We start from the raw sequence: 63,597 nt of genomic DNA on the forward strand, positions 1-63,597 counted from the left end.
AGGAATTTAATAAAGGATATTTTCAAGTGGAATATGAGATGACTAATGTATTAATCTACAGAATAATTCCGAGGGAGAAACACAGTATGGTGTGGGGGAGTAAACATAAAGGCACGTAAGATAGATAAATATAATTATCATTAGTAAATTAGATAAACATAATATAATTATCATTATCATCACATTGAGGGGCAGCCATGGCCCCACTGGTCAGCACTCTGGACTTGTAACCGGAGGGTTGCCGGTTCGAGCCCCGACCAGTGGGCCGCGGCTGAAGCGCCCTTGAGCAAGGCACCTAACCCTTCACTGCTCCCCGAGCGCCGCCATTGTAGCAGGCAGCTCACTGCGTCGGGATTAGTGTGTGCTTCACTTCACTGTGTGTTCACTGTGTGCCGTTTGTGTTTCACTAATTCACCGATTGGGTTAAATGCAGAGACCAAATTTCCCTCACAGGATTATACATATATAAAACACCGTTATGTACACACCTGAAGTGTCACCAGGCTGTACTGTGGACACAGAAGAGAAATGATTAGTGCTTTTATCTTTATTTAAATGATGATCGTGTTTAAAAACCAACACTATAAAGCACTACAGAGGAGAATATTTGGAATGGATGGTGATTACATAGCAGTGCGTGGAACTGCTCCGAGCTGTCGGCAGTTACAGTTACCATGACCTACCAGTAGAGGGAGCCACAGACATTCAGTTTTTATGTTGAATTACGCCTCAGAGAGAGAGGGCCAAACTCCCCAATATGAGCAAAAAGCACTCAGCTAAGAGATTCAGCCCACACACGTACATTTCTGTTGACTCTGTTTCTGTTCACATGCCAGTTAGGCAGTTATGAGCTTCAGGCAGAGCAGCTTCAAAATCTGCCATTTCTTATTTTAAAGTCAAGAGCAGAACATGGGCAGTATGTGTCAATTAGAATATCAGAAACATGCATATGAGAAATACCCAGAGTTCTGGTTTGCGCCGCCCTAAGTGACTAACAGACACCATTAAGCACCAATGAGAGGCAGAATAAATGTAGGCTTAACATATTTTACATGTGTGCAGGGAAGAACATGCCCCACTGTGAATGGCAGATCATTAATCGTATTAGCGGAGGCGACTAGAATACGCTACTTAATAGATGTATACTAAATCCTGCTATAGGAAGTAAAGTAAATAAAGGCTGCGCGTCATGGAGCTCGTGTTTTTTGTTTTGGATGGGTGCTCAAGTGAGAGGACGCCTACCTCGCTACACAAGTCCCTGAGGGGACGTCTACCTCACTACAGTACAGCTCCTGAGGGGACGTCTATCTCACTACACAAACAGTCAGAAAACTCAGCAGGACTCACCTTCTGCTGAAGGGGAATGAATTCCGTATCCATGGTAACCACTCTGAAATGCACTGCAAGTGAGAATCAGAGTTAGAATCAGACCTTGAACTGGACCATCTGGGTGTTTACAACAACTGACTCTGCGACCACATGCAAGCGTCTATAGGAGGACGTACCTGTTTAGCCTGGGCTGTACATGCAAGCGTCTATTATGACTGGACGTACCCGTTTGGCCTGGGCTGTACATGCAAGCGTCTATTATGACTGGACGTACCCGTTTGGCCTGAGCTGTACATGCAAGCGTCTATAGGAGGACGTACCTGTTTGGCCTGGACTGTATATGGGTTTATCTGTCTGGATGAAGGTCACAGGATCAGGTTTTGGCCTGAACTTCACCCGACTCTCTGAAGTCCAGTGAGATGTACGACCTTGGACCTCTACTTTGATACTCTGCACAGAGTCTTTATTTACCGATGGGGCCTGTTCAACAACAGAGTAAACACAAGATCACTGGCTAACCTAGAGCAGGTAGAGTGACCACAGGCTAACCTACAGCAGGTAGTGACCACAATCACAGGCTAACCTACAGCAGATAGTGACTACAGGCTAACCTACAGCAGGTAGAGTGGCCACTCTACATCTAAGCAGAAGGGGGCAGCACAATCACCTGCTCATTTTACACACACACACAGCTACGTATCTGGAGCTTGAGGAGTGCACGCTGTGGCCCAGTCTACCTGTGCTTGTAGTTGGACCTGCAGGTGTGTATGTACCTGGCCCCTGCCCTGCAGGTGTGGATGTACCTGGCCCGGCTACTGACCTGGAAGTGGACGCAGCGGTGGAAGTCTGTGTCTGACGTCTCCTGGTGCAGCATCTTCTTCTCGTCTCCGGTGGTCAGATATATGGACATGTGCAGAGTCTCGTTAGGACTCTGGAGGCTGGCACACAGTTTGGCTTCGGATGCTGACCTCATCTGGGCAGGGAAGGTCACCAGGAACGACCTACAGAGATGCAATGTGTTTCCCCACACCCCCTCTGAGCATTCGTACAGATTAAATGACCATTAAATGACTAAGGCATCGTTTCCCAACCTTGGGGTCAGGACCCCATGTCGCCTGAAATTCAAATGGGGGTCGGCTGAGTATAAGGCATCTTAAAATGTACTAGCATGTTACATAAGAATATATATTTATAAAAACCTCTTGAAACTAGTATGTACTAGCAACGTAAAAATAAACTTAAGACAGCGCGGATGACATATTTGATTGATGTGCTTAAAAATCAAAGTACCGCTCTCGACTGGATGTTACACCAGAGATGAGATGCGCGCTCATATTGTGATATGGGTCGCCAACATTTTGTGACATCAAAATAGGCTCACCTGCCAAAAAAGGTTGGCAAGCCCAGGACTAAGGGGATGTTTTAATGCCACTCATGCTTGCAAATGAGGAGATAGCACTAGTTCCATGTATACTGCAGGTGTGCTGGGCGGTATACCGGTTCACAGAATACCGGTGTATATTTTCGTTATGATATGAATGTTTAATATACCGCCATACCGGTGCATTTGATTACACAACGTTCGGAACGCTGCACCGCACGACACTGTTTCAGACAGGACCCCTGTTTGTGACCCTTAAGGCTCAATTTCTCCTTAAGGCTTAATTTCTCCTTAAGTAAGGGATTTATTTAAGGGTGTTGCACGGAATACCATAAATGGTTTCCTTAGTTAAGGAAAAACGTTAAGGGATTTCCCGGCACAAAATTTCTATAGTTTCCACAGAGATTGTTCCACAGCTGTAACTATTTGGCTAGTAGGCGATCGGATCATTCATCTCACCTTAAAAATAAAAATGTTCTAGACATGAACTGAACAATACTAGCTGGCTAGTAAAGATCCTGACTGTCATGGTTGGCTAACAAGACATCCACATGAATTCTGTTCTGTTCAGTAGAAAATGCTGAACACCTGATTAGGCATGAAAAAAAAAAATTCCGTCATATACCATGAAACCGTCATATACATTTTTGGTGATACCGCCCAGCACTACACGGAACCCTGTCCGCGTGCCAAAGACTACACATCCCACCTCCAAAAGGGAACCACAAAGCATCCTTTATCTCTCATTTGGTTCCCACTACCCTCCATCTGATAGATGCCCCCACTACCCCCTCCATCTGATAGATGCCCCCACTACCCTCTCCACCTGATAGATGCCCCTTGCTAGCCTCAGCAGGAGGTACAAGAGGTGATCTGTGTGGACAAGGGGTATGTATACTCACGGCTCTGGCGTTGCTGTGTGTGTGTGTGTGTGTATGTATACTGACGGCTCTGGCGTGGCTGTGTGTGTGTGTGTGGGGGGGGGGGGGGGGGGGGGTGTATACTCACGGCTCTGGTGTTGCTGTGTGTGTGTGTGTGTGTGTGTGTGTGATATATATATACACACACTTACGGCTCTGCCGTTGCTGTGGAGGAGCAGAGTGTGTAGAGGCAGAGTAGCAGCCCTCCAGCAATCAGGATCCTGGTGAGGGCCATTCTGCGCTGATTCTCTTAACTCAGCCTGATGCTCCTGCTGCTGTGCTGACAAGAGGGAGAGGGAGGCATGATGTCCTCGGTGTGGTGGACTTCAGTCTCCACACAAACAAACATTTCCCCACATTACCATGTAGATAGTATGACCTAGGACCTTTCCTGAGTTCATCAGGGCAACATCAGAGAGCAGCATCACCTTTAAAAGCTGCTCCAGTTCCTTTTTGATCTTGGTGATGAGCGGAGGCTCCTGGTATACGAGGGCCGTGTACAGCAGCACACCATCAACTGAAAATGTAACAGAATTCCACACAGTGTAATCTCATTTGTTTACAGATCAGTTCAGATTCTGCACCTTTCCTTTTCAAGTAGGCCTACTTATCTAGCAGTCATCGGCGGCCATATTGCTTGAGGCAAACACCTAATGGCCCCCTTACACCAAACAACTTTGACAAGATTTGGGAAAGATTCTTGAAAGATTGTAGTCTTTTAACTAATGCCTCCCATTCAAGCTTTATTCAAAAGACTCCACTCTTAAGAATCTTTCCCAAATCTTGTCAAAGTTGTTTGGTGTAAGGAGGCCATTAACCGATCAAATAAATTCACCGGTTTCAAAAAACCCAGAGTCGTGTAGACACTTGCCGTCAATCAGAGACACCCGTTGCTTCTTTATGGAGCTAAATTTGTCTCAATAATATTTGCATACATGCGCAGAGGGGGATCCACAAATATTTCTCAAACTCAAAGATCGTAATTCTTGATTTCGCTTGCAAACTGACAGTTTTATGCGTTTACTAAACAAAGATTATGGAAATTAAACACCACTTATCCATCAAAAAGCTTGTTGTAAAAGGCATAACTTGTTAGATTTAAGAACTAGGTTCGCTAGCTCTGTGTGTTATGAGCAAAGAATCTTTGGTTACGAGTCCCATAGAACAACACTGCCATCTACTGGATTAGACAGTGTCAGCAGGCTACTTGTGGATCTGGGTGGCTTCTCTGCCGCAAAGTTTGTCTCAAAAATACGTGATCCACAAATGCTGATCCACAAATGCGAAAACGAAAACTGTGTGTGCTGGTGATCCACAAATGCAAAATTAGATTTCACAAAGGCAATTTTCAGTTTTACCAATGCCATTTCGTTTACAAATACACATCTACAATTGTGAAAACCAATTTAGAAGTTATAAATGATTTTTTTTATTTTTTTTTTTATTTGTGGATGTCAAAACACAAATGCAAGTCAAGAAATATTTGTGGATCCCCCTCTGCACATATACAAATATTATTGAGACCAGGGTAGGAATTTCACGGCGGCCACGACGGCCATGGCCGTCGTAGCCCCTTGCATTGGCCGTGAGGCCCCTTTGAAAATCAGAGGTTTACAGGCCACGGTGGCCTTGGTGCCCCCTTCTTTCAATATTCTGCTTTGCGTCCTACTAATAGCGATTTTTATTTAGCCTGTGGCCTGTCAAAATAATCTTGGCATTCACAGCGCAAATTAATTTAGTCTTTTACGCAGTGGAGAAAGTGACAGCGCAAGAAAGAAAGTGCGTCCAAATTCACCCTTTTTCAGTTGAACTACTCGCGACGTAGCCTATTCATCACACAGACATCACAAGTATCACATGAAAGAGCTTTTTCTCACCTTTTAAACAATGTTAGCCGATAATTGCGGTGTTGAACGGTTCGCGAGAAAAGTAAACAATATCATTCAATTTAATCATACATTCTACTGAAGGTTTTGCGTCCCATGATCTCCCTACCCATTCATCTCGGTGGAATACTTTACGAACCCTTCTTTTAACACATGACAAACCATATATCAGAATAAACAGGAGACCTTACCGAACACAAAGGTGTAAAGCAGTCCCCTGTACAGTTAGCCGTTCCAGAGTAATCCAGTTTTGAATTTGCAGTAAAGTTCGACATCCATGGATGTCTCCAAATTTTGGCTTTTGCACTGTTCCACATGATTTAATAACGGGCCAAATACAAAATAAATGTTACAAATATCGCCTAGATATTGGTAAATCAGAGGACAGCTGACTAAGAGTATGTGAAAGTAGCATTAATGATCACAAAATGCTAAGCATGCATCTAGGCTATTTGAGTTTCTTAAAGCTGAGCTGTGCTTAAATTGTTCAATACATGATTTCATAACAGGCCAAATATAAAATAAATGTTATATATAGCCTATATATCTGTAAATATTAGATGATCAGATGATTTACAGTTCTATGTAATATGTCATGTTTCATGTTTTTGTAATGTTTCATACAGTGATGCAGGTCTACTGCAGTGAATAGGCTAAATACAACTTTGATCATTTTTATAGCCTACTACTGTATAGTTAACTTTGGCCTTGGGGCCCTGACATGGGGCCTTTGTGCCCCCCACCAAATATGCCCAACTGAAGGCCAAGTGGCCTTGCCCCCAGAATGGTGAAATTCCAAGCCTGATTGAGACAAATTTAGCTCCATACTTCTTTGGCCTTGATTGTCGCCGCCATATCATGATTATGTTCTGGAGCCAAATGCGTATCTACAGTGGGCATCGCTTTCAAATGACCACTTCATTCGCGCATTACGCGGCGTGAAGCTGCGTGAAGCTTTAGTACCACTTTCAGCCACTGTGCGTCGCTCTGCCTGCCGTCCCTTACATAATTGTTGCCGAGAGTAATCCCAGCCTACGAATTCAATAACAAAATAAATCATGCATAATTAAACATTACCTCGATTTAGGCTACTTGGGTGCTTAAGGCTTGACTACACGAAAATCGAAATGTGCCGTCTACATTATTGTCAGTGTTGGGGTTAACGCAACTACGCAAATCAAAACAGTGGTGTGATAATTGAGCCAGTAGAGAAATAACTGTTCAGAATTAATCTGTAGCCTTGGGTAGGCTTCTGCAGAAAACAATGTTGTTGCCGATTTAATACTATCTGGCGACGTTTTTAACAGGCTACGCAATAGAGGCTTAGACAACTATGACCCACGTTTTGGTTTCGTAAATTAATTTGCCCTACTTCTTGACTGCAATGTAGTCAATTGACTGCTTGACATGTCATTTTTATTTTTCTGTACAATAAACAATTACATCTGCTTTATGCCACAGAATTACATTCATATTTGGCTGACTGCAGACGCGCCACTTCCCTCCCCATATTCCAAGATTAAGATAGTATGAAGTGCTTTTTGTATAGGCTACCATCATAAAAAAATAGTTAAAACGAATAGCTATTTGCAATTTGACAAAACACTGGTCCTCTTTTTGCGAATGCGAGGACGATATGAGCCTGTTGCATTTAGTTAGATGTCCGAGTCACGCATAATGTTTGAAAACCACTGGCTCGTAATCACAATAATTTAACACACGACAGTTGGATAACCTACTTCATCATGTCCCCATGCCTACATTTTTGTGAGTAGCATAGAGATCGTTAAAAACAATAAAGTATGGCTCTCCGTTTAGGACATTGAAAACTTATATTTTTAATAGACTACCGTCGAAGATGCTGACTTGCAAAAGCCTCGGGATAACACGTTATCTCCACTATCATCAGTCATGCCCCTTGATCAAAGTGGGGAATGAAATAAAAGTTTGAGAACCACTGGCTTAACAAGTTACCTACAGTCCAGAACACAGAATCTGTTGCAATATTCTGATGATCGGCGATGATATCGGCAAATGTTTGTTTTCCAAAGTAAGAATTTCACTTCACCATGCACCTTCGACAATACCTGGCATCATTACAAACATTATTCTGTGTCCTAAAACTGGCATATTTTATGACATTGTGTCATGTAAGTTCTTTGCAAAATCTAGAGAAATGTGTGAGGTGGTCAGCGGGGGACAATTGAGACACACATTGGATTGGGTTATTACTTGAACATTCCACACTATCCACAGCTGTGGTAGGCCTATCAGGGGCAGGAGGATTACTGTCAGCGCAGGCTTTATATAAAATTCTTCAACAGAAGGCCTCGAATGTTGTCTTGTTTGTGGGGCGCTTTGCTTCGCTTCTGTAATTTCGGCTTCATTGAAAATGAGGGCTTCCCTCAATGACCCTCCGAGAATAAATAAAGGTTGAATGAATGCAGGCTTGCCCAAAATAAAGGCATGTGGTTTGCGCAGCCTACAGTAAATAACAGACCCGCCAGAATGTGCGTTATGATGCTTTTTTACGAGCAAGATGTTTTTGGTACCCTACGCACACTGCATGTTCTTAAATAACAATGATCATCAGTAATATTCGAACATTAATTTGGGTAAATGGGCAAGCGTGACCACCTTGATTGGCTGATGATTGTAACGCGGGCTGGCGGGCATGATTCCAAACACCTCCCTTACGATGATGAGTGACAGGTCTCAGAATGCGTGCGCTACACAAGGACGGAAGATGATGAATAACTGGGGCCGTAGGCTATTCACAAAGGCTTTTATCTTACTACTAGGAGTAGGCTACTCCTAAATCGCACTTACAGATTTTAGATTGGAGTTTTCTCTTAAAAGTTATTCACAAAGCCTTTCAGACAACTCCTAAACTAGGAGTGAGTCTTCGTGGCTATGGATGACGTCATTACTCATGCACGAGCTTGACTGAAGTGACCACCTTGATTGGCTGACGATTGTAACGCGGGAATTCCCAACACCTCTCTTCCGATGATGACTGACAGGTGACAGGTCGGAGAATGCGTGCGCTACACAAGTAGTGCGAAGGACGGAAGATGATTAATAACTGAATAAAAAGGCCTAGCCTAAATGAATAAAGAGTAAGGCAAAACAGATAGCTTAGTAGCCTAATGAAACATAGGCCTATGGATTGATGCAGTAGCCTACCTTTGCAACATTATTAAATTAATCTGTCACCATATGCCTAGGCTACGTTTGCAAAGAGGAGAACATTTTAATTTGATTCACAATGAAACGTTACATTTCATTTACATGTTAACAATGAGTAGTTTTGGTTGTTGTTGGTGGCGTTATTGCATCCCTTTTATGAATGCAAAATTGTTCCCTCGCGATTGGAAGCTCCTGTTGTGCATAGGCTATTTCAAAACATCGCAACGTAAAATGCCACAAAAAAGCTGTTTATGAATAGGTCTTAGTGAGTTAGGAGTCCTCTCGACTTAAGCTGTCCCAGACTTAGGTGCTACTTTTAGGTCTAAAATGCTTCGTGAATTACTTTTTGTGAAAAAATTAGGAGTCCTGAAGTTAGGAGTGCCACGCCCATTATTTTTAGGAGTTGCTCCTAAATTCGCCAGTTAGGAGCTACTTTTAGCCTTAAAATTCTTTGTGAATACGGCCCCTGAATAAAAAGGCCTAGCCTAAATGAATCAAGGCAAAACAAATAGCCTAGTGGCCCAATGAAACATACGGATTGATGTAGTATCTTTGTAACATTATTAAATTATTCTGTTACTATGCCTACGTTTGCAAAAGAGAACATTTTAATTTGATTCACAATAATGTTACATTTAATGTACATGTTGACAATGATTAGCCTAGTTTTGGTTGTTGTTGGCGGCGTTATTGCATGTTAGTTATGCCTACAATGCAAAATTGCTTCCTCGCGATTGGAAGCTCCTGTAGCTGCATAGGATTTCAAAACAGCAGGTTTGTGAATAGGTCTGTGAGTAAGGAGTCCTCTTGACTTCTTTTAAGCTGTCAGAGGTGGGAAGGTGGGATTTTTTGGGGGATGGGCCGGATTAACTGGGCACAATTGTCTGATGGCCCCCCTTCCCCCCAGCCAACGTGAATCGGGTGGTTATTTAATAGGCCTATCGTGAAGATTTTTCCTGCCATCTAAGGCACGAGCGCATCTGTGAGGCCAAGCCTCACCAAGTAGCTCATTTGTTTACAACTAACATTCCATTTAATTAAACTGCTTTATAGGCTATGCCGAAATAGTTTTCAACATTTTGAATATTAGTGTCGGGTGAATTGAAATGTTCTCAAAGTAGCCTTATGGCTGAAAGCTGCTTGGGACACCACCCCCCCCCCCCCCTCCGTCAAGCAATATAACCATACAAACGCGCTTCCTGCACTCATTGTTTCAAAAGGAGTAATTTTGGCTTTGTCAGAACTGAAGAGCTGTGGACGGCACGGCACGGTATGCCCAATGAAAATAAATTAACGCAACGCAACGCAACACAACACAGACCCCGCTTCTCTCGCGTCAGTCACTGACATGAACGAAACACAGAACCCGCTTCTCTCACGGCAGTCACTGACAGTAACCTAGAATAAATGCATGGGGAAAAACACTTCCCCATGACAAAGACATCGTAAAACACTGAAAGTTAATATTTTGTCACTAGCAACATTCATCTTTCCTTTGTCAAATGTATTATGTTCCAAGTACCCTATGCGTAATTCTGCTTCATAAAGTTGAACAAATACATTTGCTTATTTCACAGAAAAATATAAATAGCCAGTCTACAGTGCAGAGTTGGTAAGTTATGGTAGGCCAACTTGCAGTGAACATACAAACAGGGGAAATTATTTCTCTTGCAGCCGAGTAGCCTCAGGTGCGCACGTAGACATAAGGCCGAACATGCAAGCGCCAATGAATCGTGCTTTCGCGACAATCGCGCCGTTAAACTTAAATAGGTTAACATCACTCTAAGTTCGCCTTCAAGCAAAGAAAACGATTATTTGAAGACATCTGTTTCGTTGGAAGGGCAAGGGGTAGCAACAGAGCAACACAGAGACAGGCCCGATGGCAGGGCTGTTATGAGAGTATTAAAATATGGGATATTCTACGCGAAAACATTAAAACGGCAAGACAGCGGGGAAAGTTAAAATAGTGATAAACACGGAAAAAGTTGGCATGCATTGTTTCGGTCCCCGTGCACAGGGATTATTTGTCATACTATTAATCACATATGATTATTTGTGAAATTGTGCAAACAGGCGCAACACATTTGAAAAGGAAGGACTGGTATGCAAGCTCACGGGAAAGATTGATTTAAGAACGTTATCACAAAGTGTGTGGCTGTGGCGCGGGCGGAAGACAATTGGCAGGTCATGTCTTTAACAATTCTGTCGGAGGGTCATTGAACAATTTCTAGCAGGCAAGAGAGGGTCATGCAACTTCCAACTGAAGCACTCAAAATTCCTCCGGTGGCCCCTTCAATAAATAACGATCAGTCACTAGATTGCTGCTGGGCTATAGGTCTTGGTTCTGTTAACAACTCATTGTCAAATGCATAGCCTATCTCGCGGTTGCATCCATTACAAACAAACATGCAATGTGAACGTCTGGGATTGGGGAGAGCACTACATGCTCTACTGAATAAGCACGAAGTCAACCCTTTAAATGAAAAACACTCTTTAATAATCCAAAAAAATAAACCGCTAATGAAGTAAACTTGTGACCATCAAAAATCGTTTATCGCTTGTAACTCCGTGATACCAGGACGTAACAGGAAGGCATTTGGCTGAGCAACGGAGGTTAATATGCTCCATGTTTTGTCCAAATGATGACTGTCTATCATCGTTGCACTCGGAGAAAACCGGAATGTTTCATTCGTCCCCGTTTCAATCATCCCGGTTCTACCTACTCAAAACGCAGATAGAACCTTATTATTCTAAGGTAGCGAAATAGCGTTCAGCATGATTCATGCCCAATTAATTCCCCCTGTTAAAGTGTTCGCCTTTGTAGTTTGGTTTCGTGATAGCCTATGATAAACGGCTTATGGCCAAATATGTGAAAACGTTAAAATACAGTAGGCGATAAACCCGGAAAAAGTTCACAGTGATTCTTTCATAATCACTTTGGAGGGTCATAGAAAAATGTATTGCTGGCGAGGGAGGGTCACGTCTTTTTGGACTAATGCTCCCAAAACTCCTCCGGTAGCCCCTTAAATAAATAACGAACAGTCCCTAATGAAGTAAACTTGTGACCATCAAAAATCGTTTATCGCCTGTAACTCCGTGATAACAGGACGTAACAGGAAGGCATTTGGCTGAGCAACGGAGGTTAATACTCCAAATGATGTCTGTCTATCATCGTTGCACTCGGAGAAAACCAGAATGTTTCATTTGTCCTGCGTCTACGGCTGCAAACGGGATTCACTCGCAGTTAACCAAATATTTCTTTATTAGGGCAGGGCAGGCATATTTCTGGCTATTACATTATTTCTAAACCAGTCTGCTAAAGTCTGTAGTGAAGTCTGTGTAGGGTTTTCCAGGCTCCATTTCTTTTTACGAGACACCCTGCTCACTTGAGCCATCTACCGGTTGTTTGGGTTGTTGCAGCGTCTCACTGGAAAAATACAAATTAAAGTCGCGTGATACCGCATGGACCGCGAGTGAAGCTGGCCAAGTCGAAGCACTGCCCACTGTAGCTTTCTAATATCCATTTTCGCCGCCAGTTCTCAAGGCTACATTGCAGGCACAGATAGCCTACTCAACAATATCCTAGCCTACTTTGCAACAACTAAATAGTTAATGTTTAGGACCAATTAAGTGAAATTGGACAATTTCCCGCGGTACACCTGATCTCTCACGGCACACTGGTTGAAAATCACTGAGTTAGGGGGGGATCATGTAGCCTAGAAATCTAGACGCGCCCCAGCAGGGCTACAATTACATTTGCTGCCAGGGCTAGTCTAGCAACTCTCCGTTGGCTTGTGAGCTCCAGAAATCGAAACTTAATCAGGGCATTGAAATTGTGTATAGAGTCGTTTGGTGGGCTTAACATAATGATTGGTGGCAGAGCTTCAACAGTTTGGCTTGAATTCCCTGCTACTTGAAAACAAATATCCTATTGCGTCCTATTGCTTGCAGAGGGAATTTGAAAGACAACTGATTATTCCGCCCCTCGGACTGAGCACTGCGAACGGTGAGTGCCCAGACCCTACATTTTAATGTGGGTCTGGCTCGCCAGGCTAGGGATCATGGTAAATAAGTTGAATTTTCCCTTGGGGATCAATAAAGTATCTATCCATCTGTCTATCTATCTAAGTGGAGCCTCCAATGTGCTTAATGTAATAAACGTGTGTGTGCTGGTAGTGTAATGTTTGTTCACATTTAAGGAATGAATGCAATCGTGCCAATCGGATCCCTGTCAGCGTGTCGTCAGATATCAATAGCTGCGTGGGATGACTTGGCCTATGATCAATACTTTTGTCCCAAAAAGGACCAGGATTGTAACATAAAGATACACAAAGGACTTGAATGGCTGACTGGTAGTAGCTTACTTTTTAAAGAGTCTGCAGAGATGAAAGTAGCCACAATGGATAAACCGTTGGGTTTTAAATTGTTAAAGCTCGCAAACATAAACTTCTCCATTTGAATCTCCTGGCCCCCACCCCATCTCAACATGTCCGCGAGGTTTTCGGAGGCCTACGAAGGGCAAACTTTACTGCGCAGTCTGAGGACACCGAGTTAACCAGCATGCAGGTAAACGCCTCCACATCGCCCCTCTTGCGCGGCTGAACACAACGCAACAACTTTCCCAAACATTTGGACGGATTTAATGTAAATTATAAAGGAAAGCGCTCGTTTGTGGTCCAGATAAATGAATGTTAATGCGTCTATTCCATCTACATATCACAATTATGAAATCCACAATGTGAATTGTTTTATCAAACTTTTTCCCGAGTGAGTCTGAAGTAGAGGCTTGCTTTACCTGATAGGCTCCAATATCTATGAGGCTGGCGTCGCACCGCGGTAGAGCCTGAAGTTAAACGTGTAGAGTGTCTCACCTGTAGAGAGTGCGGCGTTGGGGAACGGGACCGCGTCTACCACGTGTTCGTCAGTGAGTCTGAAGTAGAGGCTTGCTTTACCTGATAGGCTCCAATATCTATGAGGCTGGCGTCGCACCGCGGTAGAGCCTGAAGTTAAACGTGTAGAGTGTCTCACCTGTAGAGAGTGCGGCGTTGGGGAACGGGACCGCGTCTACCAAGTGTTCGGTGCTGTGTTGCGCCTGCGCCACATTAGATAAACGGTATGTGGGCGTGCTCAGCAACGTCCTTCGCTGCGAGCCTTACTGGCAGTCTGATGTGCAAGAAATGTAGGCCTATTCCCTTCACTTGAGAGTGGACGACTTAATGTAAAATGACATGTGCAGCCATGGGCATTTAATTCAGCGTGTTTGAGTTCTGTGTGTGTGAATGACGAAGAGAAGTCCATGGTGCAGTGCGAAAGTTAGAATAGGCCTATTAGGCCAGTCAATCTAGCCCAAAAAGAAAATTGCAACAGAAATGCCTTATAGTTTTTATTGGTCCTAATACCCTCCTGAATCATATACTAAAAGTCTTCCGCCGAGGATGGAGTGGAACATATTTTTTTTAAATTATTTTTTTAGATTAAAGGCCAAAGTTGTGCTCAACACTCTAATAGGGGGGGGAATAATTTATATCACTATGAAACTTCTCCAGTTGATTAATGACATCATACCAAAGACAAAATGTATTACAAGTTTTTGAGATTTTATGTTTATATATGCAAATTAACAGCAGCACCTGTACCGTGGTGGAACACAGCAGCTGTTCCGGAGCATAGGGTAGCGTAGGGGGAGTGAATCCAGTAAATGGTGGCAAAGATCTGTTTGACCAACCTTCTACTTGAGTACGTTTTCAACTCACTCCTACAGTGTGTTAGTTAGAACATATTCTCGTCATGGAATGGATACACAGTAAACATACACTCTAACACTACACCTGTTTTGTAATCATTTATCAGTGACACACAACTACACCTGTTTATAATCATTTATCAGTGATACTACACCTGTTTATAATCATTTATCAGTGAGATACTACACCTGTTCAAAATTAGCATCACTGGAACAAAGAACCTACTGAAATACACAAGACACATAAAAACTACACACACACGGCTATCATAAAAAATATAACACACACAAACACAAGGCTTTCCTAAAAATATAACACACACACACACACAAGGCTTTCCTAAAAATATAACACACACACACACACACAAGGCTTTCTTAAAAATATAACACACACACACACACACACAAGACTTTCCTAAAGTATATAACAAACACACACACAAGTCTTTCATAAAGAATATAACACACACAAGGCTTTCTGCCAGAGGCACAGTTTTTGTTTTTATTCAAAGCCAGTGATGTCAGATAAGATTGAATGGGTTGATATGTTGCCCCAAACTAAGATCCCAACCAATCAGGGCTCACTGATCTAAGATCCCAGCCAATCAGGGCTCACTGATCTAAGATCCCAGCCAATCAGGATTCACTGACCAGGACCCAGTAGTTCTGCTGCAGGTGAGTCTCGTGCTGCAGGTGAGTCTCGTGCTGCACACACTTCAGGTGCAGTGAGCTCCATCAGGGGCACACATCATCATCATCATCATCATCATCATCACACACACACACACACATCAGGACATCACCACCATCATCACCGCTGCCGCCATCACACACACACACACACACACACACACACGTCAGGTCATCACCACCATCATCATCACCATCACACACACACACACATATCAGGTCATCACCATCATCATCATCATCACCATCACACACACACATACATACAAACACACACACACACAGACAAACACACACACACACAGACTCATCACCTCTCTTTCTGTTAGAAATACTTTGTGAATGTTGCAGCCCACAGTTTATTACCTTTCACTAATAAACACACACTCTAGAGCGCGGTCAGGGGGTACACGTATAAATCAGCGCTCTGATCGGCCAGTAGGGGGCAGCACTAGAGGGTCAGGGGGTACACGTATAGATCGGCCCTCTGGTCGGCCAGTAGGGGGCAGCACTAGAGGGTCAGGGGGTACACGTATAGATCGGCGCTCTGGTCGGCCAGTAGGGGGCAGCACTAGAGGGTCAGGGGGTACACGTATAGATCGGCGCTCTGGTCGGCCACCACCACGCTGGGTGTGCCCTGGAGCAGGGCGGGGCAGACCCAGTTCACTTTGTCCGTGTGTGTGAAGCTGAGAGCGGGTCCGGTACTCTCCTGTGTCCCTGGGCCTGCCCCACACACACCCGCCTCGGCCCCCTCACACACACCCTCCCCCGCGGCTGCACTCTGTGGGCCTCCTGCATGCTCCTCCCCCAGGGGCGTGGCTGTGGCTGGTGGGCGTCGGCCCTTCGGCCTGATTCTGGCTTTCCTGCGGCTGGCTGGCGGTCGGCTGCTGTTGCTGGCCTTGGCCTCCGGGGGGCGCGCGTGAGCGCTGACGTCCCACAGGGCCACCAGGCCGTCGTTGCCGGCGGAGAGCAGCCAGTAGGGGTGCGGCAGGAAGTGGACGAAGTGGGCCTGCGAGGCGCCCTGGCTGTGGCCCTGTAGCGCCCCCTGGTGGTCCAGATGAGACCCTGTGCCCACGCGCAGCAGGTGCAGACGGCCGTCCTCGGCAGCGCAGGCCAGCAGATCCCCACAGGAGGAGGCGGATGGGCCTGCGGGGGGTTGAACTGGATGGGCAGTGGGCCAGCGGGGGGTTGAACAGCTGACCGGGACGACCCGCCTGTTCCGCCTGCTCATGGGAGTCCTGCAGGTCCACTGCCCACAGCGGCCGAGTCTTCTGCAGGTTCCACAGCAGCACCTGCAACACACACGTTTAGTTGCCATAAAATGGTCACGACGCTGTAGGAATGGCAGCATAGCTACGCCGTGGAGTTGACGTAGAAGCATGTTGAGCCCTTAAAGTTTAACACCATGACCTGCACGAGGGGTAAAGGAGTATCTAATAGCAGTAAAGTTTAACACCATGACGTGCACATTAGGAGTATCTAATAGCAGTGAAGTTTAACACCATGACATGCACATTAGGAGTATCTAATAGCAGTGAAGTTTAACACCATGACGTGCACATTAGGAGTATCTAATAGCAGTAAAGTTTAACACCATGACGTGCACATTAGGAGTATCTAATAGCAGTAAAGTTTAACACCATGACGTGCACATTAGGAGTATCTAATAGCAGTAAAGTTTAACACCATGACGTGCACATTAGGGGCAAAGGTAACACCTGCGCTTACAGATGAAGAGGCTACCAATCATAGCTGACCCTCTCCCAGAGCATCTGTTTACTGTGTGTGCTACTGAGCACGTTTACTGTGTGTGCTATTGAGCACGTTTACTGTGTGTGCTACTGAGCATGTTTACTGTGTGTGCTATTGAGAATGTTTACTGTGTGTGCTATTGAGCATGTTTACTGTGTGCTATTGAGCATCTGTTTACTGTGTGCTATTGAGCATGTTTACTGTATGTGCTACTGAGCATCTGTTTACGGTGTGTGCTATTGAGCATCTGTTTACTGTGTGTGCTATACTGAGCATCTGTTTACTGTGTGTGCTATTGAGCATCTGTTTACTGTGTGTGCTATTGAGCATCTGTTTACTGTGTGTGCTATTGAGCATCTGTTTATACTGTGTGTGCTATTGAGCATCTGTGTACTGTGTGTGCTATTGAGCATGTTTACTGTGTGTGCTATTGAGCATCTGTTTATACTGTGTGCTATTGAGCATCTGTTTATACTGTGTGTGCTATTGAGCATCTGTGTACTGTGTGTGCTATTGAGCATGTTTACTGTGTGTGCTATTGAGCATGTTTACTGTGTGTGCTATTGAGCATCTGTGCTGGCGGGTAGCGGATGAGAACCAAAACGGTTTTGATATTAACACGGGTGACGGGTCGGATCTGGTGCTGAACTTGGCAGGTGTGGGCATGGACCCGTGCAGGACTCTGGAGCAGAGTGACCCGTGCTCTGATCTGCGCAGGCCAATTCTTCTGACCAATGCTAATCATTCGTGTTTGGAGTCGAGTTGAATACAGTTCCTCTGGAGTTGTGGGCATTGAGATGTATTTGTCTGCTGATGTGATGGTTGTATGATGTGATGGTTGTAAGCAAGTAAGTAAGTGTAAGTAAGTCTTTGGGCAACCAGAGAGCATCGGCGACACATACATAAAAAAGATGTCATACAAGCTACAACAATTATAGACCATTTTACATAGACTCACTATACATCGTACATAGTACATGGAACACAGGCATTACCCAAGCACACACACACACACCCTTACCTGCATGTCGAGTCCAGCAGACACCAGGCTTTGCGGTCTTTGCGGTCGGAAGGCGACAGATGAGCAGATGTTTGTGTGTCTGCGCAGCGTGCGGACAACTTTCCCGTTCTGCACCTCCACGATCCTCACGTCGCCCGAGTCGTCACCCGCAGCCAGCATGGTGCCCGTATCGTTGAACGACAGCCCGTTAATCTCAGTGTGTACCTGTAGTGTGTAGTGTGTATGTGTAGTGTGTAGTGTGTACCTGTAGTGTGTAGTGTGCACCTGTAGTGTGTATGTGTAGTGTGCACCTGCAGTGTGTACCTGTAGTGTGTAGTGTGTATGTGTGGTGTGTAGTGTGCACCTGTAGTGCGCAGTGTGTGTGTGTACCTGTAGTGTGTAGTGTGCACCTGTATTGTGTAGTGTGCAACTGTAGTGTGTGTGTGTAGTGTGCACCTGTAGTGTGTAGTGTGTATGTGTAGTGTGTGTGTGTAGTGTGTAGTGTGCACCTGTAGTGTGTAGTGTGTATTGTGTAGTGTGTAGTGTGCACCTGTAGTGTGTAGTGTGTGTGTGTAGTGTGCACCTGTAGTGTGTAGTGTGTATGTGTAGTGTGCACCTTTAGTGTGTAGTGTGTATGTGTAGTGTGCACCTGTAGTGTGTATGTGTAGTGTGTATGTGTAGTGTGCACCTGTAGTGTGTATGTGTAGTGTGTATGTGTAGTGTGCACCTGTAGTGTGTAGTGTGCACCTGTAGTGTGTATCTATAGTGTGTAGGGTGTGTACCTGTAGTGTGTAGTGTGTACCTGTAGTGTGTAGTGTGTATGTGTAGTGTGTACCTGTAGTGTGTAGTGTGCACCTGTAGTGTGTATGTGTAGTGTGCACGTGTAGTGTGCACCTGTAGTGTGTACCTGTAGTGTGTATGTGTAGTGTGCACCTGTAGTGTGTACCTGTAGTGTGTAGTGTGTATGTGTAGTGTGCACCTGTAGTGCACAGTGTGTGTGTGTACCTGTAGTGTGTAGTGTGCACCTGTATTGTGTAGTGTGCACCTGTAGTGTGTAGTGTGCAACTGTAGTGTGTATGTGTAGTGTGCACCTGTAGTGTGTAGTGTGTATGTGTAGTGTGTGTGTGTGTGTAGTGTGTAGTGTGCACCTGTAGTGTGTATTGTGTAGTGTGTAGTGTGCACCTGTAGTGTGTAGTGTGTATGTGTAGTGTGCACCTTTAGTGTGTAGTGTGTATGTGTAGTGTGCACCTGTAGTGTGTATGTGTAGTGTGTGTGTGTAGTGTGTAGTGTGCACCTGTAGTGTGTAGTGTGTATTGTGTAGTGTGTATGTGTAGTGTGCACCTTTAGTGTGTAGTGTGTAGTGTGTATGTGTAGTGTGTATGTGTAGTTTAATCTGTATTTATAAAAAAAAATTCTGTGGATTAGATGGAAGTGTTAAAATTATGATCGATAGTCTAATAATGCCATTATTAAGTGAAGAGTACCTGATGACTTGTTCAGGACTTGAAAAAGATTGGGACTTGGACTTGGACTCGACTTGGCTTTGATGAGACTTGGACTTGGACTCGACTTGCCCTTCTCTCTATTCACTTGGGACTTGACTTGGACTTGAGTGCTAAGACTTGGGACTTACTTGTGACTTGCCAAACAGTGACTTGGTCCCACCTCTGGTGCATAGGCTACAGGATTACGGCTGGCGGCGCCACTGACCAAGGCCACAGTAGCCTGTGAACCTCTGATTTTCAAAGGGGAATCACGGCCAATGCAGGGGGCAACTCTTCTCTTCAATTTCCCTTCCAAATTACTTTTTATTGTCTGAAGACATCTATCGCAAGAATCTAACATTCTAAGCAACAGCAAAGCAAATGCAAGCTAACCAAAGTGCAGTCGGTTCTGGTTTTGGAAATCACACACTTGCTGAAAGGTCTCATCTCATGGTTTCTTCATTAATGATGCAGTGGTCTGTAGTGTTGATGAATGCCCTGTGAGCCGGTTCTGGTGAAAAAAATGCTCCTGCGTCTGTTTCATGCTGTTCTAGTTTGGTGGGGAAGGTGGGCGGGGAGGAACGACTGGATTTCGCCTCTAGTCATGAATATTAATGACATGCTAATGAATTCACCTCTGATTGGCTAACAGTACTGTGACGCTTCCTCCAGTGCGTCCTCATCCGATTCTGCCTGTGCTCCATATTCAACTTTACAGTGCTAAAACCTGGCTAAAACTCGAGTCAAAACTGTTGCACAAAATGTCTTCGGAGATACAACTTCATGTGTTTGATCCTAGTATTCGAGTAGGAAGAAGAACCGCTTCCTGATCGTTTGTCGGTGAACGTTGGTTTAATAGAATGGTAACAATTGCCTGTCAGCTTAAAATTTCTCCTAAAAGAGGTAAACGTTTGTGACAATCGTCATCTTGCTTTCAAGTAATAAACAGTTGGAAACGTTTTAAAATAAAGACCTATTTCTTTACACAGTCAAAAGTCTTTGCAATCTTCCTAGTAGATATTTTACTTCATAACACAGGTAAGCACCCTAAATGCAGTTCAGCCACTGACCTAGCCTGCTAATGCTATCGGAATAGCTAGATAGTTATGGTTTGAATTCCATGATACTATCATTGAAAGACCACTTGGTCATAGCCCAATATATATATATATAGATCTAAATGCAAACACGCCTACCTAGCTATATTTTGCTGGAATTGTACCAGAATGCCTACAGAAGCAGAGAATGTGTGCTGCAAGACTTCTCCGGTAATGAGAACTATGGCTTTGATAGCCTGACATTGGCAGGTTAGCCTACTCTAGTTGTTTTCCGTCACGTATGACAGAAAAAGTAGCCTACTATAGGAATCTTATAGTATTTTGGGACTAAATATTACAGTAATCTTATAGGAACACTATAGTATTTGGACATACTATAAGACTACTATATAGAAAAACTATAGCGGTTACAGGATATTATAGAGTTATTAGTAGTACTTCTACAGTATGTCCCAATTATTCCTATAAGATTACTATAATATTTTGTCCCAAATACTATAAGATTCCTATACTACTTTTTCGTAAGGAGATTGCTCATGTGGTTAGAAAAATGGGCAACACCAGTACCCCTGTTGTCTGTATGACCCTGTACCCAGGATTAGAACCAGTTTGCCTTAGCATAATGTACTCCCTTCAAAATGCACTAAACATTCGACTATGACGACTATGGCCCTCTGTGAGACAGAAGATATGAAAGGTAAGATAAACCTTTAGCTTAAAAGGGACAAAAACTGATGAAACTCCTAAAACAAATATACAAAACAGGTCAATTTTCTATAAACAACTTTTTATTATATTTACATACAGCAGTGGTACTCAAAGTGTGGTCCGCAAGCTCTCTCAAGTGTTCCACAAGTAGATGTGGTAAAATATAATAGATGAGTTGTTTGCAATATTGAACCAACTTGTATGTAAATCCAAACAGTTCTGCAACACTGATGTAACCTATGCCAGTTTAAATCATATGAATCCTCCGACACCATAAGCAAGGTGCAAAGACAATAAGCAAGGTGGTTCAGTAAGAAGGCCTATTGTGTAATATACTGTTGAAGTAGGTCTACTGTTTTTTTTTTTTTTGCTAGGTGGTCCATGAAACACTGACAAATAGTAATATTGCAGTCTATTAAAATAATGCAAACACAAAACAAGAACATCCAAACTATGTACAGAATTAACAATGTCCTTTTTTTGCCAGACAATGCAGACATCTGGCCTACAGATCCTTTGTAAGATAGTGCTGGGATTATTTAGGGAAAAAGGTCTGAGTTGTTGTTTCGGCTTGTATTGTCCTGGGGATCCGAAGGGACAACACACAAAACACATTCGTTGGCTGTGATGATTTTATTACATTGCTCTTTGATTGCGCTGGGCCATAGGTGGAGCCATCAGGTGTTATTGTGGAGATGTCGCTTTCATCCTCCTCCTCCTCTTGATCAACCCGAGGTCTTCTAGCTGGCCTTGGATGAACAGGCTTGATGGCAGTAGAGGTAGCAGGCCCCCATGCCCATGGTGTATCCGAAGTGCTTGTATCAATACTCATACTTTTCATGAAGTATTCTGTTTGGGTTCCTAAAGTAAATAAATGTGTATTACTGTCAAGTTACAATATACTTATAGTACACAGGACATTCACTATCTCACAAAACTGTACTGGCACAATGGAAACAAAAATATTTTAGTGACTGTGGTAAGGTGTATGATGTACTAAGTAGCACACCCACAAGAAGACATTCAGTAATATCAATTCTATCGGTTATGCAATTCATGGGTTTCATCAGGTCCATTTACACAGGTGTATTAATCAAGCACCATGCAGTCTGCATTCATAATCGAGGTGCTTGATTTTATACACCTGTGGAAAGTGACCTGAAGAAACCCATGAATTGACTTTCCAAAACATTGACGAGCACATAAGAACCTGTATTAGCCTACTAGAAAAAGACTTCTAGAAACTAACTAGCACAACAATAAAAGTTAGATCACAAACCTTTGCTTCTAACGTGATGACCTAATGTAGGCTAGAAAGCTGTGTAGCCTGACATGAGGATGTGCTCTGGAAGACATACAAAACACTAAGTAAACAGCAAGTAATCAAACAAAACATCATTGTATGTCAATGTAATAATGGCAAGAAGACAAATTAGACTGAAGTGTAAATACCTGAGCTCTAGTGATAGCAACTTAGCCTAATAGTGCAGGGGTATTTTTGATTTTCCCTGTTTAGACTAGAACAATACCCGTACTTAGTTGAGCATAAAATATTGTTGCTAATATTATTATTTGTGGTTTAACGCTTAGGTTTGAAGATTATAGGTTCAACAAGCTAAATCTCTGGGTAGTGTGGTCAATTTCTTATGAGTGTAGCTACACCAGGCACGTAACTGAAGCATTCCGTTCGCGTTATGTACTGCAACAATTAGCTTCCAATAGGCCTAATCAATGGAAGTAGCTACACCTGGCGTGTTAGTGGCCTGTAGGCTACGTTCGGGAAAATAGACCATTCCTCTAATGGATTTTACCAGAGCCCTTCCTATTAGGCATTCTCTGATTTTACACGTCGCGAACAGAACACTTCAGTTACGTGCCTGGTGTAGCTTCCTGTAATATAGGCTAGCCTAAGCCTAGCTCGTACCCTTTTCATGCATGCTAACGTGAAGAATATGAACATGCTATTTTGTAACAGACGTTAGGTGGAAAAGTTTGTTTGTACTTACAGCCTGTGAGCTGGTGGTCGATCGTCATGACGGTACAGAACCAGGTTTTCAGAACATCAATGCAAAACCACTTTCTAAGGCAGTGAGTGTGGTCGAAATGATTGGAACACAGAACTAATGTTGCACTACTTCGGTGGTGGTGTTCCAACGATAAATCCGAACCATTTCTTCCTCAACTCATGTTTCTAAGGCAAGGCATGCAACATTGATGTGTTATTGCCAGAAATAAAACAGGCACGATTTTTTTTCCGCCATGTTGGCAACTTGCTGTTAGCTCCTACTAGCTGCAGAGAGACAATCCCCTAGCCGCAAAATCTTCCAGTCTTCCTGTAGGCGGTCACAAGCCAAGGTGGGCGAGGCCATGAGTAGTCAGTTTCCCTTCGGCGTCATTGGGAAGGGCTCTTTCTGATTCGCTTGTTTTTCCGTGTATTTTCTTTCATTGGCTAATGCGGGCAATGGGGGTAGAAGATCATTTTCACGTGCAGCATGCATATGCAACTTGGAGTGAGCTATAGTATTTCGAAAGTAACAAGTATTAAACGGTTTCTCAGTGAATGTGACCTTGAAGGCCCACGCATAATAAGGCCTTCGCCTATCACTCCACACGCCCCTGTTGCACGTCACATTACTAGCTGATCCTGCCTTCTGGCTCCCCAAAATGCGGCATAATGTGAACAGATCAGCAGGCCTGCAAATTTTCACCTCGTTTTCAGACACATGTTGCGGCAAAAAGACGTCTCCTCTTCCCGCAAATTTAGCGTGATCTCTGTGTGAAAAGGCCTTTTGTTGAAGCATATCATACAGTGCAAATTCTTCTTGTTTTAGTGTTTAGTTAATAAGAAAGCATTGTCTCTACCTCAATATGAACTGCAAAGGATAGCCTAGGCTATAGGCACATTTTTTTTTTTTTTTGTCGGGTCGGGTCAGGTTCGGGTAGTTAATCAGTGCATATTTTTGAGGGTCGAGTGGGTGCAGATTAACTCTCCTGACAGGTCGGGTGGGTGCGGATGTTAAAAAACCTTAACCGGTGCAACACTACTGTTGTGCATATTGTAATGCAGCGTTGAATGGATCAATAGCTTACATAAGGGTACCCCGCACTTTTCAAACCACACTCAAGCTTATGGTTATTGTCCCCACCACTTCTAAAAACAAACTGACGCCCTTGCCAGAGCCTGTCTACGGAGGTGGCACTAACCCTGCGTGAAATCATCATGTTTGATAGGTTGTTAATACATTCTGAAAACATTACTGTTCTGATCAAGGTCATGCAAAATAAAGCTATCGACTCAATACGATTCCTAGTCTGCTTATCATTATCTGTTATTCGTGAAAAAAAAATCTCATCTCGTCATGTTTTTAGTGTCTTCGTTGGCAGTTTCTTTCTTTTTCAAATATCTCAATAACAGCCAACAAACTCGCACAGTCAAACCAAAGTTAAGTCATGTTGAAAAGAGGCTGAACCTTGCAAACGATTTACATTTATAGACCACTGAAACCACGCATGAATCACATGTGAAAATGACCATCAGTTAGGTTGTGACTGGTTGGTTAAGAGCAAGATCTAACGCCCTCCTCCGCCCGCGTACATCGGAACTAGCTCCCGGTTAGCATTAATAATCGTTTACTACTTAAACGGCACCGACAATCAAAAAATCCAGTGGAAACTAGATGGCAGAAGTGTGTAGGCCAGGGGTGGCCAACCAGTCCAGCATGAAGAGCCAAAAAAAAAATTCAACACAACTCAAAAGAGCCGCAAAGATATCTGACACATCACAAATTCCCCATCACTGAATGACTTATTAGCATGAGAAATGCTCCGATGTAACAACTGATAAGATGCCAATGTGACTGTCAAATGTGACCGTGTCTGCTTCTCTGACTGACGTCTATGTATCCTACCTTTACCTTGTACTTGCGAAGGTCAGTGCCTTTGGGAAATGTTCAGGTTTGAAGCTTTATGCATCAGTTAAGTCTGGTATACCAAGTACCAAACTAACGTGTTAACCAAAATAACGTGTTTATGTTAAACCAGAAGGGTTATGCTAGCCTACAAAAAAGATTAATCCTCCCTTTGAATGTCCGTGTTCCTCTTTCTATTTAGGCTACTCTTAGCATCAGGGTTTTCCTGATTGCAACAGTAGCATTACACCTGGCTAAAGAAACAAATGTTTCTGCTTCTTTATGGGCTAGACTTCTATCCATAACATGACAGTAAAATTATTTTAATTTAAATATTGCAGCCTAACTATTGCCAGTACTATCAACTTATGAAAAGTGTTTTCTGATGATACTGCAATTGTGGGGTGTATCAGGAACGGGCAGGAGGAGGAGTACAGGAGCCTGGTGGAGGACTTTGTGCAATGGTGCCAACTCAATCATCTTCAACTTAACACTTCAAAGACCAAGGAGATGGTGGTGGATTTCCGCAGGTCTAAGCCCACTCTGCTACCAGTTCACATTGATGGGGTCAATGTGGAGGTGGTTAGCACCTACAAGTATCTGGGTCTCCACCTGGACAATAAACTGGACTGGTCAGCCAACACTGATGTACTCTACAAGAAAGGGCAGAGCAGGCTGTACTTCCTGAGGAGGCTGCGGTCCTTCAATGTGTGCAGTAAGCTCCTCAGGATGTTCTACCAGTCTGTTGTTGCCAGCGTCCTCTTCTATGCAGTAGTATGCTGGGGTGGAAGCACAAGGAAGAAGGATGTGGGGCGAATTGACAGGCTGGTAAGGAAAGCTGGCTCTGTAGTGGGAGCTGAACTGGAGTGGATCACTTCACTATCTGACAAAAGGACCCTGAACAAACTGATCAACATCTTGGACAATGAGTGTCACCCACTCCACAGCACTATTGTTAAACAGAAGAGCCTGATCAGCTGGAGACTTCGCTCACTGCCTTGCACAACTGACAGACTGAGAAAGTCATTTGTCCCCAGGGCCATTGAACTGTTCAATGCCTCACTTAAGGGAAGAGGAGAGATAGACTTCTCTGCATAGTCTGTCTGCCTCTTCATCCCCTCCATGTTTGGTACCACTGTCTTTATGCCTCACTGTTTGCGTGCTATATTAGCACATTAGCACATATGCATACCCCCCCCCCCCCCCCCCTCCATGCCACAGCCGAACTGTGGCCACACTTATACATTTTCTTAAATAGTTAAATATATAGATATATAGACTTTACTTTATTTCTGCATTGTTGCACTGTTGACTTACTCATTTGCACTATCACCATGACCACTATCACCATTGCACTACCACCATGACACTCATTCACACAGAGCACCTTAGAGCACCTTACCATACCTTACTATGCACAGAGAATCACAGGCTCAGTCCCTGCCTCAGTCATTGCAAGCGCCTCTGATTTATTAATCACCACTATGTGGATACTGTTTTTAGAATTTATTTAGATTAAGTGTTAGTATAATTTGTAATTTTGTTATTTGTATTTTAGTATATTTTTATATATTGTATTAAGTGTTAGTATAATTTGTATTTTAGTATATTTAGCATATCCTTTATCTTCTACTGTCCTTACTGCTTAGTTGTGTTTTTATATTATATACTTTAATTACTCTTCTGCTGTTAAAGAATGTGTTTGTGTTGTATGTATGCTGCTGAGACCTTGAATTTCCCCTGGGGATCAATAAAGTATCTATCTATCTGTTTTCATTTACTAGAAATATAGGCTATTTCAAAAAAAAAAAAAACTATAAATCCAAGGAGAAGTGACATCAGTTGAGCAGCCGCGAGCCGCACGAGAGGAGGCAAGGAGCCGCAGGTTGGCCACCCCTGGTGTAGGCCAATCGGCCCACCAGCTTTTTCTACTTTGTCACCTACAGAGTCTGACGGGTACGATCTTTCGAAATGCCATGTTATTTCCCATAGACATTTGACGACCGGAAGTTGGATGGATACGGAAGTTACGGAGGCGGGACTTATTCTGGAGAGGTCTATGGCAAGTGTAGTCACCACCGGCCGGGTGAATAAGGCGAAACTTCCGGTTTCTGAACTGGTTGCAGTTCCTTCTCTGGTTCCACGTGAGGGCGCTCGTCCACAAGTGCAGAATGAATGGAGGTCTATGGAGCTGTACCCCTCAAAATCCACTTTTCTCGGGATATGAAATATTTTTTTTGTTATATTTCAGGGGAGGCAAATAAAATAGGCCTACACACTGTTGACTATTATATTGTTTAAAGTCACTTAATTGTTCTAAAAAGCCTTTCAAACGTGTTAATGATGTCATTCATTAGCACAATGCTAGCGTGTTATGGGCAACAACGACCCAACCTGTAAGAAATAGAAAGGACAAGTACTTTCGACCTATAACCCATGTTGTTGTAAAAACTACAATCAAATCTGAGATTTCTCAAAGACAATCAGGTGAAGGAGACAAATTTGCTGTCTAGCTCCATAGACTCCCATTCATTTTTCACTCATGGCGATCGCCCCCAGTGGAACTCTGGTGGAACTAGATAGATAGATATATAGATAGATACTTTATTGATCCCCAAGGGGAAATTCAAGAAACCAAAATTCGGTACAATGGGACTTAATAGGGAGTGGCCAGGCTCTCCGTAGATGGGCTCTGTTTTAGCCTTAAAATTCTTTGTGAATACGGGCCCTGCTGGACTGAGAAATGAGCTTGCAGGAGTTAATTTGCCTCTGGTGCCAGACACAAAACACAGGGGCACATGGGGAGGAAAAGTCATCTCATCGCCCCCTACTGGTTGCGTTCCTACAGTTTGGCAAAATGAATGGGATTTTTGCTGTCTATGGATTTTCCATAGCTCGTTTTTTTAGAAAAAATATACAGGAACGTCACATATTACCAACCGTCATGTATGTCGACTCCAACCTCTTACGTGTAGGTCACTTAATATTCATTTCTATACAAACCAAGACAGCGGATTCCTAAAAAAACACTAGCACCTACACCATAAGTTTATCTAAATTAGCTATGTACCAAAAATTACATTTTACCGTGACTCGAAGAGCTGTAAAGTGTTGTAAGGCTGCGTACAAATCCACTTGGAGCTCCAGTGGAATTTGAATTGCGACGACGATAATTTGAGCGTATCGAGCGTATCTGTATTTCTACTCAGCGCCCCCTATAGAGCTTATACTGTATTTCTACTCAGCGCCCCCTATAGAGCGTATACTGTATTTCTTGATGATAATCCCTTTAATGGTTCCGTGTTCTTGCTCATTCTGCTGCTCTATACACTCTTCAGTCCAAATGTGGCACCCGAGGCCTTTATCCAATCACATTCAGCCCTCTGGATAAAGGCCCCAAACCAATCAATCACATTCAGCCCTCTGATTAGTTTGAGTGCCATGTGACCAACAGGCCCCACCTCTCATACCCTTTAGAATGTTCAGGGGACTTCTAGAGATGGAACTGAATAAGAATGTTGTGTCCAGCAGAGGGCCTCAGTAATGTAACTAATGTTGCTACATGAGAATGCTGTGTCCAGCGGAGGGCCTCAGTAATGTAACTAATGTTGCTACATGAGAATGCTGTGTCCAGCTGTGGGTACAGCAGCAAAGCAGTTATTGGATTTCCAACCGAGTCAACCCTGACGAGTCATGGGTGAGGGCCCCAGGATATTCTCTTACAAATAAAGATGTGAACGCACTCATGGGCTCATTAGTATAGAAGGTTAAACATAAAGATCCAGGTTAAAAGGAGTTGTACCAAGTACAATGGGAAGGAGTAGATTTGCTGTTAATGTGTTTCTTCTTAAACCTAGGTACCACAGCTAGAAGAAAATACCAATCACTGCAAACATTGCCAAGTGACGTCAAACCCACTTCTCAGCAGCGTGGCCCACTTGCCCACTTCTCTTCTCAACCACTTCTATTAAGCTCAAGTTGCAAGGCAAATTTAAAATCATAATAAAAACCACCTGTCCGTAGCAGGAGCTGCTACTGATATGTTTTGATACCATCTCAAGTCCCTGATGATCACCGCTTGTGGATATTATGGATCAGGATGCCGTGAAGCCATATATAACAATGTTCCTTGTTTCATAATATTGTTTTCAACCATATTCCTTCATAAAATGACAATGCTGAGCTCTACATCCCTGTTGAAAAAAACCAGCCTGACCAGCTAAAGGTGGTTTGCTGGTTGACCAGCTTGTTAGATAGATACAGTAGATAGAGATAGCTAGATAGATACTTTATTGATCCTCAAGGGGAAATTCAAGACCAGTTAACCAGCTTGTTTGACCACCCTATGATGGTTGACCTGCTAGACCAACAAAACTCTTGCGAAAACATAAATTCGGCTGGTTTTCCCAGCTTATGATGGTAATTCAGCCGGTTTTGTTTGTCGTACCACCTCAAGCTGGTCATTTTAGCTGGTGTTGCTGGTCTATAGTGCTGGTTTAACTGGCCATTCCAGTTTATGTTGGTCATTCTAGCAAACCAGCATGGCCAGCTTGACAGACTGGTCACAAGCATGACCATCTTGCACCAGCTGTATCCCACAAGACAGGCTGGTCACACCAGCATGACCAACTTCCTCAGATGGTCACGCCAGCATATCCAGCTGGTGGCCCAACCAGCAAAGTCCAGCAATAGCTGGAAGAAAACCAGCAAAGACCAGCAGAAGCTGGTTTCTTGCCGTTTTTTTCAGCAGGGATGTACGGTAATACTGTTTTCATTCATATTCTTTCATAAACATATTGTCTTCAACTGACAATCCTCTGAACAGTATGAACATGAGACAAATGCTAGGATTGATTGTATATCTGTAATAAATACTGCAAACACATCAGCAAGTTAAAGAGTTGAAATGTCAAAATAATTTCCACTTAATGACCTCTTCCTTCTGCTGTCCCCTGACCTGCACAAGGGGAGGACACACACACACACACACACACACGTTAAATAGAATATTGGGACCTGTTGTTGTTCTTTAGAGGACTCAGCAGACTAACTGACCTGCACAAGGGGAGGAGTACTCAGCCTCAGCTTGGTCACCTGATTGAGAGAGAGAGATTTCATTGGTCAGGGGCTTACTAGCACTGCTGTATCCATGGCAATGTAATTATACATATATGTAATGCTGGTCTTGGTCTATGGAGTCTTACTGGTCTGGTAGTAGTCATACACCTTGACCCCTGCTGGCTTCAGGTTGGTGACTGGCAAATCCTGTTGGATGGTCAGTTCGTAGTCAACAGGTATATCCTTTCGAACCTGTTTGGAAATCAAAAGAAACACATCACATCAGATGGACAGAGCGCAAGTAGGTGCAGCATGTTTCAGTGAAAACCAGGATTCTTACAGATGGCCTTACCTCTGACAGATACACAAGGATGTGGTCATCTTTCCTGTCAACTCGGTCCACAAACATGCTGCCCTGAAGCTGTTAAAACACAGAACATTATGGATGGTGCACACACACACCAACACAGCGTCCATCAGCAACATTATGGATGGTGCACACAGCCTCCATCAGCAACATTATGGATGGTGCACACACACCAACACAGCTTCCATCAGCAACATTATGGATGGTGCACACACACACACACACACAGCTTCCATCAGCAACATTATGGATGGTGCACACACACCAACACAGCCTCCATCAGCAACATTATGGATGGTGCACACACACACACACACGCACACCAACACAGCTTCCATCAGCAACATTATGGATGGTGCGCACACACACACACCAACACAGCCTCCATCAGCAACATTATGGATGGTGCGCGCACACACACACACACACACAGCTTCCATCAGCAACATTATGGATGGTGCACACACACACACACACACACACACACGCCCACCAACACAGCTTCCATCAGCAACATTATGGATGGTGCACACACACACACACACACACAACACAGCCTCCATCAGCAACATTATGGATGGTGCACACAGAGCAACAGATGTAGGAGGGACAACTTACTTTTTCAGCGTCAGCAGTGAAGCCAGATAAGATTTTCACATCTATTATCACCATGTTCGTGCTCTGCAGTGGTCCGTTATATCTGCACAAGAAAGGAGGAATAACTATTAGAACGGATGTGTATCTGCACAAGAAAGGAGGAATAACTATTAGAACGGATGCGGTCAGACTAGTTCAGTCAAAGAGAGCAGAAGCAGGCGCTGCATGGAGCTCCATACTGTACTGTGAAGGCCTGCTGCCCACACACACACACACACACACACACACATACTGGACTGTGATGTGGAGGCTGAAGGCCTGTTGCCCATCGGCCTTGTTGCACTGTCCCTCAGTCAGAGGCTTGGCTTGAGTCTTAATGCTCAGGGTTGAATGTTTACTGGGAGTGGGGATGTTGTAGAAGAGAGCGACCTGTTGAAGAGGGCGAGAGATGTGAAGAAATGTCACGGACAGAGTATCCATCATCAATAGTTTAGAAACAAGTTCTTTTCCACTGACCCCCACAGAAGCGCATGCAGAGCCCTTCACGTCCACGCTGTACTTCCCAGGAACGTGGCGCAGCGCCCTCTCCTGGTACAGCAGTGTGTTGTGCTGGTTCACATCAAACTGGTGTGTGTCGCCCCCTGCTGACCGCACGGTCACTGTGCCGGAGCCATGTGGGCTGAAGACCTTGGTGGCATACAGAGCCAGAGCCTGCAGTGCCACCACCGTGTCCTGAGAGAACACACACCCAGCCGTCAGCACACACACACACACACACACACACACACACCCAGCCGTCAGCACACACACACACACACACACCCAGCAGTCAGCACACACACACAGCAGTCAGCACACACACACACACACACACCCAGCCGTCAGCACACACACACACACACACACACCCAGCAGTCAGCACACACACACACACACACACACACACACAGCAGTCAGCACACACACACACACACACCCAGCCGTCAGCACACACACACACACACACACCCAGCCGTCAGCACACACACACACACACACACACACACACACACACACACACACAAACAGCTTAGAAAGGAAAGGTGTGTGGAGCACCTGTGTGGAAGAGAAGCCTCCATACGGATTCTGCTGCTTCACCAGCCAGTTGACGATCCTGGAAGCATAGCCCAGGTCTGCAGCCGTCAGGGCGGGTTTGGTGAGAACAGCTAACAGCACATAAGCACTCGTCTCCACTGCCAGGGAATCAGCTTGCTCTGATGAGGACTGAGACCAGTGCAGGAGACTCCCTGAGAAGACATGAGCCGTAGGAGATAGACATTCAATTCAAGTTTATTTATATAGCACATTTCATATGCATACACAGACTCCAATGTGCTTTTAGAAAACATTATCAAATAGACATTAAAACACATTAATAGTAAAATAAAAAAATGGTACTAGAAATAAGAATTTCTGATAAAAGTAATAAAAATGAAAGTCGCCACACCAACTTGGAAAGACCTTCAATTTTAACCAAAAGCTGAGGCAAATAAATATGTTTTCAGTCTGTTTTTAAAAGAGTTCACTGATTGGGAAGATTTCAGTTCAGAAGGTAGGGAGTTCCAGAGAGTAGGGGCATAGTGACTAAAAGCACCATGAGCGGAACTAGTATTTATTCTCGGGATTCTCGGGGAGACCTTTGCTTGAGGACCGTAGGCATCTGGCTGGAGTATATGCAGTGATCATATCAGAGATATATGATGGGGCTAAGCCATTCAATGATTTAAAAACAATAAGAAGTATTTTAAAATCAATTCTTTGTTTTACTGGGAGCCAGTGTAGTGATTTTAGTACTGGCGATATGTGATCATATCTTCTCGTTGAAGACATGAGCCGTATGAGATAAACATGAGCCGTATGAGATAAAGACATGAGCCGTAGGAGATAAAGGCAGCAGATGCACGTGTTTGCTCATCTATGTCGGTTCTGGCACACTGCACAACGTGTCCTACCAGCAGAGGTCGCTACGCTGTCCAAGTGTTTCAGCAGCTCAGCTCGGAGGTCTGCTTCCCCAGCGAGGCTGAAGGTGTAGGCCAGCAGAGCGGTGGTGTAGGTGTTGGAGCGGTCACTGGCGGAGGACTTCAGGAACCTCATGGTTTCTTGCTGAAGTAATAAAAATAGATTATTTTTTAAACATTCTGGTCAAAGGTTATATTTCTCATGAGCGGTACAAAAGGGGTATGACTTTCTAGTCATGTTCAGACAGCTATGGAAAAGATAAAGCATCTCAATGAAACCTTTGATAGAGGAGATGGTTTGAGACAGATTTACCTACCGTAACAGTGCTCATATTCAGCTCAAGCATTGATGCAGCGATGTAAGCTGTTATTGTTACATCATCGCTTACACCCCCCTATAAAACAATGAAAAACTCTCATCAACACTGAAAACGATGGTTACGTATGTAACCGCGGTTCTATGAATTTTGGATTTCCATCACATGCACGTGCAGGTCGAGTGTTTATCAACAAAGTCACTCGTGACATGGGGTGACGCATGACCCCCGTCCCGGTACTTAAGGTGCGCTCACCCCGGAAGTGACCTCTTGGCAATCTTCTCGTTCGCCTTCCGAGTGACTGGCGGTCATCCGAAATTCATAGAACCGCGGTTACATACGTAACAATTATTCTATTTCATTTCTACTGACCGCCAGAGGCGGTGCTTTCAGCACCTGGATGACAAATTCCAACAGGGTCACGAAGAAGATCTACATACCCTTTTAATGGCTTGAGAGGGTGGCTGTGGCTATTGACCCTATAAAACCTTGCAAATGTGCAAGTCGATGCCCATGAGGCCGCCATGCATATGTCGGAAAGTGGGACTCCGCGTAGTACTGACCATGACCCAGCTACACTCAGAGTTGAGTGACCACGAACGCGAGGTGGAACCGGTAAGCCACTATCAGAGTAGGCATAGCTGATGGCCTCCACGATCCACTTGGATAGCCGTTGCTTGGACAAAGCCAGGCCCCGCGCATGTCCAGTGTGGCAGATGAATAATGAATGTGACTGCTGGAGGGCAGCGGTCTGTTCGATATAGGCTTTCAATACTCGGACTGGGCATAGAAGAATGTCACCTTGCCCCGGTTCCTCTCCCTGGGCTGGGGGCTCGAATGCTCCCAGACTGAGCGGCTGGTTAGCATACGTTGCAGAGAAGGTTTTAGGTAAAAATGCCGGGTTCGGCCACAGGGTCACCCCTGTGCCATCGGAAGTCCATTGTAGGCACTCCCGGCTGACAGACAGCGCGTGTAGCTCTCCCACTCTCTTCGCCAATGACATGGCTAGGAGAAAAGCAGTCTTCAAAGACAACCATTTTAATCCCGACCTCCCCAGAGGTTCAAAAGGGTGCCGACACAGTGCATTCAGCACCAGCGGCAAGTCCCAGGAAGGTATCATCCTTCTTTGAGGGGGCCTCAGTCGCTGAGCACCCTTGAGAAAACGGGTCACCAGACTATGGGATCCCACTGTAACTCCCTCTACCTTGTTATGCCTAGCTGATATTGCAGCTACATACACCTTGATAGTGGATGCCGCCAGTCCGTCATCAAACCGCGATTGTAGAAAACTGAGGATAGCTCCTGTCCATGTTCTTGGCACCATTGTATAAAAAGCTTCCACCTATTAGCGTAAAGCGCATTAGTGGAAGGTGCCCGTGAGTTGTGGATAGTCTGTACCACTGCAGGGTCACATGCCCCTAGCAGTGGTTCAGGCCCTTCAGAGGCCACACCCAAAGTTGCAATCGTGCTGGGTTCGGATGCCAGATCCGGCCACCCAGCTGAGAGAGGAGGTCTATGCGCACAGGGAGACGCCAAGGCTGTCCGTCCAGTAGGCTGCATAGCACCGGGAACCAGACTCTCCCTGGCCACCTGGGGGCTACAAGCAGCACTTGGTGGCCCTCCCAGAGAATCCTCTCTAGAGTGGGTAGTATGAGCGGGAGTGGGGGGAATGCATATAGGAGCTGCTGGGGCCACCCATGCGGCAGCGCATCCTGGCCCAAGGGGCTTGTTGACTCCCTGAGTGAGAACCAGAGGGGGCAGTGTGTTGTGGCTTGAGAGGCGAAAAGATCCACCTCCGCTCTGCCATATTGGTGCCAGATGGCGTGCACCACTTCTAGGTTCAGCCTCCATTCCCCTGGATCGGGGTGTTGCCTGGACAAGAAGTCCACTGTGACATTCCGTGTGCCTGGGATGTGCATTGCCCTCAGGCTCAATAGCCGAGGGTAGGCCCATGAGAGTAGCTGCTGAATCAGCCTCAGGGATGCTAGAGACCTTGTGCTCCCCTGGTGGTTGATATGGTAAACCACTGACATGTTGTCTGTCCTTATAAGGACATGTCTCCCTGCTAAGACTGGCAGGAAATGCTCGAGAGCAAGAGCGACTGCCTGTAGCTCCAACAAATTTATGTTTTGTTCCCTCTGTCAAGGGTCCCATGTGCCTTGGGCAGTTCTGCACTGCCAAACAGCCCCCCATCCGGCCAGGGATGCGTCGGTCTCTACCACTTCTCTGCGAGAAGGTATGATCCCTAAACGAACCCCGGCAGTCAGGAACGAATGCTTCTTCCATGGCTGTAACCCTTTTAGGCAACTGGTGGTAACGGTCACCAGTCTGTGCCTGTGGTGCTTTGGATGAAACCCTAGCCTGTTCATCCATATTTGGAGAGGCCTCAAAGAAAAGAAGGCCCAGGGGGACTACGGAAGAAGCTGCTGTAAGCATGCCCAACAGCGCCTGGAAGGACCTGAGCGTCAGAGCTCAGCCTCTCCTGAATCACACTATGCAGAGGAGAATCTCGCCTACCCTCCTCTGAGATGGGGTTGCCCTCATTGTCTGCGAGTCCAGTTTCGATTCCAATGAACACCGTCTGCTGGCTGGGGATTAGGGAGCTCTTCCCGAAATTCACAGTTAGCCCTAGCCTGGTGACATGAGCGACTAGCAGGGCTGAGTCCCTTAATGCCTCTGGCTTCTCTGTTCCCAGACAAGGGCAATCATTTAGGTAAAGAAGGATGCGCATACCTCTGCCTTGAAGCGGAGCCAGGGCTGCCGCAGCAAATCTTGTTAAGGTCCGGGGGGCCAGAGAGATTCCGATGGCAGGACCCGGAACTGGTAAGACCTCCCCTCGAAAGCGAAGCGGAGGAATTGCCTGTGGTGAAGTGCAATTGGAATATGAAAATATGCATCTTTCAGGTCTATGGTTGTAAACCAGACGTCTTGCTTGACGCTTTGTAATACCTCTGCTGTGTGAAGCATATGGAATTTGAATACCTTTAGATGGCTGTTCAACAGCCTTAGATCCAGTATGGGGCGAAGTCCACCCCCCTTCTTTGGAATTAAAAAATATGTGTATAGAACCCACAGTCTTGTGATGGTGACCCTAGTTGCTGGAGGGCCCCCTTTTCCAGGAGGGCCCGAACCTCCTGGCGTAGGGCCAGAGCCTTGCCCTGGTCCTTCAGTCATTTTGACCCCTTGAAACCTCGGCGGTCGGTGCTTGAACTGGATGGTGTACCCTTTTGACAGGGTTGACACTACCCCAGGGGTCTGCTGTATTCACTTCCCAGTAATTGAGCTGTTCTCTGGTGAAACGTCCGACCGCCGGCCTGTAGACGTCACTGTCTACCTCCTCGCCCCCTCCTATTCCGAAAGGGGCAATATTCAGGCGTGCGCCGTTCCCTGTGAGGGTTGGTTCTCAGCAGGCCGGCGAAACCGCTCTGGCCTTGTTGACCCCTGTGCAAAGGTCCGCCTTATTGGCTGAAGAGTATCACCCGCCGTAGCGGGCCTCTGTCCCCGAACGGATACACGGCGCAGGCTAGCAAACTGCTGCCTGGTTTGCGTTACCTGTAGGCTGCGTTCGAGCGTTTGCTGTGCGGCAGGCCCAAAGAGTTGTCCAGGAACCACCGTGAGACAACAAAGGGCTTTCCTGCAGGGCTCAGACAATGGTGACTGAGCCAGCCATATCTGTCGCCGTGTCAGGGTCAGGGACGACATTAGTCTCCCCAGTTCCCTTGTCATGTACCCAAATGCTTTCAGTGAGGCCTCACTCAGCACTTCTGCCGACTGGTCTGCTCCAGAGGACTGGAGGGTCTGTGACAGGGACAGTATAAGGTGCGACATTGAGTTGCCTATGCGCGCAACCCGCGCCGGTGAGTCATAGCTCTTCCCAATAAGCTCGTCAGTCAGGCGACACTGTGGCCGGGGACAACGTGCATCTGGCCTTAATGCCTCATCAGGTGAAAGGATAAGGGCGGCAAGTGCCGGCCCTATAAACGGCATGCGGTCCAGCCCATGACTGGCTGCATCCTGCATACTAGCCAGGGTTCTGCAGTCGCTGGGGAGATGGGAGAAACGTCTGGGGTCAGCCCAGCATCTCTGTAACTCCTCAATGAAAGGAGCTGAAGGAGGCACGCTAAAAGATGCAGTAGAAGGGGCCTACCTGCGCTGGTGCTGCATCTAAGCCCAGGCGTGCCAGCGCTATCTTCACAGCGGGTTTGATCGCTGATGTGTGGCTAGCAACTGAGCCCTTCTGTGAGCTGTGTCCAGAAGCATCCTGGGTGTACGAGCCATAAGACTCTACATCTCCCAGATCATCCGCCCACTCATCAACCGTCGATGTGCTCTCTATCAGAGCCTCGGAGAGCCCATCCTCCTCTCGGGCACCCCCAGCTGGGGACAGCACAGGGGGCTGCTCTGATGAAGACCTTGAAGCGGCTGCTGCGTGATCGCCAGCAGGCTGTGCTCCCCTTGTAGATTAAGGAGCATCGCTTTAATCTGAGTGAACTCCGAAGCCATGTCTTCTACCTTCTGGTTTAAAGGATCTGGCGTAGGGAGTTTAAGCCTCCTCTTAGCAGAGGCCTCCCGTGTGTCTGCTCTGCGTTTCTGCTTTTGGGGATCCCATGCGGCTCCTTGCAGGGGGTGGTTGGGAGTTTAACCCCCATTCTAGTTGGGCTAGCCTAGCAGTCCTTGCAGCTACGCTCAGGCAACTGCAATTCATGCAAGCCTGGTCTGTCAAACCCTGCCTTAAGTGTTCCATGCCCAGACAGCTTGGACACTTATCGTGGCCATCCTCCAGTTCATCAGGGAGGCTAATCAAACGCAACAAATCAGGGAGGCTATCAAACGCAGTAGGCTAAACAAATATGCGCAAATAAGGAGCGAACACGCGCTCACCTCGCCACCTTAGTTTAGAAATAAGAAACAGAAGAGAGCGTTTGAAAACGCGAACAAACAATCTCATAAACGTGAAATTAGCACTTCCAATACAAAAGCGGAATTCGCTTGAATTCTAACTCACTTAGGAAGATGTTGCGGAAAACACAAGATCCGTCATTAACTCAAGAAGCCCGCGAGACCGCGAAAGCATTTCAATAAACAAAAATGTATTTAAGGCACCCTGAATCGCTAGAAGGCGAAAAAACACCCAAACGATTCCACATAGGCCTAGTTGCCACAGTAGAGCGAGCTCACTCGTAACGGTATTAATAAAGAAAAGTGTACTTACCGATCATAATAGAAAGTCACGTAGACAAATCGCAGTCTTATAAGAGGGCGAGAAAATCGCAGCTCCAACTGTACGGTTTGAAAAGATTCCAGCGTTCGTCCACGAAAATATGCCAACACTCTAAACAACCTGCTTCCACACGAGAAGATTTCAAGAGGTCACTTCCGGGGTGAGCACACCTTAAGTACCAGGACGGGGTCATGCGTCACCCCATGTCACGAGTGACTTTGTTGATATAAACACTCGACCTGCACGTGCATGTGATTGAAATCCAGGTGCTGAAAGCAGTAGAAATGAAATAGAATTCAGCATCCAGTATCATACAGGTCAGACCTTCATTCTGTTGTTGAAGAGTTTCCCCTGCATATTGAAAACACCATCTGGTCGAAGGTTTCCTCCAAGCCAAGTGCTCGCATCCGTTATAACTTTTGGATCAATGTAGACAAAGGACTTTGCTTTTCCAAACGACCTCAACACAAATGCAGTGAGCCTGGGAGAAGAGATGGACACAACGCTGAGTTTGCTTCTGTCCAGAGGTAAGAGCTGTGGTCTAAGGTTAGGAGCATTGTATGCAAGTCATTTTCATTTCTATAGCACATTACATTCCAAAGTGCTTCACAGTTAAAAAAGACAGAGTTTAAAAGATGATTCAAGCATCAACTACAGCCGACACCTCCAGACAAAAACCAAAACGAGAGAAACAGACATATAAATATACAGACAAAATACAAGTGGCATCAAATCCATAGTTCCACAGGCTCAGTGGCTGTTAAAAGCAAGTCTGAAGAGATGGTTTTTTTTAAAAAAATTTTTAGATATTATATAATAAATTTTTTTAAAATATATTTTTGGTCTTTTTATGCGTTTAATGATAGGACGGTGGAGAGTGACAGGAAGTGAATGGGAGAGAGAGTCGGGGTGGGATCCGGAAAGGACCACGAGGCGGGAATCGGACCCGGGCCGCCGCCGTACGGTGCAGGTGCCCCAGCTGGGGCTGAAGAGATGGGTTTTTAGTAGAGATTTAAAAACAGTCACAGGTGATGCCGATTAGAGTTCCGGTGGTAAGCTGTTCCAGAGGCGTTGCATGGATACTGAAAGCACTAATCTAATATTACTATTACTAATATAATACTAAGCAATTTAAAGCAATTCTAAGCAATATTACTATTACTAATATAATACTAAGCAATAATCTACAAGCCAAATTGTCACCTTAGAAAACGTAAATCCCAAAGATCTAAGAGCAACGGCAATGTCACTCATAGAACATTTATTGTAAAAGATAATGCAACACCGACAGTGCAACAAGGAACAAGCTTGGTAATGTCAATACACATAAACCTAAAACTAAAAGGATCAGTGGGATTAATTGCCTAAATAACACAGGTTTAGCATCCAAGTTATACTTCAGCCTTAGGCTACTTGATATGAAGCATATTCAAATTGCTCACGTTTTTGCTCTCCGTAACACTCATGTTTCCGCAAAATTCCACACCATCTTAAATTCCAAAATCAATGTTTACTCACTGGAACCACCACATGGATGTTCTTGCTCTACATTATTAGTATCTAGTTGTTTTGTAGGAATAGTACGCTTGTACAGTAGGCCCTAGGCTATGACATTCAGTTTCCTTTCTAAAATATTTAGCAACTCCATCCCTAACGAACTTACTATGGCCAATATCTTTGAAATGTAACGGTCTTGGTTTCATTCCGAAGACATGAAATCTAGGGATGTCCCGATCCGATATTTGGATCGGATCGGCCGCCGATATTAGCAAAAAATATGGGATCGGCCCGATCCGGACTCCCGATACAGTTTGTTTTCAAAACTCCGGTCCGTGTTTTCCAGCGCACCGATGTAGGTAATCCATTCCAGTTTTTTTCAGCTTTTCCCCCCAAATCCGGTCCGCGTTTTTCAGCACACCTAGCGACCTGTCCAGCATCCCACTTGTCTGTGCATGTCCAACTAAGAATTTAAAGTTATCGAGCAAACATTTCATGTCAGTTGAATTAATATAGCCTAAATGTTAACCGCGACCGCGAGTGTCCGCGAGACCCTCTTACTATTAAGGCTCTTATGCATGTTGCTGCTGACAACATTCGTTAGACAGGCAAAGCTATCTCCGCGATTTAAGATTGTTGTGTAATGTATAGGCACAGCACGCACTTTAATTTTCCTATTAAAGTCTAACAAACGCATTTCATTTCAAAAAGCAACCTGGTCAATCGCTAACAACTAAGTGCACCTAGGCCTACAACTCTACACATCCAAAAGGGCAGAAGCTTCCAGTAGGCCATCATAACTTTTTTTACCGTTTAGTCTGTGCATCAGCGCAGCCTACGACGATGTGAATTAGTGGCAGCTGTTGTCGCGGTAAACTTAAGCTCCTGTCTCTAAATAGTGTAGATAGGCCTACTTGCTATGTTGCTTGATTTTCTGTAATAAAAAATGTAGCCTAGGTTACTTCAGCAAACACAGACCAGTTGTGGCATCAGTTTCGCTTTTAAAACGCAACAGTGAGAGGCTTTTTAGCGCAGTCTCACTTATCATTGATGAGCACAGGAGCAGGCTGACACCTGAGCATGTTGAAATGATCACCTTTGTGAAGAAGAATCTCCCCATCATGCTCAGACTGCAGCCAGGGCAAACAGTAGAAATTGGAGTATGGAGATGGAGCAGTAAAGTGTGGAGGAGATAGCAATACTGTAGAAGGCGTGACAGTTATTTGGGTTGTTATAGCCAATGCAGTGTGTGTGGTAATTTGACTATTTTCTACTCAGGTTTTGTGTGTGTTGCTTTTATATGTAATTTTATATTGTTTACAATATTGTTTACACTGATGGCTTTTTTAAGCCTTGGTTTACACTCTTGAGCAGAGCACTGATGCCAATTCAGTTTGTGTGGTTAATTGACTATTTATTATTTTGTATTTATTTAACCCTGTTAAGAATAAACAGGTCAGCTTCTCATTACCAACCACTGTGGATTATTCAAACTAACCTAATTAAGTTGGCTAGTTGTTCTTAAGAGTAAAACCCTTTTCAACATGAGCATAACAACAAAATAAGTAAATATCTTTAATCTTTAATACATGCTTGGATCGGCCGGTATCGATATCGGCCGATGCTAAAAGCTACAATATTGGTATCGGATCGGAAGTGCAAAAAGCTGGATCGGCACATCCCTAATGAAATCTGGGTGAATTTGGGCCTCAGACTCTTGGTGTGAGCGGAATCGGAGCGGAACAGAGGGGCTGCTCCGGCCTCCAAATTAAAAAGCGCTCCAACAAAACTCCATCCGCTGCGCTCCTTGCTTTGGCTCGGCAGCTCTGCGTGGGATGCAGATCCTAGTGGTCGTTATTGAGTGGAAAAGTTCAGCATGTTTGTGACATAACCGGGAGCACGCTCATTTAGTGATTTAAAAACAGTCAATGCCACTTTATACTGGATTGTAAATTTAACAGGAAGCCAGTGCAGTACTGGAGTGATGTGTTCCCGTTTCCTTGTCCTGGTAAGCAGTCTAGCGGTTGCGTTTTGTACCAACTCTTGCAAGAGATGATTCATCAACTCCAGTATAAAGGGCAATACAATAATTACAAGGCGATTACAATACTGTCAATCTTAAAAGTGGCGCTTCGGTCCTAATTATGCTTTTAAATGAAAGTTTGACTCGGGTACATTCACAAGACGACCCTAGGTTGCATTTTGGTGAGTTACGCTTTAATGCAGAAACACAATTAGCTTTAAAGCACCTGTTCAGTGCAGAGATCGGGGAGAGGATGCATTTGAGGCCGTAGAGGGGGAGGACCTCCTTGAGTGGCACTGTGATGTTTTAGTAGCCATGTGTTGAATCATGGGAAACGGCGCATTAAACGTTACCGATTTGTGGTCAGAGAATGCAGTATCTATTACATCAACCATGTCCAGATTAAAAGCATGTGATAGAACAACATCAAGAGTCTTGTGGTCTACAGGTGTCTTACTTTGTGAACCAGGATGGACTCACCATGTGTTTCCATCTCCTGTTCCAAACGTGCTGTATGCTCCATTAGGATGCTTATAGTTCAGCTGCCTCTGGTATCCTGTTGATTAGAACCATATTACTCATTATTATGTTCCAAATCACCAGCCACTGTATTAGGCACATGTGTTCAACTGCTCATTAACAGATATCTATTCAGCCCATCACATGGCAGCAACTCAATGCATTTAGGCATGTAGACGTGATCGAGAGCACTGCTAAAGATCAGGGGCGTGTCCAGGGGTGTGGCCACAGGGAGGCACTGCTTCAAAAGAATGAAGTTGGCTTTAATAATATCAAATCAATAAAATAATCAATTATCAACAAATTTGATATAGAGGTAAACAGTGAAGAATACGAAATGTGACACATGGTCATAATATATTTCTAGAGAGCTTTGTCTTCTGTCATACTTTGGATGTTGTAGGTATTGTTGTACCATGTAGTGTGTGTGTGTGTGTGTGTGTGTGTGTGTGTGTGTGTGTCCATACTTTTGACTGGTAGATATAAGTATGTATACTCTTTTGATCCCGTGAGGTAGTGGTAGTGTATGCTATAAAGAATTAAGGCAATTCTGAAGGCAAAAGGGGTTCAACCCGGTGCTACAAAGGTAAATGGGAAATAGTCATTAGTCATGCCTACCACACAGAACTCAAAAGTTAGAGGTGCCATCTTGTTCAGGGGTTTACTATCCAGGATGGATACATAATAATGAACATAGACATGTGCCCTCTACTGCCCTCTACTGTCAAAAGGAAGAGAACATCTCACCGCTTTTGAGGAAGTTGGTGGCCTTCTCCTTAATGTCTGCAGTGAGCTGGCCAGTGTTCTGCAGGTACTGCAGAATGTAGATATTTGGGGAGAGGACGGCCATATTTTGCTCCCCACAACCATAAGGCATCTGCAGGAGGCTGTCGATGTTCTTCAGAGCACGACCTAAGATGTCTCCTGCAGGAGGCATGGAGTGTTGGACAAACATGGTTAGGGTTTCAGCAGTCAGTCAGCCAATGTAAGGCTCTGCTGTGCATATGAAGCGTGTGTTGTATGTGACTGTTGGTACCTAGCACAGACACAGAGGCTCTGGCTGATCCCTTAACTACATCCCCTGGGAGTGTCAGCTCCACCTCCTCCGTCAGGGCGCCCCCTGTGGACACAACATGGAACTGAGTTGGGGGCCAAGCAGGCCAATGGCCAGTGGTCTAATATGAATAAAGGTCTGGGCAAAATACATGGACATAACAGTGCATGCAAGAATAGCATCAGGTTCCTTTTAACACAAGAATCTATTAATACATTCCATAGAGTATGCATAAGGACAACACGTGAACTATAGACACAGAAGATTGGAGCTCACCCTTTGGACATAAGAGCCAGCTGAAACTTCTTGCCTTCTCGGTTCCTTCCGCCTTACAAAAGAGAAGTTACAGATGTTAGAAGTGTGATTTTAGCTCTAGAGGTTCTTGTGCAGGACTACTGGCATGCCTACCTTGACCTTGAGGGAGCGAGTGACTGCGTCTACGCGGCCTCTCTCTGGGACGGTCACCACTTCATTGCCACACAGAGTCCGAGACGGCTCAGCGGCCGCACTCACAGTCACGCTCATCTCTCCTGCAGGCAAGTTTCCCCAGGTCAGCTTCAGCAGTGTCCACTACTACAGTGTCTCTACGCTCTCAGCATTACTCACAGAGTACAGAGGGTCCCAGTGTCTAATAAAGTTACCCACTTTCCTTTAACTCTCTCAGCGTTACTCACCGAGTACAGAGGGCACTAGCGTCCATTTGAAGGTTTTTCTCCCATCTGCACACAGACAGGAGGAGTACTGGCCATCAGAGGAGGGGGTCAGAGTGAAGTCTGATGAAGGGGTTGGAGTCACTGTGACCTACCAGAGAGGGACTCGTTTAACACACACACACACGAGATGCAACGGTACACAGTATTTTACAGAGCCATACATACACACATATACCGTGTGTGTGTGTGTGTGTGTATATATATGTGTGTGTGTGTGTGTATATATACATACACACACACACACACACACACACACACACACACACACACACACACACACACACACACACAAAAATAAAGAGTTCAGACGACTCAAATCATGGGCACCATGTTTCATACCAACGTCGGATGATTCTACAATGTAACCCTGTGGGGCGAATACAGTATGTTGAAATAAAAAGCTAGAGAGGGAATCGAGTTTCACACACACACACTCACACACACACAGCTAATTAAGTAATTCAATCAGAACACACTTTGGCTACCAGAAAGTTCAAAGTCCTTATGCTCAGAGCATGATCTGTTGCTATACCATGATGCACTTGGGCAGGTAGTTGAAAAATGTTGCAATATCATGATGCACTTGGGCAGGTAGTTGAAAACTGTTGCAATACCATGATGCACTGGGGCAGGTAGTTGAAAACTGTTGCAATACCATGATGCACTTGGGCAGGTAGTTGAAAACTGTTGCTTTGAGCTCAAAGGTCTCTCCACGGATGATGGAGTAGGGCAGGGAGAGCTCGAGGAAGAAGGGCTGGAACACTGTGAGCTGAACTGGTGGGGCCAGACCGAAGCCCTGGGGGGACAGGCAGAACGCCTCCATCTCCCAGGTGGTGATGGTGTCAGGGACAGTGAGAGGGACTTGTGTTTCTCCAGACCCCCTGTGAAGAGCAACGTTAGAGCAACGTTAGAGCAACGTTAGAGCAACGTTAGAGCAACGTTAGAGCAACGTGATGGGGCTGGATATGGGGAGCTGGTTATGGGGCTGGAGACTAGTGCTGGAAACAGGATCCCTGATTCTACATGGCCACTTACCCGACCTCTGCCAGGTCCCAGATCCACGTCTCAGGGAAGATTGTACGAACAGTCACACCAACACTTTCCGGCACTGGAGCATCTGGTGCAGCATTTCCAGCAACTCCAAAGGCCACCTTGGGATACGGATACCCTATCAAGCAGAAACAAACTCGTACAACATGTGCAGTATGCAGTATGCAGTACCTGCCCTCTCTGCTCCCCCCCCCCAGTCTCTCCCCCTCCCCCCCCACGTCAGGGCACCGGTGCACATCACGATTAACCCCCCATGTCAGCAGCAGAGGCTTGAGGTGATAGTCTGCCTGCATCTGTGGACATGAAAGGTAGAGTGCCCATACCTACTGACCTACTGACGCTGACCAAATCCTTTACATGTTGTTTAACGACAGACAGACACACACAGACAGCATTAAGGTATTAAAATGGGGTTCACAGATTTAGAAAATGTCCCTCGACATTGGAAACTTTAAATGTCCCTCGAATGTCCCTTGTTAAATGGTGAATTTGTGTTTGCGCCTAAACAATTACTGCTGACATAAAGGTAAGAATTTCGTAAGAGATCTGATCCCATTGATATTGAAGGCAGTGAATGTGCCATATCTCTCTCTGACGCTACGCTGATCTGAAGGCAGTGAATGTGCCATATCTCTCTCTGACGCTACGCTGATCTGAAGGCAGTGAATGTGCCATATCTCTCTCTCTGTGACGCTACGCTGATCTGAAGGCAGTGAATGTGCCATATCTCTCTCTCTGTGACGCTACGCTGATCTGAAGGCAGTGAATGTGCCATATCTCTCTCTCTGACGCTACGCTGATCTGAAGGCAGTGAATGTGCCATATCTCTCTCTCTGTGACGCTACGCGATCTGGAAATAAGGTGCTACTACTGCCATCCACAGCAAACTGCTCTCTGCTTTAGACTGGTAGGTATAACATCTTCTGCTTTACAAATGGCTTGGAGGCCTTCGGAGAGGCTTGGGAGCCATTGTTATTGCTATGGCGATGGCATTGACACAGGACTGTAGTGTTAATTAGAGCAATCAGAGGCCTTGGTCAATGGTCAGGTCTACAAACACCAAGTAAATTGAGCCTCATTGTTAAATTAGGTTACAGTGTCTCAATTCAAGGTCTACAGTGTGTTTCATGTTTAAGTGCTCTTACCGAATCCCTTGTGGTACGTCTCCCCCCGGTACAGTAAGCAGTCTGGTGTCCGCAAAACCAGGTTAGTTACAGCCTTCAGCCCCAACCTCTAAAACAGACACAGATGCAGATAGACTCCTCCTTCACAGATATTATGGACATTAGGATATGGACTTATTCTGTGTTCAAGTGCTTATTTTTCAGACCTGGAAAGCTGCAAAGGCATCAGTTGCAGAGAGTCCCGGAGGATAGTACAAAGATCGCCGCGGTCTCACTTTCAGACACTCTACTGGATCTTCAACTTCATAATCCACAAATGAGTCCATCGGCGGGAACAGATCAAAAACCTAGAGGGGAAGAGGAACGCATCATCACCCCCCTCCTCCCCATCACCCCCCCCCTCTTCAGGAATCATCATCACCCCCCCCCCCCCTCCAGGCATCATCCCCCCCCCCCCCCCCCCCACCCTCCTCCTCCTCTCTTCAGGCAGTAATGGGCAGTAATACATATGAGCGTCAGAGGCCCAGTCCCCTCTGGGTCAGATCTATGTCGTCATGGTGCTGGTAACCTTGTCAGCGTTCAGGCGTTTCCCAGGTTCCAGGATGAAGATGCTCTGATCCACAGCGCTGAGGCCGCAGAGAGAGCCAGGCTGGGCGGACAGCTGCAGGGAGCTCTTCTCTCCAGGAACCGCTTTAGGGGGGAAGAACTGCACCGACACCTGTGTACACAACAGCATATTATCAACCAATCACAGAGCAGCAGAGGAGGACAAAGACAACTTTCCACTACCTTGATCTAGCGTGCTACCATGACATGCTCTACTGTGCTACCATGACAACAACATGCTGTAGTGTGCTCCCATTACACCATTGCACTGTAGTGTGCTACCATGACAACATGCTGTAGTGTGTTCCATGACAACCATCATGCTGTAGTGCACTACCATGACAACATGCTGTAGTGTGCTACCATGACAATATCATGCTGTAGTGTGGTACCTTGTTTATGAAGCACTTCTCCGTTGAGAAGGTTTTGCTGTCAGCCAGAACCGTCTCACTGGGTAAGACACAGTAGGCCAGGACCTGCACTGAGGGGGCCATCTCAGCACTGACGGACAACTGGAAGGAAACCTCACCCAGAGTTACTGGTGGAGAACCCTTCACTGAAGCTTCAGCAAAACCATGATGAACAATCTGTCCTCTTGATAAAACCTGCAACAAACAAGGAAACCTAATGACAAAGTATTCAAATGACTTTAGATGTCTGTAATGGAACCTGTATTCCACATACCATATAAATGACATCCACAGAGTCTGCGTTGAAAGTCTCCCCAGTGAAGGTGTACTTAATGGTGATGGGTACGTCTTTGCCACACTGAAGAGCATCATCTATTTTGTCATCTATTATGGCCAGAGAGCTGGAGGACGCCGAGTCTGGAGATGCTGTTCTTAATCTGGACACAGACTTTGATGCCGAGTCATAGTATGGGGTGTTATATGGTCTGTATGTGTTGGTGTCTGTAGTTAGGCTGGCCTGGAAAGGAAGAGGCATTAGAGATGAGAAAGGAGGAATGCCTGGATCTTCCACAAAGCACCGTCACAACTACACTAGCACTAGCTTGTGTACAATATACACATGACACACTCACACAAAGATTCAACTACACTAGCAGTAGCTTGTGTAGAATATACGCATCACGCACTCACACGCAGAGACTCAAATATACTAGCATTAGCTTGTGCACAATCTATACACAACACGTTCACATAGACACTAGACGTAGCTTTTCTGCAGTGCATTCACTGATTTTTCCAGAAGACTCTAGTGACCAGCTTACAAAGAGCTCAAAGTCCCCTGGGAAAGGAGCTGTGTTGAGAGAGAACTGGGCCACTCCAACGGAGTCTGTGGTCAGGTTCAGCAGAAGTTCTGCATTCCATCTCGGACCTTTGAACAGATGGACCATCCTCCCAGCGATGCCAGTGTCATTGTAATGGGTCGCTTTGATCTGCAGAGAAAGTAGTAGTAACACTTTATTTGTCCCAGAAGGGCAATTATTTTGCATGCAAGGTTAGTCAAGTCAAGTCAAGTTTATTTATATAGCGCATTTCATACACAGAGGTCATTCAATGTGCTTTACATAAACAAAACCAAACAATAATAACAAATAAAAGCATAGAAGGGAAATATAGTCAAAGAATAGTTAAAAGGTAAAGATCATAATAAAAAGAAAACATAAAACACAAGGTAAAATAATTTAAAAATAAAGGATAATTAGTAAGCAAAAAACAAAGGCAAAAGTAGTAAAAAAAAAGTAATAAAAGATAAAGTAGAATAATTATCAAGGCAGATTCAGAATTTGTAACTTGGCACAGTTAGCAGAAAGCATCTGAGAACAGTTTGGTCTTAAGTCTAGATTTAAAACTGGCTACAGTTGGGGCCTTTTTGATGTCATCCGAAAGTTGATTCCACAGCTGAGCCGCATAGCAGCTAAAAGCTGCTTCACCATGTTTAGTTCTAACAGTAGGTTTTACTAGCAGGTTTTTCACCTGGGACCTGAGAGGACGCGAAGGTGTGTACTGCTGAAGCATGTCTGACGGGTATTTAGGTCCTGCTCCATTTACTGATTTATAAACAAGCAATAGAGCTTTAAAGTCAATTCTGTGACTTACTGGAAGCCAGTGCAAGGACTTAAGAATTGGAGTAATGTGGTCAGTTCTTTTAGTTTTTGTTGTTCTACTAGTGCAGGTTCTACTAGTGCATGCACTTCTAGTGCATGCATGGCAGATGTGTTTGCAGAGACGACCTTTTCACCTACCTTGCCCTCCATAACTGCCCCGTCCTCAATTACGTTTGGTGTATCAACAAAGGAGAGTTTCCCAAGAGAGAAGTCCAAATCTATGTTTTTGACCTCTGAACGACTGATACCTGAAGACAAAATGAAATATAGACAAGGCACCTTTGGTGGACAAACAGTTTTCAAAAGGGTCGCTTTAGCTTACCTGTTCCTTCTTCAACTACTGTGGCCTTGAATATTAGAATATCCCTCAGTTTTTGGTTCAAGTCTTGCTGTGTAAATGTTGCCATATAGAATACATAACAGCCACAGCCAGACTTGTCCATCTGTGGGCATAAAACAAGCACAGTTACAATTAAACACTCCACAAACCTGCATCATCACAGCCTCAGGAAGTGTTTGTCAGTCTACTTCATAGCTGTCAACATTGAGCGTTGAAAATAAGGGAGATCCCCACGTCTCACCCAAAATACGAGATCAACAACATAGAATTCTTGCTGATAGCAACAGGAAGATCAGACAACAAAACTGCTGCACTAACTAAACAAGGTGTAGAGCTAGGTCTACCGTTACATGGCCTACAGATTGGCATCAAAATCATGCTCACAACAACCACGCTGTTATCTTAAATAGACTAATATCACCAAGTCGCCTTCAAGCAAGCAAAACAATGCTTTGAAAACATCTGCTTCGCTGGAAGGGCAAGGGGGGTAGCAACAGGACAACAGTAGGCTACATAGACAGACAGGTGCGGTGGTAGGGCTAATGTTATGAGAGTATTAAAATATGGGATATTTTACGGGGAAAAAAATATTAAGATGGGAAGGCAGTGGGAAAAAAGTTAAAATAGGTCCGAAACCCGGAAAAAACAGGAGGGTTGACAAGTATGGTCTACTTGCAGTGGTGGAATGTAACGAAGTACAAATACTTCGTTACTGTACTTAAGTAAATTTTCCACGTATTTGTACTTTACTTAAGTAAAATTTATAGTGCATACTTTTGACTTTTACTTCGTTACATTTTACAGCAATTATCTGTACTTTTACTCAGCTACATTTCTACAACACCATCGTTCCTTTTTACGATACATTTTATGATCAGTTTTTTTTTTTCTCTCTGACAAACACGTTTGTTTTACCGGGGGGTTGCTACCAAAGATTCTGGAGCGCTACGTGCATTCTTAGAAACATAAGCTTCTAGTCTAGACCAGGCAAAGCGTGAGCTTGTAGCCATCTGCATTCGGTAGGCTATATTCACCAGACCCATGGCTACACTGTACATGCAACTGTGTTCTGTGCCTTTCTCTGTCTGTTATCTGCAGCGTTAGGGCTATCCGCGGATCAGCGAAGTTACAGGCTATGCCCATGCTTCTGTCACACGTCTGATCATTTGCGGCACAAATGAATGGTAGACTATTAATGAACCGGTGGCCGGAAAAAACGTAACATTTTCCAGATTAGGAAATATTCCTTAATTGTGTGTGATTAAATAAAGATGCATAGCCTACAATTGGGGGGTAGTAACGTGAGCGCTCATTCAATGTCTATGCGTCTGCGCAAGTGAAACTGAACTTAATCATAAAGACACCTTTCTCAGCAACTTTTCTGTTCAATCAGCATAATTGGCATTACGATCCACCCGACGTTTCCCTTGTCTACCCCGTTAAACTTCAGGCTCTCCTGTTTTGCTGAATGATATTACTCAGCAGATCACCCTAGTAGATAACCAGAATTACAGTCTCTAGAATTGTAGGTCAGAATGTAAACTTCCTCCACCACTGTCTACTTGGCCCTTTAATCCCTACTGTTATAACTTCATTTTAAATGCCAGAAATGAAATAAATGTGTGGCAAACATAACAAATGTTAATTTATATTTTAATGTTCATTTCGTTAATATCAAAATCAGTCATATTGAGGCAACATTTACAGAAGAGTGAATAACTATGATGTGGAAGTAGATCTTTACCTCCACCAGTTCTTCCCAACATACTGATTGTGTGGGATCAACGTCATCGCCTCCAAATCCTCGGATATCCGTCTCTCGACACAAAGACAGAGTAGCCTTCCCTGGCACAGGCGCCCCAAACGTGTACCTGAGAACAGGGACAACACGGGTTACAAGATCACGGCCTACAAGGTCAACACGGGATACAAGGTCACACAGCACAACGCTTAAAGGCTAAAAGACCACACAATCACAACGCTTAACAGGTGAAAACAACCTCCATCAACTGCAGCTGTACTGCAAGATGGGTGATGGCAGATGACACACATTTGCTTAGATTCAAGAGGACCATAGTCGTTTGGTGACGAAGCTATGTCTCGGTGTATAGAACAAATCGACACCTGGATGTCTCAAATTTTTCTTCAGCTGAACAAAGAAAAAATTGAAGTAATTATATTTGGTAAAAAGGAGGAAAGACTTAGGGTTGCCACTCTCCTTGACACAAAAGGGTTGAAAGCAAAGGGTACGGTTACAAATCTTGGGTGTATTAATTGACAGTGATCTAAATTTCAACAGCCACATGAAAGCGATAGCTAAATCAGCTTTTTACCACCTCAAAAATATTGCCAAACTTAGAGGGCTGATGTCAAAACATGATTTAGAAAAACTCATTCATGCATTTATCTCCAGCAGGGTTGATTACTGCAATGGACTGTTCACAGGCCTTCCTAAAAAGACTATCAAACAGCTTCAGGTGATACAAAAATGCAGCTAGGATTCTAACAAAAACTAAAAAGAACTGGCCACATTACTCCAATTCTTAATTCTGTGACTTACTGGAAGCCAGTGCAGGGACTTGACTTTAAAGCACTACTACTTGTTTCTAAATCAGTAAATGGAGCAGGACCTAAATACCCATCAGACATGCCTCCATGGTCCCAGGTGAAAAACCTGTTAGTAAAACCTACTGTTAGGTTTTTGATATCAAAAAAGGCCCCAACTGTAGCCAGTTTTACTTCAGACCAAACTGTTTCTACATATTTATTCTACCTTGTTGTTTATTACTTTACTTTTTTTCTTATTAATTGTTCTTTATTTTTAAATGATTTTACCTTGTGCGTTTTCTTTTTATTATGATCTTGCCCTTCTATGCTTTTATCAGCTATTCCTGTTTTTGTTTATGTAAAGCACATTGAATGACCGCTGTATGAAATGCGCTATATAAATAAAGTCGACTTGACTTTGACCATGATCGCACAATTTCGTCCGAACACTTCCCCATAGGATGCTCTCGTATTTCCTCGCGTATCGGCGCTGTCGCCTCTCTTCTCCTCTCCTCATTCTCTCCTCCTCTGGTTGCATTTAGATAAATGAGACATCCTCGATGACATCGAGCTTGGAACAATTAGATAAATGAGACGTCCTCGATGACCATAAGCTTTGAACGATTTCCGGGGCACTAGCAGGAGGAGCGAGGAGAGCTTTGAGATGAATGAGATTCTTGAATTTCCCCTGGGGATCAATAAAGTATCTATCTATGTATCTAGATGCAGCCCAAGTCACTCTGTTTGAAGATTTATCCATTTAATGGCCGCTGTACTTCACCGGATCACTTTATTTGAAGATGTTATTGTTGTACTTCACCGGAGTTGCCCAGTTGGGGGCTCGTCGTCACTTTTGTAGTCACGTTGTAGTTCATCTGTAGTCTATGTGGACTTTCATGTCCAGCAGTTTTAATGTGAACTTGGGAATTTGCCATTTTTGTCACTTGAAATCTGCATATCCTTCTTTCACCAGCATCTTACACCATATTTTTAAGCAAACACAGTTGTATTTCAGATTGGTGAGCATATGTTTTAACCTTTGTTGTGGCATCCATGTTTTTCACACATTGACAGCAAAGCACATGAACTTCCTGAGAATGACCCGTCCCCATGTCACTTACTTGGCACATGCTTGCAGTCGGATCTCTGCTGCTCCCACACTCACTGACTCTGGGCTGTTGAGAGTCACGTCAAACTTGGGTAAAACTGAAAGGAGGAAGAGACGCCATGGTAACAAAAAAACTTTATTATCCTAAACGTGCCAGTTGGCTTTCCACTATTCTTAAAACATCCTAAAAAACATACTGACAAACCTATATAGCTATACATATTATATATAAACACAAACAAAGCTCTATAGCGCGTCATCTTGAAGGATTGCTAATCTTACAAGAACAGACTAAAAAGGTTGTAGGCCAAATGTGTAGTGAGGGAAAATGTCAGGGACTCGTCACTTACTGGATTTGGTGGCTGTCCGCCAAGACAATTTTCCAACCCGTCTTCTAAATACATGGATGACTTTATAACAGATATATTCTTGTGCTAAATATACAACCTTTTGTGGAATGTTCATCTGCACATTAATATGAGTGTGGAATGTTCATCTGCACATGAATATGAGTGTGGAATGTGGAATATGAGTGTGGAATGTGGAATATGAGTGTGGAATGTTCATTAATATGAGTGTGGAATGTTCATCTGCACATGAATATGAGTGTGGAATGTTCATGAATATGAGTGTGGAATGTTCATCTGCACATGAATATGAGTGTGGAATGTGGAATATGAGTGTGCAATGTTCATGAATATGAGTGTGGAATGTTCATTAATATGAGTGTGGAATGTTCATTAATATGAGTGTGGAATGTTCATTAATATGAGGGTGGAATGTTCATCTGCACATGAATATGAGTGTGGAATGTGGAATATGAGTGTGCAATGTTCATGAATATGAGTGTGGAATGTGGAATGAGAGTGTGGAATGTTCATCAGTTTGGAATGAAAGTGGGACTCTGGAGGAGGACTAGCACGAAGGGACACGCCCACTTTGGGACAAGAAGCCACTAACACACACACACACACACACACACACGTGTCACGCTAGACAACAACAACATACCATATTGTTTCACTTGAAACTGATGAGACCCTGTACCCTGCTCTCCGGTCACAGACAGCATGTAGTAGCCCTGGGTAGCCTCTGGGTTGAGGGCGTGAGACAGCTGCAGCATCTTACGCTCCGACGACACGTTCAGCCACTGGCCAATGGTGTTGCCACGGTGATCCTGAGAACGGCCAACAAGCGACAGAGTTTAATACTCTGATGAAACCGCACATTTTGAGAAAACAGAACTCTAAAACTTGTGCTGCTGTTGCACCAGTTCAATTTCAGTCTACAAGCACTTTTTCCTTAGACTCACACAATATGTATGGTCAAGTTCAAAGGAATTTAATAAAGGATATTTTCAAGTGGAATATGAGATGACTAATGTATTAATCTACAGAATAATTCCGAGGGAGAAACACAGTATGGTGTGGGGGAGTAAACATAAAGGCACGTAAGATAGATAAATATAATTATCATTAGTAAATTAGATAAACATAATATAATTATCATTATCATCACATTGAGGGGCAGCCATGGCCCCACTGGTCAGCACTCTGGACTTGTAACCGGAGGGTTGCCGGTTCGAGCCCCGACCAGTGGGCCGCGGCTGAAGCGCCCTTGAGCAAGGCACCTAACCCTTCACTGCTCCCCGAGCGCCGCCATTGTAGCAGGCAGCTCACTGCGTCGGGATTAGTGTGTGCTTCACTTCACTGTGTGTTCACTGTGTGCCGTTTGTGTTTCACTAATTCACCGATTGGGTTAAATGCAGAGACCAAATTTCCCTCACAGGATTATACATATATAAAACACCGTTATGTACACACCTGAAGTGTCACCAGGCTGTACTGTGGACACAGAAGAGAAATGATTAGTGCTTTTATCTTTATTTAAATGATGATCGTGTTTAAAAACCAACACTATAAAGCACTACAGAGGAGAATATTTGGAATGGATGGTGATTACATAGCAGTGCGTGGAACTGCTCCGAGCTGTCGGCAGTTACAGTTACCATGACCTACCAGTAGAGGGAGCCACAGACATTCAGTTTTTATGTTGAATTACGCCTCAGAGAGAGAGGGCCAAACTCCCCAATATGAGCAAAAAGCACTCAGCTAAGAGATTCAGCCCACACACGTACATTTCTGTTGACTCTGTTTCTGTTCACATGCCAGTTAGGCAGTTATGAGCTTCAGGCAGAGCAGCTTCAAAATCTGCCATTTCTTATTTTAAAGTCAAGAGCAGAAGATGGGCAGTATGTGTCAATTAGAATATCAGAAACATGCATATGAGAAATACCCAGAGTTCTGGTTTGCGCCGCCCTAAGTGACTAACAGACACCATTAAGCACCAATGAGAGGCAGAATAAATGTAGGCTTAACATATTTTACATGTGTGCAGGGAAGAACATGCCCCACTGTGAATGGCAGATCATTAATCGTATTAGCGGAGGCGACTAGAATACGCTACTTAATAGATGTATACTAAATCCTGCTATAGGAAGTAAAGTAAATAAAGGCTGCGCGTCATGGAGCTCGTGTTTTTTGTTTTGGATGGGTGCTCAAGTGAGAGGACGCCTACCTCGCTACACAAGTCCCTGAGGGGACGTCTACCTCACTACAGTACAGCTCCTGAGGGGACGTCTATCTCACTACACAAACAGTCAGAAAACTCAGCAGGACTCACCTTCTGCTGAAGGGGAATGAATTCCGTATCCATGGTAACCACTCTGAAATGCACTGCAAGTGAGAATCAGAGTTAGAATCAGACCTTGAACTGGACCATCTGGGTGTTTACAACAACTGACTCTGCGACCACATGCAAGCGTCTATAGGAGGACGTACCTGTTTAGCCTGGGCTGTACATGCAAGCGTCTATTATGACTGGACGTACCCGTTTGGCCTGGGCTGTACATGCAAGCGTCTATTATGACTGGACGTACCCGTTTGGCCTGAGCTGTACATGCAAGCGTCTATAGGAGGACGTACCTGTTTGGCCTGGACTGTATATGGGTTTATCTGTCTGGATGAAGGTCACAGGATCAGGTTTTGGCCTGAACTTCACCCGACTCTCTGAAGTCCAGTGAGATGTACGACCTTGGACCTCTACTTTGATACTCTGCACAGAGTCTTTATTTACCGATGGGGCCTGTTCAACAACAGAGTAAACACAAGATCACTGGCTAACCTAGAGCAGGTAGAGTGACCACAGGCTAACCTACAGCAGGTAGTGACCACAATCACAGGCTAACCTACAGCAGATAGTGACTACAGGCTAACCTACAGCAGGTAGAGTGGCCACTCTACATCTAAGCAGAAGGGGGCAGCACAATCACCTGCTCATTTTACACACACACACAGCTACGTATCTGGAGCTTGAGGAGTGCACGCTGTGGCCCAGTCTACCTGTGCTTGTAGTTGGACCTGCAGGTGTGTATGTACCTGGCCCCTGCCCTGCAGGTGTGGATGTACCTGGCCCGGCTACTGACCTGGAAGTGGACGCAGCGGTGGAAGTCTGTGTCTGACGTCTCCTGGTGCAGCATCTTCTTCTCGTCTCCGGTGGTCAGATATATGGACATGTGCAGAGTCTCGTTAGGACTCTGGAGGCTGGCACACAGTTTGGCTTCGGATGCTGACCTCATCTGGGCAGGGAAGGTCACCAGGAACGACCTACAGAGATGCAATGTGTTTCCCCACACCCCCTCTGAGCATTCGTACAGATTAAATGACCATTAAATGACTAAGGCATCGTTTCCCAACCTTGGGGTCAGGACCCCATGTCGCCTGAAATTCAAATGGGGGTCGGCTGAGTATAAGGCATCTTAAAATGTACTAGCATGTTACATAAGAATATATATTTATAAAAACCTCTTGAAACTAGTATGTACTAGCAACGTAAAAATAAACTTAAGACAGCGCGGATGACATATTTGATTGATGTGCTTAAAAATCAAAGTACCGCTCTCGACTGGATGTTACACCAGAGATGAGATGCGCGCTCATATTGTGATATGGGTCGCCAACATTTTGTGACATCAAAATAGGCTCACCTGCCAAAAAAGGTTGGCAAGCCCAGGACTAAGGGGATGTTTTAATGCCACTCATGCTTGCAAATGAGGAGATAGCACTAGTTCCATGTATACTGCAGGTGTGCTGGGCGGTATACCGGTTCACAGAATACCGGTGTATATTTTCGTTATGATATGAATGTTTAATATACCGCCATACCGGTGCATTTGATTACACAACGTTCGGAACGCTGCACCGCACGACACTGTTTCAGACAGGACCCCTGTTTGTGACCCTTAAGGCTCAATTTCTCCTTAAGGCTTAATTTCTCCTTAAGTAAGGGATTTATTTAAGGGTGTTGCACGGAATACCATAAATGGTTTCCTTAGTTAAGGAAAAACGTTAAGGGATTTCCCGGCACAAAATTTCTATAGTTTCCACAGAGATTGTTCCACAGCTGTAACTATTTGGCTAGTAGGCGATCGGATCATTCATCTCACCTTAAAAATAAAAATGTTCTAGACATGAACTGAACAATACTAGCTGGCTAGTAAAGATCCTGACTGTCATGGTTGGCTAACAAGACATCCACATGAATTCTGTTCTGTTCAGTAGAAAATGCTGAACACCTGATTAGGCATGAAAAAAAAAAATTCCGTCATATACCATGAAACCGTCATATACATTTTTGGTGATACCGCCCAGCACTACACGGAACCCTGTCCGCGTGCCAAAGACTACACATCCCACCTCCAAAAGGGAACCACAAAGCATCCTTTATCTCTCATTTGGTTCCCACTACCCTCCATCTGATAGATGCCCCCACTACCCCCTCCATCTGATAGATGCCCCCACTACCCTCTCCACCTGATAGATGCCCCTTGCTAGCCTCAGCAGGAGGTACAAGAGGTGATCTGTGTGGACAAGGGGTATGTATACTCACGGCTCTGGCGTTGCTGTGTGTGTGTGTGTGTATGTATACTGACGGCTCTGGCGTGGCTGTGTGTGTGTGTGTGTGGGGGGGGGGGGGGGGTGTATACTCACGGCTCTGGTGTTGCTGTGTGTGTGTGTGTGTGTGTGTGATATATATATACACACACTTACGGCTCTGCCGTTGCTGTGGAGGAGCAGAGTGTGTAGAGGCAGAGTAGCAGCCCTCCAGCAATCAGGATCCTGGTGAGGGCCATTCTGCGCTGATTCTCTTAACTCAGCCTGATGCTCCTGCTGCTGTGCTGACAAGAGGGAGAGGGAGGCATGATGTCCTCGGTGTGGTGGACTTCAGTCTCCACACAAACAAACATTTCCCCACATTACCATGTAGATAGTATGACCTAGGACCTTTCCTGAGTTCATCAGGGCAACATCAGAGAGCAGCATCACCTTTAAAAGCTGCTCCAGTTCCTTTTTGATCTTGGTGATGAGCGGAGGCTCCTGGTATACGAGGGCCGTGTACAGCAGCACACCATCAACTGAAAATGTAACAGAATTCCACACAGTGTAATCTCATTTGTTTACAGATCAGTTCAGATTCTGCACCTTTCCTTTTCAAGTAGGCCTACTTATCTAGCAGTCATCGGCGGCCATATTGCTTGAGGCAAACACCTAATGGCCCCCTTACACCAAACAACTTTGACAAGATTTGGGAAAGATTCTTGAAAGATTGTAGTCTTTTAACTAATGCCTCCCATTCAAGCTTTATTCAAAAGACTCCACTCTTAAGAATCTTTCCCAAATCTTGTCAAAGTTGTTTGGTGTAAGGAGGCCATTAACCGATCAAATAAATTCACCGGTTTCAAAAAACCCAGAGTCGTGTAGACACTTGCCGTCAATCAGAGACACCCGTTGCTTCTTTATGGAGCTAAATTTGTCTCAATAATATTTGCATACATGCGCAGAGGGGGATCCACAAATATTTCTCAAACTCAAAGATCGTAATTCTTGATTTCGCTTGCAAACTGACAGTTTTATGCGTTTACTAAACAAAGATTATGGAAATTAAACACCACTTATCCATCAAAAAGCTTGTTGTAAAAGGCATAACTTGTTAGATTTAAGAACTAGGTTCGCTAGCTCTGTGTGTTATGAGCAAAGAATCTTTGGTTACGAGTCCCATAGAACAACACTGCCATCTACTGGATTAGACAGTGTCAGCAGGCTACTTGTGGATCTGGGTGGCTTCTCTGCCGCAAAGTTTGTCTCAAAAATACGTGATCCACAAATGCTGATCCACAAATGCGAAAACGAAAACTGTGTGTGCTGGTGATCCACAAATGCAAAATTAGATTTCACAAAGGCAATTTTCAGTTTTACCAATGCCATTTCGTTTACAAATACACATCTACAATTGTGAAAACCAATTTACAAGTTATAAATGATTTTTTTTATTTGTGGATGTCAAAACACAAATGCAAGTCAAGAAATATTTGTGGATCCCCCTCTGCACATATACAAATATTATTGAGACCAGGGTAGGAATTTCACGGCGGCCACGACGGCCATGGCCGTCGTAGCCCCTTGCATTGGCCGTGAGGCCCCTTTGAAAATCAGAGGTTTACAGGCCACGGTGGCCTTGGTGCCCCCTTCTTTCAATATTCTGCTTTGCGTCCTACTAATAGCGATTTTTATTTAGCCTGTGGCCTGTCAAAATAATCTTGGCATTCACAGCGCAAATTAATTTAGTCTTTTACGCAGTGGAGAAAGTGACAGCGCAAGAAAGAAAGTGCGTCCAAATTCACCCTTTTTCAGTTGAACTACTCGCGACGTAGCCTATTCATCACACAGACATCACAAGTATCACATGAAAGAGCTTTTTCTCACCTTTTAAACAATGTTAGCCGATAATTGCTGTGTTGAACGGTTCGCGAGAAAAGTAAACAATATCATTCAATTTAATCATACATTCTACTGAAGGTTTTGCGTCCCATGATCTCCCTACCCATTCATCTCGGTGGAATACTTTACGAACCCTTCTTTTAACACATGACAAACCATATATCAGAATAAACAGGAGACCTTACCGAACACAAAGGTGTAAAGCAGTCCCCTGTACAGTTAGCCGTTCCAGAGTAATCCAGTTTTGAATTTGCAGTAAAGTTCGACATCCATGGATGTCTCCAAATTTTGGCTTTTGCACTGTTCCACATGATTTAATAACGGGCCAAATACAAAATAAATGTTACAAATATCGCCTAGATATTGGTAAATCAGAGGACAGCTGACTAAGAGTATGTGAAAGTAGCATTAATGATCACAAAATGCTAAGCATGCATCTAGGCTATTTGAGTTTCTTAAAGCTGAGCTGTGCTTAAATTGTTCAATACATGATTTCATAACAGGCCAAATATAAAATAAATGTTATATATAGCCTATATATCTGTAAATATTAGATGATCAGATGATTTACAGTTCTATGTAATATGTCATGTTTCATGTTTTTGTAATGTTTCATACAGTGATGCAGGTCTACTGCAGTGAATAGGCTAAATACAACTTTGATCATTTTTATAGCCTACTACTGTATAGTTAACTTTGGCCTTGGGGCCCTGACATGGGGCCTTTGTGCCCCCCACCAAATATGCCCAACTGAAGGCCAAGTGGCCTTGCCCCCAGAATGGTGAAATTCCAAGCCTGATTGAGACAAATTTAGCTCCATACTTCTTTGGCCTTGATTGTCGCCGCCATATCATGATTATGTTCTGGAGCCAAATGCGTATCTACAGTGGGCATCGCTTTCAAATGACCACTTCATTCGCGCATTACGCGGCGTGAAGCTGCGTGAAGCTTTAGTACCACTTTCAGCCACTGTGCGTCGCTCTGCCTGCCGTCCCTTACATAATTGTTGCCGAGAGTAATCCCAGCCTACGAATTCAATAACAAAATAAATCATGCATAATTAAACATTACCTCGATTTAGGCTACTTGGGTGCTTAAGGCTTGACTACACGAAAATCGAAATGTGCCGTCTACATTATTGTCAGTGTTGGGGTTAACGCAACTACGCAAATCAAAACAGTGGTGTGATAATTGAGCCAGTAGAGAAATAACTGTTCAGAATTAATCTGTAGCCTTGGGTAGGCTTCTGCAGAAAACAATGTTGTTGCCGATTTAATACTATCTGGCGACGTTTTTAACAGGCTACGCAATAGAGGCTTAGACAACTATGACCCACGTTTTGGTTTCGTAAATTAATTTGCCCTACTTCTTGACTGCAATGTAGTCAATTGACTGCTTGACATGTCATTTTTATTTTTCTGTACAATAAACAATTACATCTGCTTTATGCCACAGAATTACATTCATATTTGGCTGACTGCAGACGCGCCACTTCCCTCCCCATATTCCAAGATTAAGATAGTATGAAGTGCTTTTTGTATAGGCTACCATCATAAAAAAATAGTTAAAACGAATAGCTATTTGCAATTTGACAAAACACTGGTCCTCTTTTTGCGAATGCGAGGACGATATGAGCCTGTTGCATTTAGTTAGATGTCCGAGTCACGCATAATGTTTGAAAACCACTGGCTCGTAATCACAATAATTTAACACACGACAGTTGGATAACCTACTTCATCATGTCCCCATGCCTACATTTTTGTGAGTAGCATAGAGATCGTTAAAAACAATAAAGTATGGCTCTCCGTTTAGGACATTGAAAACTTATATTTTTAATAGACTACCGTCGAAGATGCTGACTTGCAAAAGCCTCGGGATAACACGTTATCTCCACTATCATCAGTCATGCCCCTTGATCAAAGTGGGGAATGAAATAAAAGTTTGAGAACCACTGGCTTAACAAGTTACCTACAGTCCAGAACACAGAATCTGTTGCAATATTCTGATGATCGGCGATGATATCGGCAAATGTTTGTTTTCCAAAGTAAGAATTTCACTTCACCATGCACCTTCGACAATACCTGGCATCATTACAAACATTATTCTGTGTCCTAAAACTGGCATATTTTATGACATTGTGTCATGTAAGTTCTTTGCAAAATCTAGAGAAATGTGTGAGGTGGTCAGCGGGGGACAATTGAGACACACATTGGATTGGGTTATTACTTGAACATTCCACACTATCCACAGCTGTGGTAGGCCTATCAGGGGCAGGAGGATTACTGTCAGCGCAGGCTTTATATAAAATTCTTCAACAGAAGGCCTCGAATGTTGTCTTGTTTGTGGGGCGCTTTGCTTCGCTTCTGTAATTTCGGCTTCATTGAAAATGAGGGCTTCCCTCAATGACCCTCCGAGAATAAATAAAGGTTGAATGAATGCAGGCTTGCCCAAAATAAAGGCATGTGGTTTGCGCAGCCTACAGTAAATAACAGACCCGCCAGAATGTGCGTTATGATGCTTTTTTACGAGCAAGATGTTTTTGGTACCCTACGCACACTGCATGTTCTTAAATAACAATGATCATCAGTAATATTCGAACATTAATTTGGGTAAATGGGCAAGCGTGACCACCTTGATTGGCTGATGATTGTAACGCGGGCTGGCGGGCATGATTCCAAACACCTCCCTTACGATGATGAGTGACAGGTCTCAGAATGCGTGCGCTACACAAGGACGGAAGATGATGAATAACTGGGGCCGTAGGCTATTCACAAAGGCTTTTATCTTACTACTAGGAGTAGGCTACTCCTAAATCGCACTTACAGATTTTAGATTGGAGTTTTCTCTTAAAAGTTATTCACAAAGCCTTTCAGACAACTCCTAAACTAGGAGTGAGTCTTCGTGGCTATGGATGACGTCATTACTCATGCACGAGCTTGACTGAAGTGACCACCTTGATTGGCTGACGATTGTAACGCGGGAATTCCCAACACCTCTCTTCCGATGATGACTGACAGGTGACAGGTTGGAGAATGCGTGCGCTACACAAGTAGTGCGAAGGACGGAAGATGATTAATAACTGAATAAAAAGGCCTAGCCTAAATGAATAAAGAGTAAGGCAAAACAGATAGCTTAGTAGCCTAATGAAACATAGGCCTATGGATTGATGCAGTAGCCTACCTTTGCAACATTATTAAATTAATCTGTCACCATATGCCTAGGCTACGTTTGCAAAGAGGAGAACATTTTAATTTGATTCACAATGAAACGTTACATTTCATTTACATGTTAACAATGAGTAGTTTTGGTTGTTGTTGGTGGCGTTATTGCATCCCTTTTATGAATGCAAAATTGTTCCCTCGCGATTGGAAGCTCCTGTTGTGCATAGGCTATTTCAAAACATCGCAACGTAAAATGCCACAAAAAAGCTGTTTATGAATAGGTCTTAGTGAGTTAGGAGTCCTCTCGACTTAAGCTGTCCCAGACTTAGGTGCTACTTTT

At 44.4% G+C, this 63,597-nt stretch overlaps 2 protein-coding genes across 8 annotated transcripts in view; both read right to left on the reverse strand.

Annotated features, from left to right (window-relative positions):
- LOC121707223 (alpha-2-macroglobulin-like protein 1) overlaps nt 1–13,884 on the reverse strand; it is a 38,717-nt gene extending 24,833 nt beyond the window's left edge. Inside the window, exons 1-7 of one of the 6 annotated variants that reach the window (XM_042089617.1) lie at nt 13,734–13,884; nt 4,059–4,147; nt 3,783–3,905; nt 2,150–2,330; nt 1,650–1,809; nt 1,348–1,400; nt 489–509 (exon numbers count right to left, since the gene is read on the reverse strand). In XM_042089617.1, the coding sequence (XP_041945551.1) occupies nt 489–509; nt 1,348–1,400; nt 1,650–1,809; nt 2,150–2,330; nt 3,783–3,865 (498 nt within the window). In that variant the 5' untranslated portion in view covers nt 3,866–3,905; nt 4,059–4,147; nt 13,734–13,884. The other 5 variants (XM_042089614.1, XM_042089616.1, XM_042089613.1 and 2 more) reach the window with 5 other exon arrangements.
- A 16,044-nt stretch (nt 13,885–29,928) lies between these two features.
- On the reverse strand, nt 29,929–58,739 carry LOC121706378 (alpha-2-macroglobulin-like protein 1). 2 transcript variants are annotated; one of them, XM_042088038.1, is made up of 36 exons: nt 58,645–58,739; nt 58,369–58,496; nt 56,745–56,925; nt 56,245–56,404; nt 55,943–55,995; nt 55,084–55,104; nt 54,272–54,437; nt 53,274–53,358; nt 51,350–51,476; nt 49,588–49,708; nt 49,404–49,513; nt 48,426–48,593; nt 47,879–48,121; nt 47,587–47,799; nt 47,157–47,306; nt 46,795–46,935; nt 46,610–46,697; nt 45,450–45,582; nt 45,070–45,295; nt 44,376–44,502; nt 44,110–44,231; nt 43,978–44,029; nt 43,684–43,767; nt 43,395–43,571; nt 42,609–42,684; nt 38,933–39,089; nt 33,388–33,465; nt 33,065–33,215; nt 32,169–32,359; nt 31,590–31,805; nt 31,366–31,502; nt 31,095–31,176; nt 30,462–30,530; nt 30,256–30,361; nt 30,107–30,145; nt 29,929–30,008 (listed from the first exon to the last, which is right to left on the reverse strand). In XM_042088038.1, the coding sequence occupies exons 2-36, from the start codon at nt 58,449–58,451 to the stop codon at nt 29,977–29,979; spliced, it is 4,365 nt and encodes a 1,454-aa protein (XP_041943972.1). In that variant the 5' UTR covers nt 58,452–58,496; nt 58,645–58,739; the 3' UTR covers nt 29,929–29,976. The 2 variants fall into 2 exon arrangements, with proteins under 2 accessions (XP_041943972.1, XP_041943974.1); XM_042088040.1 differs by having other exon boundaries at nt 58,369–58,491; nt 58,645–58,733.
- Nucleotides 58,740–63,597: the final 4,858 nt, after the last annotated feature.

Source organism: Alosa sapidissima, chromosome 4, assembly GCF_018492685.1.
Source record: "Alosa sapidissima isolate fAloSap1 chromosome 4, fAloSap1.pri, whole genome shotgun sequence".
NCBI classification, from domain to species: Eukaryota; Metazoa; Chordata; class Actinopteri; order Clupeiformes; family Clupeidae; genus Alosa; species Alosa sapidissima.

What these genes read in the sequence shown, in the direction of transcription:
- LOC121706378 (XM_042088038.1), bottom strand. Translation starts at nt 58,451, where the DNA reads ATGGCCCTCACCAGGATCCTGATTGCTGGAGGGCTGCTACTCTGCCTC. An exon ending in GTTTCAAGTGAAACAATATG is followed by an intron (nt 53,359 to 54,271) that starts GTATGTTGTTGT and finishes TCCTCCTTTCAG; the next exon opens with TTTTACCCAAGTTTGACGTG. An exon ending in TCCTTGTGTATCTGTCAGAG is followed by an intron (nt 30,362 to 30,461) that starts GTAAGGCCATCT and finishes ATTTCCAAACAG; the next exon opens with GTTCGAAAGGATATACCTGT.